This window comes from Nansenia antarctica (genome assembly GCF_963989245.1).
Source record: "Nansenia antarctica genome assembly, chromosome: 6".
NCBI classification, from domain to species: Eukaryota; Metazoa; Chordata; class Actinopteri; order Argentiniformes; family Microstomatidae; genus Nansenia; species Nansenia antarctica.
In genome coordinates this window covers 66,729,625-66,801,713 of record NC_137676.1, presented here as the reverse complement: position 1 = coordinate 66,801,713, position 72,089 = coordinate 66,729,625, and the positions used below count along the sequence as shown (strand labels likewise).

At 46.0% G+C, this 72,089-nt stretch overlaps 4 protein-coding genes across 4 annotated transcripts; 2 read left to right on the top strand and 2 right to left on the bottom strand.

Annotated features, from left to right (window-relative positions):
- Positions 1–15,247: 15,247 nt before the first annotated feature.
- Positions 15,248–25,030, bottom strand: LOC308159804 (tetraspanin-5). The gene is made up of 10 exons (XM_080533620.1): positions 24,687–25,030; positions 22,754–22,804; positions 21,761–21,907; positions 20,884–21,054; positions 20,491–20,616; positions 20,156–20,203; positions 19,065–19,181; positions 18,784–18,845; positions 18,094–18,145; positions 15,248–15,453 (listed from the first exon to the last, which is right to left on the bottom strand). Exons 1-9 carry the CDS (start codon positions 24,768–24,770, stop codon positions 18,133–18,135), a joined length of 819 nt encoding a protein of 272 aa, XP_080389746.1. The 5' UTR covers positions 24,771–25,030; the 3' UTR covers positions 15,248–15,453; positions 18,094–18,132.
- Positions 25,031–33,222: 8,192 nt separating this feature from the next.
- Positions 33,223–41,758, bottom strand: acer2 (alkaline ceramidase 2). Its single transcript, XM_080533643.1, has 6 exons — positions 41,602–41,758; positions 40,783–40,897; positions 38,037–38,178; positions 36,811–36,948; positions 33,853–33,990; positions 33,223–33,506 (listed from the first exon to the last, which is right to left on the bottom strand). Exons 1-6 carry the CDS (start codon positions 41,710–41,712, stop codon positions 33,320–33,322), a joined length of 831 nt encoding a protein of 276 aa, XP_080389769.1. The 5' UTR covers positions 41,713–41,758; the 3' UTR covers positions 33,223–33,319.
- Positions 41,759–42,731: 973 nt separating this feature from the next.
- rps6 (ribosomal protein S6) lies at positions 42,732–48,130 on the top strand. The gene is made up of 6 exons (XM_080535333.1): positions 42,732–42,774; positions 44,464–44,595; positions 45,560–45,770; positions 46,750–46,896; positions 47,523–47,680; positions 47,996–48,130. Exons 1-6 carry the CDS (start codon positions 42,769–42,771, stop codon positions 48,089–48,091), a joined length of 750 nt encoding a protein of 249 aa, XP_080391459.1. The 5' UTR covers positions 42,732–42,768; the 3' UTR covers positions 48,092–48,130.
- Positions 48,131–55,992: 7,862 nt separating this feature from the next.
- On the top strand, positions 55,993–60,937 carry LOC308160860 (stabilizer of axonemal microtubules 1-like; the record flags this gene model as incomplete). Its single annotated transcript, XM_080534793.1, has 5 exons — positions 55,993–56,030; positions 56,154–56,342; positions 56,668–56,870; positions 58,185–58,997; positions 60,804–60,937. 5 exons carry the CDS (start codon positions 55,993–55,995, stop codon positions 60,935–60,937), a joined length of 1,377 nt encoding a protein of 458 aa, XP_080390919.1.
- Positions 60,938–72,089: the final 11,152 nt, after the last annotated feature.

Genomic DNA, 72,089 nt, shown 5'->3' with positions numbered 1-72,089 from the left:
CTGGTACCTCACCCCCAGGACCCTCTGTTACCACGGGAACACCTCATGACCCCCCCACCCCCAGAACCTTCCAATACCACGGGAACACACCGTCATTTTCAGGATACAGAACAGTGATGTCACTGAAGCCCTGTTTACAACACAGCCAATAGGAGCTGGAGGCAGCCAGAGAGACTCCGTCCGCCTATTGGTATTACTGATGACAGCTTATCTAATGGGCATCACTTCCTCGAACACAGCCAGTCAGACGAGGTAATCAGTTGAGCTCACGATCAACAAGGCACGTCAACAAATGACTTATGTCGGAGCCGGAGAAAGGCCAGTATTGACAGAGACTCTATCTCTAATACCCAGACAGACTATCTCCTGCTCCAGACAGCAGGCAGCACGTCTGTAGTGGGTGAATTGTCTCTGTTGCCATCAGGACGGTGCTTTGCCTTGCCTGCTTGTAGAACAAACCTCTATTCCAAATCCTTCATCCCTTCTGCGGTCAGACTGTTAAACTCGGATAGGTGTATTAATTGATTGCTATTGATTGAATTGTATTTGTTAAAAAGGCTTTGGAGGACTGAGTGGTCAAAGCGGCCAATCACTGGCCAGCAGAGGGCGGGACCAGGAAGTACGAGCGGAGAAAGAATACTGGCAGGTTGAGCGGGAATTACGAGCGGAGAAAGTTGCGTATACCTATTAGTTTAGTTAACCCATTTAGAGTTTAGTTAAGATTGTTATGTATCGTGAGTTGTGCGTCCACGATGAAAACCACAAGTTCACGCATTCATTAAAGCCTTTGATAGTAACCTGGCCTGGTTATTGTATCTACGCATAAAGGTACATCATAGTTCTAACTGGACTACCCACAGTGATTTGGACTATCCACCAGTCAAGTTTTATATCTATATTTTTCAATGGTCCTTCGAGCCGGATAAGCAAATTACTGTGGAAGATGCAACACCCTAAGCCAGAGGAGATGGTCACCCGACCCAGAAGACGGAGAATAGTTCCCTCCCACCTGTCGGACTACGACCTAAGCGGACCAGGGTCCCAGAGGCGGCTCCATACTATAGAGGTAGGGCCCCTCCACTCCAGGGCCGCATCGCCGATCAGCCAAGGCAATGGGGAGCATGCCTATGTTCCCCGGGTCCTATGTTCCCCGGGTCCTATGTTCCCCTGTTCCGCACTTCCGAAAAAGGGTTCTATGTTCCCCGCTTCCGAAAAAGGGTTCTATGTTCCCCGCTTCCGAAAAAGGGTCCTATGTTCCCCGCCCGCCGTTGTGTCAAGCGACCTCATGTGTCGTTATGTGGTACTGCATGAGAGTTTTTTTTTTTTTTTTTTTTTTTTTTTTTTTTGGGGGGGGGTCTTAAGATGACTTGGAAATAATGAAGAACACAATGAATGTCATAGTATTGTCTCAGCATTTTATATAACTCCCTAGATAGATCATTTTCGAGATGGAATTGAAAATCTTATATTCCTAAAAGAACACCAGTGATATATATATATATATACACATTATTAAATATTTTTTCTATATTTTTGTCAAACGAAATCAAATAAATACAGTAGAGATATCAATCCAAAATATAGGCTTTTATTGCAACCAACAACAACAACAAAAAAACTATGTTTGTGCAAACATGGTGTTTGTTTCCAAGACCAAGCATCAAAATGCCAACCTATGGGACAATACTGTACATCCCATTGGCAGGACGTCACGTAACAGCGCAGTGTGTCTCTAGGTTACAGTGTCACATATCCCATAATATAATCCCTAAGTAACTAGCCAGTTTTCGTAGCACAGTGAGTGACGTCTTCGAAATCGAAAACACAGGCTATAGTGAGACGCGCGTCAAAAAAGGCTCACAGGCGGAAACTACATCCCGAACGATAGTTCCTCCCTAGGAAATATTAGTTCCCACTTCACACGAGATAGATAGATTAGATAGTTTGACTGTGTGATAGATAGATAATTTGATATTTTGAAAGTGTGATCGATCGATAGATAGTTTGATTGTGTGATAGATAACTTGATATTTTGAAAGTGTGATAGATAAATCGATATATCAATAAAGAAAAGAGTGTAAAAAGAAACAACTTGCATTGCTGTCATGCTAGCGTAGTGGTTAAAGCTGCGGACTGGAGTTCCAAAGGTTGCGAGTTCGAGACTTGACTAAGTCATTCATTTTTTTTTTTTTTTACATTTAACCGAAGATTTCATGCAAAGGTTTCAAACACCATTGTAATCGTGTCAGTTCTTGTAAATTAGCCTGCACCATAATTTTATAGCCTACAATACTTTTTTAGATGAGATTTTAGATTAGATTCAGACAACGAAATGCAGTAAAAAGTGCGCCTGAAGAGGGATTCGAACCACTGATATAAAATGACGATTAAATCCTATGGCAGCAGTCAATACCACTAGGCCATTGTGGCGATATGACGATTTGTAGCCTGCTGCGGATATCACCACAGTAGTAATATTCATTTATTAAAATATGAACATATAACAATAACTGGGGCTAGTATGACCTACGCATTTAATCGGTCAGCAATTTCTTGCCAAACCATTTCCCTCGCCTTGTTAATTGCGGCAGTATTGCACTATTTTACATCTTATTTTTCCGTCTTCATAAAAATCAATAATTCGGAATGCTGCGCAAATGTAGTACCCCTGCAGAGTGGAGTATCTTCATTTCGACAGATCGACACTTCAGGGCTTTTTATGTCTGCGTGCACGCGCCCATATCGAAGATTTGTAAGCCATCTTCAAGGCTTGATTTCCAATCTCGAGTTCCCTGAGCGCCGCTATACTGATCCACCTTTAGTGGAATGACCCGCTGATTAGTCACTTTTACAACGAGGTATGACTTGTAAGGATCATGCATTTGTGGAATGAGCAACACAGCTAAACGTGCGGGTAGCGGCCCAACATTTGCAATTGTATGCATGGATTAAAGAAATATTTTTTCTATATTTTGGTCAAACGGAATCAAATAAATACAGTAGAGATATCAATCCAAAATATAGGCTTTTATTGCAACCAACAACAACAAAAAAAAAACAATGTTTGTGCAAACATTGTTTGCACAAACATGATGCAACATGTTTGAAACATCATCAAACATGAAGACATTCTTTCACTCTAGTGTTTTAGTAGTCAGGCACTAATAAGGAGAGGCCTACTGTTTCACTGCTGAAACCTGGTAATCCTGACACATGAGCTCTAGTGCAATTATCAGTCCTAACTCTGGCATCACATATATTGTAATAATAACTATATGGCTTACTAAGTAAACAGGTCCATATAAACTGGAAAGGTACAGACATCTTTCAATAACAAAACTATGGTACAGCAATAACTTGGCAAAAACAAATGAAAGAGCTAAATAACATGTAAACAATGGCATACATGATGGCGTAAACAATGGCGTACAGCTTATTCTAACTAATAATAACAATAATAATAATAATAACAATAACACAATTAGGCCAATAACAATAATAATAACAACAACATAGGCCAAAGTGCTATCAAAATAAATGTGGAAATCTAGCCCATACGGACGCTACGGCTGACAGCCCTCCAGTACGAAGCCAGATCTCTGTGGCCCTGCATGTACTGTCCTTTCAGCCTCAGTAGACGGGCCTCCAACTCCCTCCACTTCCGTCTCCTTGTTGGGGGAGCGTGGCCTCTGTCTGCCATCCCCAGTTTACCCTCTGCAAGCGTTTGCTGATCCTTCAGGTGCCGAAGGAATTTCCAAAGTGAAGGATGGCGCACTTGGACAGCATCGTTCAGAGTACGATGATAAGCTAGAACAAAAATACAGAATTATAACTTATTAGCCTATTAATGGCCTATTAATGTGCAAACTGGTTCTACATCTGCAGGCTGATCTACTAACGGTGTGCAGTGAGGATTGTTGATCTTTCCAATGTAGAAGATAGCGGGCCTTATTTGAAGTATATCTCAACTTCCCCTGTGTGTGAACTTCAATTAGTATTCGTTATTTGGGATCTTAGTAAATCAGGCCCTAAATGTTATTAGTTTGGCATGAACATTTTGACATTGAACATTTTCCCCTCTGTGTCTCCTCCTTTCACAATTTTAAATCCTTTCTTAATCCTTTCTCAATCACGGTGCCCGCCCATGATTGGACTGATGTTATGTCCATCATCATTAGCGCGCCTGTACGTGGCAACTCGTCCACCTGTTTAAAGAGCCCTCCTGTCCTCTGCTGTGTTTGATGTTTCGTTAATTTTTGTTTCGGCTCATAGTTAAACCTCGATATACGCACAGGCCCAGAGGTGATAGGATAAGAATGAATTAACCCATAATTAGCAGACAATATTATATTAACAATATAAAATAATTAACTTAATACTTCAGATTTAGTTATTAGATGAAATTATATTTTTTTTGTTCAGATCTGTCATTGTTACACTTACATTCAACATGATTATTGGTCCTTTGCTCCATGTTTCTCTCGAACACATTCCACATCGCTGGTGGGAAGGCCGCTCCAGGATGGACATATGTGTTACGAACATACGCAAGGAAGTCTTGTAACTCAGGGTGGTTCATCAGGGCACGCCTGGTGTTTCTGTGGTGGAGGAGAAGATCAAAATTGATCTGGACCAGAGGCAGAGGCAGGTGTCCTAAGGCCATCACCTTGAGATGAGATGAGATGAGATGAGATGAGAGATGAGATAACGTTTATTGCCATTTATGCATACACATTAAGCATACACATATAGGAATTTGATTTGGCGTTACAGTAAGAGCATTTCTAAATGCAATGACAGAACACAACAAACCTTGCGGATGACTGCTGCCAGTGGATGGTCATGACGGAATGGACCAGCCAATCCAAGTGCCTGTACCCTCTTCCACAAGGCTTGGTTGAAATGGAAGTAGCATCCTCCGATTCTGGCTTGTGGCAACTCCGTTTCAAGAGCAGTTTTCAGCGCTTGCTCAAAGTCACAGATGACTTTACGCGGACGCCAAAGGTGGTGGGTGATTCTCCTGAGTGACGTTTTGACACACTGGAACACTTGTCGGTAGTGTCCAATTGTACGTTGCTCCATGAGGACATGTACAAGGGGGACAACGAAGCCATGAATGTCCCCGAGTATAGTGAATACTTGGTTGTATGGGCGTGGGCACGACTTGAATGTAGCATCCATGTATAATGTCCTGCAGTGTCGCAGCTGTCTCAGGTTGTCCTCTGTGGAAAACACTGCTATGCCCCACTCACTGTCTTGGTGCAGGAGGAAATGGTCTCTGCTCCATGTCTCAGCCCATTGACCGTCGATCCTTACATCATCAACGGTAGCTGGGACGGGAGGGATTACTGCAGCTCTGGCTCTGGCCATAACAGACCTAACTGAGGAGAATCTTTGAGGAGGTTGCCCTCGACCTCCACGCTGGATGGGACGGCCCCGCTGTAGACCTACGCACTCAGCATCGTAAATGCGCTTGATTGGTACTGTGGGTTCTCTCACCACCTCTCCAGTAATCACTTGGCGAAATTGCGCATTGTTCACCATTTGTGTATCGGGGGCATGCACATGTTCGCGGACCTCGCGAACTTCTATGTTGGGATTGACCCCCTCTACATCAAAGATGTTTGTAACCAGAACTGTCCGGCAGTCTTCTCTCCAACACCGCCACCGAATATTCTGTAAATTTGTGCGGTGTTTCTGGTACCTAAAGTTATCCAGAACTAATATTTTCCCCCCTCGGTCTCCAGTAATTATTTGAGCCATTGTCACTACGCATGTGTTCCGAACATACCGGTATTTGAGGAAGTCTTGTAACTCAAGCTCAATTACAATTGACCTTAAAACAATTGATAGGGGGTGTTACGCCCTCTGGTGACTCGGAGAAGAAGGGCGCAACAGAGACACACTAAATATCAGAGTGCAACATTGTCCCCTGACACATACAAGTATATTATATCAATGTGTGTCTATGCAGTATCAATAGCATCTAATTTAGATTTTTTATTTTAGTTGTTTATCTAAAGAAAATAATATTTTAAAATAATGAATTATCTAAAACAATACATTAAAAACAATCTAAATGATATGCTACATTTAGCATATCATGCTACAATGATATGTACATTTCAAGCCTGCAAACTGCGACACTTTAAATGAATGTGCAATAACACTATGTGCAATATGACAACCCTAGGGTACATAAGGTTGCCGAGAATAGGAAATGTTAGAATAGGTATAGCATAGCATAGAGTACAGCACAGTGTTTTATTTGTACAGTATAGTATAGTGGATAGTGTACATAGCCTTTATTTATGTAAACCAGTACTATATCAATGACAATAAAGACCATTCATTGATTCATTCATTCATATTATCAATAGCATACCCCTTTTATAATTAGCATACTGAATTTCATTCTCAGATTTGATATAAAGACTATCAGAGTTGGGTCATTTGTGAAGACATTAATGTGTGAATAGAGCAGATTAATGTCTGAATAGAGCAGATTAATGTATGAATAGAGCAGATTAATGTCTGAATAGAGCAGATTAATGTCTGAATAGAGCAGATTAATGTATGAATATATAGAGCAGATTAATGTGTGAATAGAGCAGATTAATGTGTGAATAGAGCAGATTAATGTCTGAATAGAGCAGATTAATGTATGAATAGAGCAGATTAATGTCTGAATAGAGCAGATTAATGTCTGAATAGAGCAGATTAATGTCTGAATAGTGTCGTGTTTCGTAATGTAAACGCGTGAGACAACTGTTAACTATATATCACGTACTTTATTAACCATCCAGTTCCACCATTCATTCCACTCTGCCCGCTTTCCCACTGTGCATGCTCTCCCCTCTATCCCCAACTCATTCCCATTGGTCTACAGCATAAGCGTCACACCATATATTTATTATCCTTATGTTCTAACTAACATAACACCACAAATAGAGCAGATTAATGTCTGAATAGAGCAGATTAATGTCTGAATAGAGCAGATTAATGTATGAATAGAGCAGATTATTGTTTGTCCATCAACGTCGAATTCTGACGTCTGCCGTGTGAGACCAGGGGCCTCATTCATAAAGAAATACTTGAACGTCATCTTTGACTTTCACGTAAGCACATTTTTCTAAACGGACGTGAGCATTATTTATAAAACGGGCTGAGATGGTTTAAAGTTGCGTACGTGCTTCCTTCTATAAATACCAAACATACTTGGAATTGAACGCAGGTGAATGAGGTTTGTATTAACGCCCTGTGATAGAGGCTCAATTATAGCGGCTGAATGAAGCCAAGTGCTATAATATAATATAATACAGACAGACAATACTGACAATATTATATACTGTCTGTATTATATTATATTATAGCTTCATTCAGCCGCTATTTGAGCCGCTATCACAGGGCGTTAATACTATATTATATAGGCGTGCGTCTGGAAGGGGAGAGGGCAGTAATACCACGTTCATTGATAAAAATGACATAAGGGATGGAAAGGGGGGATGGCAGTTTTAGAAGGGGGATGATTTGGACTGTTTTTATTTCAGGGGGGATGCCATTCCCCCTCATCCCGACTCAACTCGAAATCCAGTATCATTTAGCGCGTGGCCGGGCAAGGCATAGGCATGTTGAAGAGAGATAGACAGCTCCGTAGGGATATAAAGAAAGACTGAAATACAATCATAAACATTAGTTCCCTTTCAATCTTGAATTAAACTCATTTTCTCGGCTGATAACAACATCGTTAATTTTATTACGAGCCACTTGCATGAATTACAATAGGCAACGTTTTTCCAGTGCAGCTCACATGCCTGTAATAACTCCGCATAACCAGTAGGTAGAGTACGTAAGCAAGTTGAATACTCGACGTCGAGCTACGATCGTTTCCACGATCAAATTGACTCACGTTGACATTTTATAAATCACTACGTTGACGTGGTTTTCTACGTACGACACGGGTAAGATCAACATTTGATCTAAGCACCCGTTATGAATGAGGCCCCAGGCTGATTAGAGTTAGTAGATTTGTGACAGCCCCCCAGTGTGTCTGAATTGGAGTCCTAGTATACTGTACTTCCAAATGGTTTAGCATGGGGGGTCAGGTTCAGTACTAGATTTGGGCCGAGGTCCAATAGTGTCCTACCTACAAAAGGTTTTGTACATATAATCATTTTGTTCATATAATAATGTTGTACACATAGTAATCCACAGTATGATTATGTATTTGTGTATGTTGTTTAAAAAAAAAACAATAAAAAAAAAACTAACAGTATAATTATGTATTTGTGTATGTTGTTTAAAAAAAAAAAAAAAAAAAAAAAAAAAAAACTCATGCAGTACTACATAACGACACCTGGGGTCGCTTGACACAACGGCTGGCGGGGAATATACGGAAGCGGGGAACATAGAACCCTTTTTCGGAAGCGGGGAACATAGAACCCTTTTTCGGAAGTTTTCGGAAGAGGGGAACATAGAACCCTTTTTTTTTTTTTTGCTAAGAAACAGGGGAACATAGGACCCGGGGAACATAGGACCCGGGGAACATAGGGATGACCCCAGGCAATGCACCAGACCAGAGAGAAATGTCAAAGGAGTGGGACCAGCTGACAAAGGAGTGGGACCAGACTATACAGGTATTGGGACTTGCTACTGCACTGAAAGAAATTAAGCAACAGAACAAAGAGCTCCAGCAACAGTGCCAGAGCCTGGTGTCAAATATGAGAGCCCCATCCAGGTCTGCAACCCCACAGATACCTCCATGTTCCCGCCTGCCACCAAGCCCATACGATCGGCAAGAGAGGTGGCACCCAACACCAGCTATCCTGCTGGCCATGGAGAGGAGTACCTCCCCCCTCCTAACCATGTTGAAGAGCTAGCAGAGGATCTCTCCCACCTTAGAGTTTCACACCAGGTGAAAGAAGACCCCTCTCACACACCATACTATTCTGCCTCTCCTCACACAAGCTACCCCTGTACAGACCAGTATGGCCAGAGAACACAGTCACGGTCAGGCTACACACCACGTGGCCCATGGGATAGGTATCCAGATGGAACAGAGAGAGGGTACACCCTGCGTCATCCTTACTATGCAGAACCACCACCCCCCAGAGAGCGTACATATAGAGGACCCAAGCCATCGATTCCACAACTGACGTCGCCAGATCCAAGAGAGTTCTCAAGGATGAGGATTGCACTGGAGAACATCCTCCCGGATGATGCCACGGAGCGGTACAAGTTCCAGATCCTCACAGACCACCTGATTGATTGAAAACCTTTATTGTCCCCAATGGGGAAATTTTGTTGTCAAACAGCTCAGTTAGGGCAGAAAACATTCAGTACAGAAAACAGAAAAACATTCAATAAAAAACATAAAACAGTGCAGGCTCAATAAGTAAAAAGTTCCAAAAGTTCCATCTCCAGGTCTCCCCCACCCTGCAGGGCCTGGTTGTAGAGTCGGAGTGCAGCTGGAATAAAGGACTGTCCAAATCTTTTTGTACTTTGACGGGGGAGAACAAATCTGTGGCTGAACTTGCTCCTCATCCCTGCCAGCTCGCAGTACATCGGGTGGGAGGGATTGGCCAGCATGGCCGCCAGTTTTTTCCCCATCCTCTGTTCTGCCACCACCTCTAGGCTGTCCAGCCCGGTCCCCACCACAGAGCTGGCCTTCTTCACCAGTTTGTTTAGCTTCGCAGCATCCCTGGCACAGATGTTTCCACCCCAGCAGGCCACGGCGAAGAACAGAACGCTGGCAACCACCGACTGGTAAAACATTTGCAGCAGCTTGTTGCAGACACCGAAAGACCTCAGCCTTCTCAGGAAAAACAGTCTGCTCTGCCCTTTCCTGAGAAGAGCCTCGGTGTTGTCAGTCCAGTCCAGTTTGTTATTAATTTGTACTCCCAGGTACCTGTAGGAGTCCACCCTCTCGACTTCCACCCCCTTGATGGTGATGGGGGCTGGGGTCCTTCTCTTCCTCCTAAAAATCCACCACCAACTCCTTTGTTTTGCTGGTGTTAAGCAAAAGGTAGTTGGTGTCGCACCACTGCACGAAGCTCTCCACCAGGGCCCTGTACTCCTCATCCCTGTCGTCTGTGATGTAACCGACGATAGAGGAGTCATCCGAAAACTTCTGCAGGTGGCACTGGTCGGAGCTAAACTGGAAGTCAGAGGTATAGAGGGTGAAGAGAAAGGGTGACAGAACAGTTCCCTGGGGGGCACCGGTGATCACCGGTGATCACCTGAGATGTGAGGAGGCCTTGCTCGTGGCAGATTCTTATAGTTACTCCAGACAGCCTTACACAGACACCATGTTAGCCCTCACCAAGATGTATGGGCAGCCTCACAAGCTGGCTGTGCAACGCATCGCAGAGGTGATGGATGGTCCAGATGTCCGCAGTGGAGATGCGAAAGCCTTTCGCATGTTTGCCCTCCGTGTACGCTCACTGGTGGGCATGTTAGAACAGCTGGGGGAGAGAGGCCGTGTAGAGCTGCATTGTGGTTCCCACGTCCACAGATTGCTGGGTAAGCTACCTCATGACCTCACTGCCAGCTTCAAGAGGTTCATCCACCCCCTGAGAGTAACCATCCCCACGCTCATTGACTTTGCTGAGTGGCTAGAGTATGAACTCGAAGTGCAGGAAGAAATCGTTCAGTGTGTCAGCTACGAGAGGGACGAGTCATCCAACCGGAGGAGGGAGAACCAGAGGGACTCAACACAATACAGCAAGACCACCACCATTCTCCTGGGTACAAATGAGACTGCAAATGAGGGTACAAATGAGACTGGGTACAATGAAGTCCCCCCACAGCGCCTGCATCGGAGCCTTCAGCCAGCCACCAAAGCAACGTGGAGAAAGGGAAAGCCTATTGTCCATACTGCGACAACACCAGCCACTTTCTGAACAATTGTACCAACTTCAAGCAGCTGAACAAAGAGCAGAAGGTGGCATGGATCAAAGGTAACAACCGATGCTGGCGCTGTGGCCGCGGTCATCATGCAGCTAAGTGCACACTGAAGACCCCATGCAAGACTTGCAACAGAAGACACCTGATTGTACTGCATGAAGTGAACGAGAGAGCAGAGGATGAAGTGCCAGCAACGGATATCTGTCTCGTGAACACACCTAGCCAAGTCCTGTATGTCGACCGCCCAGTATCCAACTGTAAAGTGCTCCTGAAGATCAGTAAGGTCATCATAAGAAATGGAAACAGGTCATTGGAAGCATATGCTATCTTAGACGACGGATCAGAGAGGACCATCCTTCTCCAGGCCGCAGCACAGAAGTAAGGCCTGAAAGGCAAGCCAGAAGATTTGGTCCTCCGCACAGTCAGACAGGAGCTGCAGGTGCTTCACGGGGCGGCCGTATCCTTCACCATATCCCCCGTTGCTGAAGTTTTTCTGTGAACATGCTGCTCTAAATGAATTGCCCCTAGTGGGACTAATAAAGTTGTTTGAATTGAATTGAATTGTAGCAGAGCTGGTTAGGCACGTCAGGCTTGGGCTTGGCGGGCTAAGACTCACACAGCTTGAGGCAGGGGGAGTCGGCCAGTCGGAGGGGGAACATCTGCAGGCCCGTGAGGACGTCCAGGGGCAGGCAGGGGGAGTTGGTGCCGATGGCCGCCGCAGGGGTGTTCTTATACTGCAGCCACAGGCCCCGCACCCTTGGGGTCATGACCCTGCCCAGGCAGTACTGGGGCGTCTGGCCGAACGTCACGTCGTTTACCATACAGATGGGCTTGTCAAACCCCCCTGAGGGGGGGAAACACGTATGACAACATTAGTATATAGTATATACATTAAGTGTATATGTTACGGTACATGTGGGAATACGGTACATGTGGGAAAACTAGGATTAGGGTTAGGTGCTACGTCCACTTGGTACATGCTGGCATGTCTAACCCTACCCCTAACCCTACCCCTAACCCTAACCCTACCCCTAATCCTAACCCTAACCTTAACCGTAGCACCCTAGCACCTAACCCTAACCCTAGTTTTCCCACATGTACCGTAACATATATACATATGTGTGGGTGTGTGTGTGTATGTGTGTATTATGTGTGTGTGTGTATATAAGTGTGTGTCTGTGTGTGTATAAGTGTATATATGTGTGTGTATAAGTGTGTATATATATGTGTGTGTGTGTGTGTGTGTGTGTGTGTGTGTTTGTGTGTGTGTGTGTGCAGACCAACCCCTGAAGGGGTGCACCCTCTGAGGGTGGGGGTTGTGCCTGCAGAAGAAGGAGCTGTGGCTGGGGGCGCCGAACCGAGCGCTGCTAATCTGGCGGGCCAGGGGCGGGGCCAGCGCCAGGGGGCCGTCCTCCGCCACCTTCAGCGTCACCGTGGCCAGCACACAGCCCCCCGCTGTGGACTCGCGGGAGGCCGGGGGCTGCCTGGGCCCGCTCGCTTCTGCTCTGGGGCCGTCCTCCGCCACCTTCAGCCTCACCGTGGCCAGCACACAGCCCCCCGCTGTGGACTCGCGGGAGGCCGGGGGCCGCCTGGGCCCATTCGCTTCTGCTCTGGGGCCGGGCGGACACACACACACACACACGCATACAGTATACACACACACACACATACAGTACACGTACAGTACACACACACACACACACACACACACACACAATGTCAGTGGGACATTATGACATCACCATGATGATCTTATCCAATCACCACCATGAACCTGACATTCTGAATACCAACATCATGACAGGTGACATCATAATAAGCCTTATGATGAAAGCTTTGACTGAATGACAGAGTTACTCACTCATTCTCTCTAAAGGGATGGTAAATTGGGCTTTCAGACATGTTGTATTATCAAAATACCTGGTTAAACACACAGAATGAGATTATTTTCATGAGCAATTGTTTAGTATTGAGACAGACACCCACAGATATCACACCGCAAATCCAGTTCAGTGTTACTTACTTGTAATTATCAAACATGGACCAAATTCAAAATGAACACTTGTGCAGGAGGACATAAATAGATGTCACTGCCAAAACTGCGCTGTCCCGTTAATTTAAAACCCTTCTCCGTGCTTGAGTTGTACCCGCAGAGGGCGTCAGATTTCCTGACCGGTGAGTCCCTGCATCCGAGCGCTGCTCCGTCTTCCGTCACTTTTTTGACTTTTGAAACTCTGCAGAATTGTATAACTTTATAACGTCACAATAACCTGAGAATAACATGCCATCACCACATTCTAAAGAACATTCGATGCTTCGATTCAATAAATGCGCTCTTTCGGAAAAGCACGCTCACTCTCGAGAATGACAACGCAAGCGACTTTTGTAGTTCAAAAGTTGGTTTCTCTTTATTGTCTTGTGGATAATAAATAAATGCTGCTGTTTTGTTCACTCTTCCAACATCAACATCCTTAGAATAGGCCTATCCTAAAAATCTCAAGAAAGTGTCACCAACAACGTTATACATATGTGTGAGTGTCTAGAAAAGCGCTATATAAGTCTAATGTATTATTATTATACAAATGATGTACATTTCAATACATTAACCTACCTTTCTGGGTTGTGTAATCTATCCTTCTTGTGAGTGTGTCAGTGAAGGTACGGTACGATACAACCCCATCTTCATTCATAAATAAGAGAGTCACTCTTTCACCAGTTGAAAACAAGGATGTGACCTTCCACATAAATAAAACACAATATTCATAAATAAACAACACTGTTAACTCAATGTGAGTGAGTGAGTTTGCATCCATTCAAATAAACCAGAAAGAAACCAGAAAGAAAGAAAGAAACACGTGTGTGAGCCTGGGTCATACAAAGCACCATACATTTATTTTGGACATATTTACAACTGTTCACTATCCGGTTATTTACATGGATTAAAACACAGGGTGAATGACGGTAGAAAACAGCGTGATGACATCATCTATGGCACGGTGGCGATGACGGGGGTGGAGATGGTGCCGTGAGATTAACGACATGCGCAGTCCTGTCTAGCTTTATGCTTCATCAAACCATAGACATTTTACAGTTCATTTTTTTAAAAATTAAGAAAATGAATAAAGTGTGACATGACTACACAGTGCCAGATCTACTAAGCTTAATGATGCCCCAGAAACATTTCTGAAAATACTATAAGCTTATTTCATACCATTAATTATCAGTTTCATATTTTATTCATACTACATGACAAACTTTTAAACCAGTGTCCAGTCGCTGTGTAGCTCTAGCAAGTCTCCTTCTCCTCTCATCCAATCAGAACGGCTCAGATAGTTGGCAGTTGGACCAATGGAACATGCAGTCTGTTTAGATCCTGTCACGTGATCAACATCAGAAGCTCACGACAGGAAGTCAGCTCCCTGCCACTCAGGTTAAGCCGGTCAGGCACGAGCCGATTTCTCACGACTGTATTTACACATCGGCTGTAAACGCGGGGTCGTCTGTGGTGAAATGGACGCCTTAGCTGGCATAGTGTGAGCTAGCCATGTGAGCAATGACATGTCAATTTCCTGCCGGCACCTGTCTCCCCTCCACCTGTTCTCTAATTGGAGGGGAGGGGGTTAGCCCTGTGGGAGAGGGACCATCAGGTCTGTTCGTGCGGTGTACGTCGCATCGAACAGCGTGACGTAAAGAAGAATTTGTCTTACAGAATTAAACCCTCTCATCGTCAGTTGGAATCGTGTGCGTTTGTAAAAAAAAATGTACACAGTGTCCGCCTGGCTTTAGGGCCTCAAAGGCGACCTAAAATCATCTGGTGAGGTTATGAACTGTTCTGAAGTGTCGTAGGACACGGTTAGCGCCTATGTAGGTTTTTATGTCACATGGTCATTGTGCGAAGTGCTAGCCAGCGGTATCCAGGACTGTACAACACTACAACAGGAACAACGACAGGGGGAGGGGACTAATGCCATGGTAACAGGCATGCAGTGCACTTCCGGGAAACCCTCCAGAATCTCTACACACCCCCACCAGGGGTCGGCATGGCGACCAACCACCACCAATCGCATCTCACCTCCCTCCATACAGGAAGTAACTTCTGAATTCAAATTCAAATCACGCTGAATAGAAAATCCTCATGGAAAACAACAGGCTGTTATTAGTCATTTCCCCCCCCCCCAAAAATGAATTTCGATTCACTTCTTCCATGGAGTGAATGATTATAGAGATGGGTGGGGACCCAACCATAGAGGTACAAGACTAGAGAGGGTGACTTCTCTGGTATTATATCTCTATGGCCCCAACCCTGTCACCTCCCCCCCCACCCCACAACCCCTCGTCACGCAGCATGGAACACTGACTGACTGACTGCACGTGTGAGAGAGACACATATAAAAACAACCCAGTTAGAAAAGTCCTATGTACATATGACTGAGGAGGAGGAGGAGGTGGAGGAGGAGGAGGAGGAGAAAGGGGAGAAAGAGGAGAGGAGGAGAAGGAGGCGTCAGGAGTCTCGGTTCCCTTTATCACTGGCATCAACACTGAGGAGACCTGCAGAGAGAGACACACACATACACACACACACACACACACACACACAGCAAATGAGTGATCCACAGAGTTCAACATTGGAGCTTTACCCAATGTCCCAGATAGATTACCCGAATTCACCCCACAGCAAAAAAAAAAAAAGGTGGCTGGTATGGTAACGGAAGGTCAGATGTTGCCTTGTGATGAGAGACAGTTCTTTTGCAGGATGATCTTTTTAATAGAGCACACAGACTTTGCTTTACAAAAGTCGTAGAGATTAATAATATCTCTACTAGGGCTGTTACGATTATTCGACGTCGACGACGTCATCGACTACGTCAATACGTCGGTTAGCGTAATATGCGTCGGTTAGTCGTAAATTAAAAAAAACTTTTTTTTTCTTTTCAGCCTTTATTTTACCAGGCGAGACAATTACGTGTATGAGTGAAAATGGATAGCTACTAGCTAATGTTACACAAGCAATGTAGCTCACCACAGTTCGTATGTCTTGTCTTCTGGTGTTAGTAACGTTAGCTATGTAGCTGGCTAGCTACGGTAGCCTATTGTCATTGTGGTGCGAGCACCTACTGTACGTTATCTAGCTCGTAGCTCGCATGCTACGTTAGCATCAATTTAGCTAATCATAACATAGCAGCGAGAGTAACGTTAGCTAGCTATGTGTTGTGGTGATGGACAGACTTCTAAATGGCCATGTTGGCATTCAAGTTGGCTAAACATAGCAGTGAGGTGGAGACAAATAAGTTTTTTTTTTTTTTTTTTTTACAGTACAAAAATTATCGTTAGACTTATCGATAAATTAGTCGTTAGACTAATCGAATAATCGATAAAATAATCGCTAGATTAATCGTTAGAAAAATAGTCGTTTGGGACAGCACTGTATAGTCACAAGTCTGTCCTTGGGCTGCGTTCAGATAATAGTCTCTACTGGAAATGAAGCACTTTGCCTCACTAACACTCTGAGAACTGTGTTTTAATGCATCACAGCTGACAGTTACAGGAGGGAGGGGAAGGAAGGGGCAGGAGGGAAAACACTTGATATCCAGGCTTAGGAAACACACTTAGTCTGTCTTCAAGCACCACAACTGCCAATGGCCCCAGGCCCGAGCATAAATCTTTCCTGTTATGACTGGTGGAAAGATTATTCACATACTTAGTCAAATGTATTTGTTGTTGAGTCGCTTTGGATAAAGGCGTCTGCTAAATACCAAAAATGTAAATGTAAATGTCTTAGAATGACATGGCATCTTTGTTGGGTTGTTAATGGCCACTACCACTGTCTGCTTTCTCGCTCTGTGACACTGCCATGGACCTTACTGTATACAACATCCAGAGCCTGACAACATCAAGTTAAAGCAATCAGATCCATTATTTATTTTTTGTTAGGAGTGGTTTATTCGCGCTACTTTATTTTAACATGTATAAGTTATAACATGTACAGGGGTGCACATAACTTTTTGGGGCCAGTGCTCAGAGGAGCACCTAGGGATGCTGCTTGGTGCTCCCCGAGCTCGCGAGTCACAACCCGTCCCACAGGATGGATAAAAAAAGGAATACCTGGATAACTTATATTAGCAAAACGACATTTATTCATAAATAAAGATGAACGAACAAATGATTGTGTGCAAAACAAAAGAAACAAATGCAAAATCAAATGACTGCTCTTTAAGCATGAAAGTCTGTCAGACTCCTTTAAACACAATGAAATCAACTGACATCTCTTTAAGCACTAACTGAATGTCTGTTCTTTAAACACACTGAAATCAACTGACATCTCTTTAAGCACTAACTGAATGTCTGTTCTTTAAACACAATGAAATAAACTGACATCTCTTTAAGCACTGCTCTGTTCTGTAAACACTGAAATCAACTTTTCAACAAAAAGTTACAGCCTAAGCATTTACTTATGCTACAAGCTTAATCATCATCATCACTGCTCTCTTGACTGCTGTAAGTTATCACTGTCCTCAATTTCAACCATGGTAGAGGATGTTGTAGTAGGCTATCACTTTAAATAGCTCATTATTTTGATTGTGCAACAAAGTCTTTTTTTTTTCTTCTAATAGAATTCCCAACCATATTCCCTGGGTCAGGGGTCTAGGTGCGATAATGAAGCTGTAAAACAAACGTCTGAACGTTTGAAAGCTTCAGAGAAAAGAAACGTGAAGTCCCTTGGTGTTGTTTTTCCTTTTAGCGACGAGTCGTTCGGGACTGAATTTTCACGTGTCGGCGTGATAACCTTGATAACCGTGCGATACGCGATACGCGATACGCGGAATGAAAGTACGAGTTACGATACTTTCCGAATGTTTTCGTGAGGGGAGTCGCCGTGGTCATCGTCGGTCGCCTTCGGCTGAGGGGACGGCAAATAGTTACTTAGTGGGGCTTGCAGTGATGCAGCAGTCAGCAGTCAGCAGTTGGATTTTGAGGAAGTAAATTCCTCTCCCAGCGCTTCCAGCTGTTGGTGCGCAAGAGCGCGTTCATGCCGCTGATCTCCCGCGCAGCATGCATTTTGGCGACGCATGCGCACTGGCGCACCAGTTATGTGCACCCCTGAACATGTAACAACATATAATATAGGGTATATATTATTCAGTGTGAGGTTAAGCTTCAGTGTAGAGAGAAGACGGAACGGAGGCTCACCCCTGCTGCTTCCCCCAGCTGGAGAGGGCTCTGATGGGCTCAGGTGAACAGACTAGAGGAGAGGAGAGGAGAGGAGGAAGGGAGAGAGGAGAGGAAAGGAGGGGAGGAGAGGAGAAGAGAGGTGAGGAGAGGAGAGGAGAGGAGAGGAGAGGAGAGGAGAGGAGAGGAGAGGAGAGGAGAGGAGAGGAGAGGAGAGGAGAGGAGAGGTGAGGAGAGGTGAGGAGAGGAGAGGAGAGGAGAGGAGAGGAGAGGAGAGGAGAGGAGAGATGAGGAGAGGAGAGGAGAGGAGAGATGAGGAGAGGAGAGGAGAGGTGAGGTGAGGAGAGGAGAGGAGAGGAGATGTGAGGAGAGGAGAGGAGAGGACAGGAGAGGAGAGGAGAGGCGAGGAGGGGAGAGAGATAGAGAAAGAGGACAAGTGCATGTTAGATACACACACACACAGTCCAGTGAAACAGTGAATCAATGAGAGGTGCAGGGTTAGACCATGTGATTCCATCCTGTTCTATTGAACTACAACAGGGGAGCATTGTTCAGTGCAGTGACAGCCATGTCCACTAGGTGGCTAAACTCACTACATCAACACACTTCTCCTTTAGGTTACACACCTAAAGTCTGTGTACTAACTAAGGAGTGTGTACTAAGGAGTGTATATGATGTGAGTGTATCCCAAGTAAGTACATCCACTCTTACCAGCTCTCCCGAACAGCCTCTATGTCACTCACGAGGTTCTGGGCTAAACATATGCCGAATATCTGGAAATAGACACGCAACAAACAACAACTCAATAATAGAGCAATAACATTTACCATAATTGTTCCTTAATCTAGTAGGGTGAATCAATAACCTGGTAACCTGGGACATTGGGAAATGTGGGACACCTAGGGGGTATTCCATCAATGTCGCTAAAGGAAAATCCAGGCTTATCCACATAAGCCATGCTGTGCTCCGAGGGGCTTTACAACAAGACTAACCTGTAGCAGAGCGATTCCTATGAAGATGCCGGCCACCACCATCAGGTTGTCCTGAAGCCACTTCTCAAACTGCGGAACGCAGCCTTTTATATTGATGAACGTCCTCTGCTCCGCGTCCTATAACACACGCACACGCACACGCACACGCACACGCGCACACACACGCGCACACACACACACACACACACACACACACACACACACACACTTCAGTGAGGCTTCCTGACTTTGTACAACAGTGCGAGTTGTCCTCCTATGAGTGACAGAGGTAGAAATTAGAGGACAGGCTCATTGTAATGGATGGAACTGAACGGGGAATATTATCAAACACCCGGCCTCCGATTTCTACCTCCGCCAGCCTCCCCTGGTGTTCCCGTGTTGTCCCTAGTTGTCCTGGTAGCTGGTCAGTGGCATGGTTCAAGTCTCTAGTGTTGAGACTGGGGCGGGGTTTAACTACCAAATGAGCTCATCACCGTAGCGACCTGCCAATGGCTGATGACCTCACCGAAGCTTCCTGCCAATGGCTGATGAGAACCAGATTCTCTTCGTGGACAACGTCAAGGGTGACTGGCCACGGTTGGCCTCGCCCCTCGGACCTCACATGACCTCACGGGAGGCTGGCGGCGGTAGAAATCGGAGGACGGGCTCGTCGTGCATTACAATGAGCCCGTCCTCCGATTTCTACCTCCACCAGCCTCCCCTGACGTGTCTGTACGGACTAAACCATAGATATAGAACACAGTGGTGTGTCTGTGGACCAAACTACTGACAACAACTGACCATAACTAACTGTGTGTGAGTCAGTCAGTGTGTGTCAGTCAGTCAGTCTGTCAACCAGTCAGTTAGTCAATCAGTCAGTCAGTGTATCAATCAGCGTGTCAGTTAGTCAGTGTGTCGGTCAGTCAGTCGGTCAGTCAGTCAGTCAGTCAGTGTGTCAGTTAGTTAGTTAGTATGTCAATCAGGCAGTCAGTCAGTCAGTGTGTCGGTCAATCAGTCAGCCCGTGTGTCAGTTAGTCAGTCAGTCAGTGTGTATGTGTGTGTGTGTGTGTGTGTGTGTGTGTGTGTGTGTGTGTGTGTGTCAGTCAACTCACGGCTTTAGCTCGGATGTCGTAGCCACACTGAGTGTTGATGACGTCTTCCTGTAGGAGAGAAGAAGAAGAGGGGAGGTTCACACACACACCACCACTGAAGAAGACAGGAGGTTCACACACACCACCACTGAAGAAGACAGGAGGTTCACACACACACAGGCCCTGGTCTACAGCTTCATGGTGATGTCAACAACAGGGATGTTATGCCCTTATAAGGACATGCACCTCGACAGAAGGTTCCTGCCACTTCCTGTTTGTGTTTCCAGTAGAGGAGAAGAGAAGACCAAACACACACGCACACACACATGCACACGCACACACACACACACACATACCGCAGGGTCCTTGGTGCAGCAGGAGAAGGGAACCCCACACTTCTCTCGGCTGGGGTTGGAGTCGGTACAGTTGAAGTAGATATTCAGGTTCCAGTCGTCTGCCCCGAAGGCGCCGCAACACTCCCACTGAAGGACACACACACACACACACACACACACACACACACACACACCCTAATCAGACATTAAAAATGTCTGAAATGTAAACATCACTGACCTACTAAACCTACAACGTATTCCTGTGTGAAGTGTGAAGTCTATGAAGTATAGTGTGTGTTGAGTGTATGTGTGTGTGTGTGTGTGTGTGTGAGTGTGTGTGTGTGTGTGTGTGTGTGTGTGTCTTGCGCATTCCTGGGTGAAGTCTATGAGGTATAGTGTGTGTGTCTCTCTTACGTATTCCTGGGTGAAGTCTATGAGGTTCTGCAGGTCGATGTCGTCGCGGTAGGCTCTGATGTTGTTGTTGATGAAGAAGTTGAGCTGGTCTTTGATCCAGTCCTTGAACACGAAGGCCAACACTCCGGCTGTCAGCTCCAGGAAGAAGATGATCCCCAGGAACACAGAGAACTGCAGGAACGCCAGGATAACATAACACTTTATAACTACAACATTCTAGAACTACAACACTTTATAACTACAACATTCTAGAACTACAACACTTTATAACTACAACATTCTAGAACTCCAACACTTTAGAACTACAACATGTTAGAACTACAACACTTTAGAACTACAACATGTTAGAACTACAACACTTTAGAACTACAACATGTTAGAACTACAACACGTTAGAACGTTAGGAGAATTTTGGGTAACACTTTAAGAATATCAGGAGATACTTAGAATGCTGGTTAAAACTTTACAAAGTTGGGTACTTTCGATAAAGTAATAAACATTCATGTTTGGAGACAGACGCCACCATTATGATTGCTCGGAAAGCCCACCTGAGCGATTGCTATCGAACGGTAAATATGTTCTGATTTGGCCCGAGGTTTACTAAGCTTGCAGGTAAGGTACAATGAGTCATTTACCACGCTGACTCTCTTTTTCTAGCAGTCATATCGGGGACGCCAGACTCAAACAATTTCCAGTTTTGTTTACATCCTGTAGTTTGTAGTGTACAGACTTCCAAAGCGTATTCCAGTGTACACAGTCACAGACCAAAATCTTGTCATGTCTGGAGTCATCTGTGGTTGATGGTTTGATGGGCAGAGTGTGTGGAGGATACAGACACACACACACGCACAAACACACACACACACACGTTACGTACAAACTTGAGCAGGAAGGAGTTCTCGCGCAGTGCTCCGATACAGCCGGCGAAGCCCAGGATGAACATGACTCCGCCCACCACCAGGAAGAGCCAGACGGGGTCGAAGCCCCCCAGGTCAGTGATGGAGGAGATGTTAGACAGCACCCCCTGCAGGATAGGAGGGGGATGACGTCAGCATGACCATCTAGTCCAGTGTTGCAATCATTTACATGGGAATGAAGGAACAGAGAACTCATAGCAACCCACCCATTCCACACACACACACACACACACACACACACACACCCAAAGACCCACCCACCCACACACACACACACACACACACACAAACAGACCCACACAGACCCACCCACACACACACACACACAGACACACACACACACACACATACACACACACACAGAGACACACATACAGACACACAGGCGTCTTTTAAACATGAGCCAAAGAAGGCGGGGGCCACAGAGAGTCATGAATGCGTCAGATCCATTCAGGACGTCTTCCCACAGGAACCCTCCACATTCCTTTCTGGTTCTGTCAGACCAGCGTGTGTGTTTCACTTCACTATGTTGTTTTTTTTCCACAAGAAATTATGTTTTTTACTCCAGGCGGGTTTGGGTGGGGAAGTCTTTAACAAGGGTCAGTCTTATAACACATGCGCGCGCACACACACACACACACACACACATACACATACACACACACACATACATACACACGCGCACACACATGATATCATTTTACCAGAGCACTCCTCCCTTCTGCTTTGTTACTATGTCAGAAAGAACTGTAACTGAAATGTTCCTCTAACACAGAATTACTGATCCCCCTGGATACATCAGACACACACACACACACACACACACACACAGACAGAACAATGGCCTGTTTGAGAGTCAACGGTAGGCGAGGGCCACAGGGTCTAGGTAGGGTGACGGGCGGCTCTCTGTGATTGGTTAGACAAAGACAAAGAAACTGAGGGGTAGAGCTCACCTTTTCACTCCATGCCCACAGTCCTATGCCCAGGAACGCCACTCCTAGGAGCTGGAGAGAGAGAGGGAGGGTAGAGAGAGGGAGGGTAGAGAGGGGGTAGAGAGAGAGAGACAGGGAGGGAGGGAGGTAAGAGGGAGAGAGGGGAGAGAGAGAGAAGAAGGGAGAGGGTAGAGAGAGGGACGGAGAGGGTAGACAGAGAGAGACAGAGAGAGAGAGGGTAGAGAGGGGGTAGAGAGAGAGAGACAGGGAGGGAGGGAGGTAAGAGGGAGAGAGGGGAGAGAGAGAGAAGAAGGGAGAGGGTAGCGAGAGGGACGGAGAGGGTAGACAGAGAGAGACAGAGAGAGAGAGAGAGAGAGAGAGAGAGAGAGAGAGGGTAGAGAGCGGGAGAGAGAAGAGAGGGAGAGAGAGAGAGTATGGTGAATACCACAGACTGACACCCAGCTCCCCAGAGAGGCCTTTAGAGTTAACCCACTTGTCTAAAAGCAGGCATTAGCATCCCAGAGTGAGCCTAGTGAACACGCTTCAACGACAGGAAGTCATTGAGTCAAGACCGACCAACCCCCAGTGCTGCCGTGTTGCCGTGACAACACATGCATCCTCTTCTACAATGGGTAAACCAGGGCAACGGTGTCAGCAGATGTCAGATAACTCACTCGAATGACATTAATACACAACCTACCTATCCATGCTGTAGCCGGCTACACATGTGTGTACGTGTGTGTGTGTGTGTGTGTGTGTGTGTGTGTGTGTGAGTGTGTGAGCGTAGTCATCAGGGTGCATATATATACACCATAGTCACCGGGAGAAATCACCTGGCTTACTTACTATAGAAAGAGTAAACATGAGTAAACATGGTCCTAGATTAGTTCAGACAGGTTTAATATGGTCTTATACGGGTTAATAGATTAACCATGCAGTAACTAATGTCTGTCTGTCTTGTAGGATAGCCAACTGTCCCGTATTAGCCGCAATGTCCTGTATATTGGGCTAAATTGGCTTGTCCCATATGGGAGCTCCCTTGTCCCCTATATCCATCCAATCACAGGCCCCCTCGTGCGCATGGTCAATTGTATGTATACCATAAATGCGCAAATTCCTGCAAAGTAGTTTCGGTTGGTTCAGCATTTGCAAATATGGATAAACCTGCACCCACCCCCCCCTCCGTGCATTGGCACGCCACCTTCTGCCAGCCTCCCATCATTTCTTACTTCTTCAGCCTCTAGGCCTATCTGCATTGACTGAGTGTGTGGAGGTGTACAAGGACCAAAGAAATAGGTCGAAAAAAACACTATTGTTGTTGTCATGCGCAGTGATATCGAGATGAACAGAAGGGGAGAGAGAGACAATGGCACGGTGTGGTGGATGTAACACGCACAGGCAGCACATCGGAGCTCGCATCTAATCAAAGAGGGGCCAGCCTGACATGTTTGCCTGCAGGCTCCAGGCACCACAATAGACATCCATGCTAGAGCGACACTGCGATATGACGTAACCCCAGATGGCACCTGGGTGACAGCCTAGGGAAGGGGGCGAAAGCCGCTTATCCTTCCCACGGACCGCAGCCTTATATGACGAGAAACGGTTTTTAATATTTAAAAAGTAGCCTAGCCCCAATTGAGGGCTTGGATGTTTTTTTATTATTATTTGTTTCATTTGTGCGGCCCTCCACTGGTGACAAACGCGAACCGCCTACAGATTTGCATTGGTCCCATTGTCTTTACGCCTAGGCCTATGTATTGCATGCGGTGGGAATTTAGAAAAAACGGACCGTTATATTTGGGTAACAGCACAGGTAACAATAAACAATGTAGCCGAGGAGTTAGTAAATAATGTTGGCATAACATTTCACCAGGCTACGCTACGGCCTTTTATTATAGGCAAGTCTTGCCCAGATACACATGACAGAGGGAGATGACGAAGCCCACTCACTTACCCAGAATATGATATTGAATCCAAATATGAAATATTTGATGCAACAGCTGACTTCGTGAGCCTTGAAATGCTTTCCGGACATCATTTGGCCCGTATTTACAAATGTCGCCGACCCCACCGGGAGAAATCACATAGGGTCTTATCCCCGGTGCGACGGATCGGTCCGGGAGGAAAGAAATCGACCGTTTTACGCTTCGACGACGACGACGACAACGCTCCGATGTTTACCGTTTAATGACGCCTAACATGTTGATGTCTAGAGGACATATTAGATGTCTTCACAGACGCATCTGTTTTTATACAGACAAGTAAATGTCTTTTTTTCGAGGCTTCGGTGCAGCGGGCGCTGGATCCTGCGATGCGGACTGGATTAAAATCTTCCCTGGCTCGATCTGCTCCCTGATGGAGACAGACAGGGCTGCCTGGGTCTCCCAACCAATTAAAACATTCGCTGCCATGGCTGTGGGCGGGACTTCCTCCGATAGGGTGCTTCCGTATTGGTTGGTTATTATTCCAAGGAAAACCCCAACACCGCTATTTTATACCCTCCTCGTCCCATGATTAAACATCTCCGGAGGATAATCAAATACTTCTTTTTCGGATATATTTATATAGGTTGTTCGTTGATTTATGACAGACCGACAGACACTGACAGAGAAACATAAACCTATAAAGCAATGTCAATGTTGACAATTAATTTCACACTTCTTATTTCTTATCACTAGCGTAGGCTATTGATTATTGTTATTATGTTGTGTTAATTAGGCAATTCATTCTGCTGGTTTACGTTAATGATTATTACCCATATAAGAACAACGAATTTGATGAATCCCCTTATCCCTCTCAATCTAATCAAATGTAATATTACATGACAGTAATGACACTCGGTCTCAAAGCCACAACCATTTGCTGACAGCATCAAAGACCAGCAGCCCTGACTGTGAATCTGTGTGAGTGTGTGTGCGTGTGCGTGTCAAGCCCCCCCTACACACACGCCCTACACACACACACACACAATATTTTTCTCTCCACAAAATATACAGCCTTTAAAAATGCAGTATGTTATATAAAAAATGCAGTATGTCCTCATTTGAGCCAGCTGAGTTCTGCCAGACAGCGTGGGAGTGGGAGACCGCCTTAGCTGAGCCTCAAAGCATCTTCCCTTGTGTCTTAAGTCAAATAGAAAACTAATAACCTACACTAATTATGTCTATTAGGCTGATACATTGAAGAATGGCATTGCAATGCATATTCAATTGCCAAATATGAAGTAGCCTATACACTTACAACGTATATAAACTGTGCTGCAGCACTAAGCATTTGTAGCATTGTATGAGTGCAACAAACACCCATCAGCCCAGGGACCTGAGTCACCCTGGTCCTGGAGAGCTGCAGGGGGTCCAGGTTCTCGTCCCAGCCTGGTGCCATCACCATCACACCTCGTGAGCTTAGAATTATAAGGTTTATTTATCTCCATTTAGGGCAGTTCAGAGATATTGAGCGTCAAAGTGTTTACATTCCATTATGTTTTGTGAGACGGAACCTTTTATATTTTATGAATTATGTATGTATGTAAAAAAAAAAAAACTCAATTTTGACAAAAATGGAGATAGAAACTTATAATTCTAACGTCACGACCTGAGTAAACTAGTCAACTGATCCATCAAGTTCTAGATGAGCTGAGTCAGTCACTGCTGTCGCTGCTGGGACCAAATAAACCTGCAGCGCTGCGCCCCCTGCAGGACGAGGAGTGAGGTTCAAGGCATTAGCATATTTTTATTATTATACCTAAATAAAATAGCTATTTGATACGGGGAACCTATTGCTAGACTAGGCTACTTTTAAATGGCCTTTTCGTTGATAGCCTTTGATAATTTGATGCCTGAACGGACACGCGCGGCAATGAGGGCATCATGAATGAATGAATGAATGGTCTTTATTGTCATTGATATAGTACAGGTACCATACAACGAAATTTGTGAGGGGGGGCTCCCCTGGTGCTTGGAAAAAAATACTAAAAACAAGAAGGGAAAAGAGCTGGTTTACATAAATAAAGGCTATATACACTATCCACTATACTATACTATACAAATAAAACACTGTGCTGTACTCTATGCTATGCTATACCTATTCTAACATTTCCTATCTCTGAACCTTATGTACACGAGGGTTGTCATATTGCACATAGTATTATTGCACATTCATTTAAAGTGTCGCAGTTTGCAGGTTTGAAATGTTCACAGTTGTGTTTCAGTATTGCACTTGATTACAATCTAGTAGCTGCCATCAAATTGTCTAGATTGTCCAGGGCCTAGAACTCACCTCAGAGAGAAGACAAGATCAAAGACAGGTCGAACACATGTTCTTCAAAGATCATCAAATATTATACCCTCACATATGTCATCAGGAAACGGGGGGTATCCTATCCGGGTGTCATATTCAACACGTGCTGTCGCATCGTAGGCCTCTCGAGGCTTTGAGGTGGGTCTGCTCAGTTTGGTCCGGCGGCAGGACACCTCCCTTTGGCCGGTCATAAAACAGGACGCAGACCGTTAGTCTGACCATCCAGTAGTTTAGTCCATCAGGTTGTCAGAGGTCGTTGGCAGCTCTAGCAGGACAACGATGCACATGTTTTTCTCCATCTCGACTCTAGCAGGCCTCGGCCTCTCCATTTGCGTTCTGCAAACAGAGATATGCGCCCATACTTTTAGGATTAGGACGCATTTTGGAACACCGTTTAGAGCCAGGTCTGCGCGCCACGGGGAGGCTGCCGAAGTCGTGTTAGATCATCTTCAAAGAGAAATGGAAGAGATGCGAAATAAGACGCGCACCGACGAGCGTAACGGTGCCGCGCGTAATGGACACTTGATGGCTCCGCTACCCGCCAACCCGGCGACCACCCCTCCCTACCAGGCCAACCCGACCACCCCTCCCTACCAAGCCAACCCGACCACCCCTCCCTACCAAGCCAACGCCAGAGCGTCGTGGAACAAGTTCTTGCTGCGGAGAAGATCCGAGTTCCTGTCCGTCATCCCAGTCAGAGAGATCCAGAACGAGATCAATCAACAGGTGTGTCGCGCCCTACCCTTCTCTCAGGTAAGACATGACAAACCTACGCACAACCTTTTATGTATTTTATATACAGTACAGGCCAAAAGTTTGGACACACCTTCTCATTCAATGCGTTTCCTTTATTTTCATGACTATTTACATTGTAGATTCTCACTGAAGGCATCAAAACTATGAATGAACACATAGGAATGATGTACTTAACAAAAAAGTGTGAAATTATGTCTTATATTTTAGATTCCTCAAAGTAGCCACCCTTTGCTTTTTTGTTGTTAATAAAATAATTTTGTCTTGTTGTTAATAAAATATATAATAATAATATTAAATATATATCAATATATATAATAACATCTTATTATTAACACATATTATATTTATTATTATTATTATATATTTTATTAACAACAAAAAAGCAAAGGGTGGCTAATTTGAGGAATCTAAAATATAAGACATATTTAGAGTTATTTCACACTTTATTGTTAAATACATAATTCCTGTGTTCATTCATAGTTTTGATGCCTTCAGTGAGAATCTACAATGTACCAAATAGTCATGAAAATAAAGGAAACGCATTGAATGAGAAGGTGTCCAAACTTTTGGCCTGTACTGTAGTTAACTTACAGGGCAAGCACATTTTTTGACTATTATTTATGTCATTATTTGTGTCTTCATATAGAGCATTCATCACGAAGACTGCGAGACGATGGTCCTGGGTAACAACCTCTGTTTTGGGAAGTGTGGCAATCCCGGTTCCGGTCCCGGTCCCGTGCCCAATAGCGGCGGAGAGTGCGCGTCCTGCACCCGCTGCTCACCTGTTACATTCACGCACAAGTCGGTTCAGCTGAAATGCAAGAACAACACCGGGCTAACGAGGCTGGTCACGGTGCTGGAAGAATGTCGATGCGAGCTGACGAACAAACGATACTCCGGTAGTGAAGGTCCCGCGCTGTTCCACCCAGTACTGATCGGTGACTAGAGGGTCCCACGGGGCGCGAGGGTGTCCCAACTGCTCTGTACCCATAACGTGCCCCTATTTTACCGGCGTGGAACGTAAATAACCGCAAACAAATCATAGAAATAAGCCTCATTATTGTCATGACCGAAATTCTACCTGCAACATGCATTGGTGTCGATAGGAGATTTGCGCTAAAGCTGGGAACATGGCTACGCGCGCACAAGCTTTGGGTACGTCTAACATACTCATGTGTGCTGTGTGTCTATTGTTGATTCTGACTCCGACACGTGAGGAAAAACTCCTGGCCTCATCTCTCAACCCTGGTCCTGCAGGGACTCTAATTAGAATAGGAGTAATTGCAAGTGCGATGAAACGTTTTAACAGAAGCAATGCCAGGCATGCAGAAAAAGACCGTGTTGGAGCCTGTTTTTTACTCCTAGTTTCTTGTTCCCACGCACCTGTTGAATAGAGAATACAGGTGTGCAAACGTTTTTGTTTTCAAAGAAATGATAATTACCTCATGCTTGGCCAACACAGTTTCATTGGGTCGTACGCTTGTGTGGACATTGGAAAATAGCCCAGTCTGTGTGGAACGTTACTGCCCTCTGGTGGTGGATGCGCAGCCGCAGTGAGGCCCATCGGAGAGCGATGGACCGCTGTCCTTGACCTAAATATTCACATGCTAAATATAGGCGACTCATGCATATGCAAACATCTTATTATCCAGTCAACGATAGTACTGGATTTTATTAACAGAAATGCATACCTGTTTCTAAGAGTGTATGGATGAATCAACTATATATATATATATTATAATAAAAACACAGGACAATGACTGTTGAGTACTATTGTATTGCATTTATTACAAAATACTAATGATATGAAATGTTTCAGTCACATTACAAATATTTGTCTACAAAACTGGATAAATTATGAAAATAAATATTCTTGTGCAACTTGTCTGTATTAGTCATTGTAGGCAGTGAAACTTTTCAGAGAACGTGTCTCTTTCCATTAAATAGACTTCACTTTAACCACTGTATGCATTATAGTGCTGTCAGGATCTCATGCTAAAGACAGCCATATAAGGCTTTGGCCCAGTTCCAATACTCTCAAAAGCACATCCTTCCTTCCTCCCTCTCCTCCTTCCTCCCTCTCTTGAGGGAGCCTGAGGTAGTCACACTGCAGCTCAGACCACTATCACCTGGGTCAGATCAGAGGTTCAGAAAGGGTCCTCTCCTCAGAGAGGGGAGGAAGGAAGGAGGGAAAGAAGGAGGGATGCCTGGTTAGAATATTAGGGCTGGTTTCTCAGACACAGATTAAGCCTTTAAGCTTTTGGACTAAAATCCGTCTTGAATGGAGAGGTTCCATTCAGAGTGTGATGTTGACTATGATGACGACGGTGCTTAATCTGGGTCCTATTAAGAGTCTTATTGGATGTTTGCTTTCCACGCTGTTACACCCACAGGGCTCCTATTGGCCGAAGATCAAGAGCTGTGTCATCGGAATCAACACTGATTGGGCCATATTTAGACAGCAGGGATTGGCTGTGTCCTGCATACCTGGGGTTCAGATACTATTACAAAATAATGAACTGTGCTTGATTGAGTTTGCCTGGCACAATGAGACCAATGGAATCAACGGAACCACTGGAACCAATGGAACCCAAAAAGTGTAAACGCTGCCCCACAGGTACTGCAGACAGGCTCATGAAAACGCTCAAAGTATTTGAGAACGTCAGCTGCTTCTGGTACCGAGGGTCTGTTGGGTGGTGTCCTTGTTTAGAGACAGGAGCAGCGTGGTGTCTGACAGATCAGTACTGTACACTCTCACAAAGAAAGGGCTCTTCATTTCTCGCTTTAAAGGGAACCCTTTGAAGAAGCAATCTCGGTTCCATGCTGAACCCGTTTGGGGTTCCACTTTCTGTGGAAAGGGTTCCACATGGGGCCTAAAAGGGTTCTACATGGATCCCAAAAGGGTTCCCCAACAGGGACAAATGAAGAACCCATCTTTTGGCGCTAACTAGCATCTTTTTTTAAATAAAGTATGTCTCAGTGTTCCTTCATCTATACAATACCTGACACTTGACAAAACATAAAAATACTTCAAAAAGGTTGTTTTTGTTTGTTGTTGTCTTGTTTACCATGCATCATTGTCAACAACTGTCTTCCATTTGGTTGTGCTCTAGGTTTAAGAAAAATATAAATATAGCTTTTTTGGCTAAACAAAATACTTAGTAGTTACAAAAAAATAATTAGGGGTTGTCAAGAGATTCTGGAGGAGCGGTGGTTGCCTGTGCTTGTCGGTTGTAAACGGTTTGCCTTGCTTTATGACACAACAAAATGCCACACTGTACACAGACCTACTGGGTCAATCAGACTAGCGTAACTATGTTAAACCAGTTCTAATATTAAATCCATAGCGTACAACCAGTTCTAATCTGAACGTTGTAGCATAGTTTTGACCCAGTTCTAATCTAAAGGCCATGAGGAGCTGACAGACATAAAATGAGGTGTCTTAACACTGTCATAATGGTGTTTTTCTACGCATCCAATCAAGCCTTCCCTATCCAGACCAGTAGACAAACTGATCAATTCCTATATTATGAATCATAATCAGCATTATCAAGTTAATAATGAACAATGATCATGATTTTATGAAAAGCTTTTAGTCAACACCACCCTCCCCTCCTCCACAACAGTGTCTCTTTCCACAGCTGGTGGATTGTTGCAAAATCGGATTTTCACCAAACTTTTGTTTCCCTTTTGGCACAATGACACAACACCCAGCATCTCATACTGGTTTTGGCACAAACACTATGGGCCGGTTTCAGAGACAAGGCTTAAGCCTAGTCCTGGACTAAATCACACTTTCAATGTAAAATCTCCATTGAAGATGCTTTTTAAGTCTAGGATTAGGCTTAAGCCTTGTCTGTGAAACCGGCCCATTGTCTATCAGGCTAGCTACAGAACATTCTTTAGTTTGGTGCATCATTTGGTCGACCCTAAACTGCCATAAGAGTCATAATGACAGAATGACAAAGGTCAGACAGCAAGAGAACACAATCTACATCTGACCTATCCGTATCATGTCATCTGATTGGTTGTAATGAACTGTAAGGACCAGTTATAACAAGCCTTACTATTGTGTCACCTCACAGATTAACTGCTAACAGCTGCCACAAACTTCAGTTGAGAGTCGTCGTCATGGCAATCTGACGCCTTGACTTCTGAAAAGTGACAGTTGGCATTCCACTGCAGCAGAGTCAGGGAGGAGGGGCAGAGTTAAATCGACCAATCACCTTTCACTTCAGTCCATTTCCCATGCAACAACAATAACAACGAGGTACCTGGGTGTCCCGAGACTTTTACACGCCGTGGCCCACCATGATATGTCCATATATACTTGTCCTTTACACTTTAAAAGAGTATCATGAGAAGAAGAATATTGAGATAACTACGATATTATACACAGAGAAGCAGGGAATACATGTTCATGTAACACTACTGTTAAACAATCATAGAGGCGGCAGTGGAGGCTGGCGGAGGTGGGCGTCAGACGACAGCCTCATTGTGATGTATGGCAAAGAATGAGGAATGGTATCAAATACCTGTCTGTGTGAGAGAGAGAGAGAGAGAGAGAGAGAGAGAGAGAGAGAGAGAGAGAGAGAGAGAGAGAGGGGGGGGGGGGGAGGGATGGAGTGGAATGAGGAGATAGAGAGAGACCCTGGACCTAAAGTATTGTACAGGACCTCTCGTGTGGGTTTGATACCGTTCCTCAGACCGTTCCATGCGTTACAATGAGCCCCGTCCTCCGATTTCAGCCTCCGCCAGCCTCCCCTGAGAGGCATGCTGGAGAGGTCAGACACAGCACGTTGGCATGTCCCCTTCCTATTGGCCAGTGTGAGGGACGCTGTGAAGCACGTGTGGAACACTGAGGTCCCTCACCAACTCCTCTACGCCTGAGAAGAACACCTGGCAGGTTTGTTGGCACACAAGTTAGTTATGTTACCCTTATGTCGCCTAATGTCATCTGGACAGACAGACAGACACAGAGAGACACATAGATAGTCAGACAGACACATAGAGAGACAGAGAGACACATAGATAGTCAGACAGACAGACACATAGATAGGTAGACAGACACATCGATAGACAGACAGACAGACACATAGATAGATAGACAGACACATAGATAGACAGACAGACAGACAGACAGAGAGACAGAGAGACAAAGAGATAGATAGAGAGAGACAAATAGACAGACAGACAGACAGACGACTCCAGGAACACACTTGTGCTTTGTACAGAATGTCGGGAAACATCCCTGCATATGTAACAACGGAGTGATGACGGAGAGAAGAAGGAGGAGAGAAAGGGAACAACGGAGAGAGACGAGAAGAAGGTGAAGAAGAAAAGGTCAAAGTCCTGGGCAGTAATCACATCAACTCTACGTCACGTCACGCCAGCATAGAGCTTCGTACTCCCCCGACCCCCCCCCCCCCTCCGACGACAGGCTTCTCCAGGTCCAGGGGTCTGCGTAGGGTCTTACGTAGGCTGGCGTAACGCCTCCTCCTGGCCTGAGGGGGGGGCGCCGTGTCCTATGTCACCTTATGTCACCTTGACAGAGGACTTCTTGGCGACGCAGAGCAGGGTGATGTAAGGCACGCCGATGAAGGCCCACTTCTCGTTGGGCCAGAACAGGATGACGGGGCCTCGCTCTGGGGCCTCGGTGGCCACGTCGAAGTAGGCGAAGCACACACAGCCCAGGTAGGAGGCCAGGCAGATCAGGATGTGCCTGGGGAGGGAGGGAGGGAGGGAGTGAGGGAGGGGGGAGGGAGGCGGGAGTCAGAACACTATGACTGGTGAGGGAGGGGAGGGGGGGCATGTACAGTATAGGGAGGTGTGTCTGTGTGTGTGTGTGTGAGAGAGAGAGAGAGAGAGAGAGAGAGAGAAGGAGACAGAGAGAGAAAGAGTGTAGGGAGATGTGTGTGTGTGTGTGTGTGTGTGTGTGTGTGTGTGTGCGTGCGTGCGTGTGTATGTATATGTGTGTGTATGTGTGTGTGTGCGTGCATGTGCGTCTGTGTGTATATATATGTGTGTGTATGTGTGTGTGTGTGTGTGTGTGTGTGTGTGTGTCTCACCAGGCACAGTGCAGGTAGGGGAAGTTGACAGAGGACCACATCTCACAGAAGATCCTGTCACTGATCCAGCAGAGCAGAGCCAGCGCCCACCAGATGCCTGACATCAGCCCCAGCTTAAACACACGGGGGTTCTCACACCTGGAACACACACACACACACACACACACAAAGCATTGAGCACATTTGAATGTTGTGGTAGCATGCTAATCCTATTTGCACACATGCCAACAGAGGGAAATTGTTATGCGTTCAGTGAGCCAGACACACACACAACCCCCCCCACCACACACACACACCCACAAGACAATACAACACATGTTTTCTGAAAATGAGCATTTGACGGTCATCACAACATTGTGACACGGTTGCATGGGGAATGAAAAGGACAGTTACTGAAAGGCAGACGGGGGAAATATTATAAACACTGTCATATTATAAACACTTTCCGCTTGTAAATCTGCACTCTGAGCTAGAATAGTTTCAGAGATTGTTTATTCTCAGCCAGCCAGAGACCTCTCCACCATAGACCTCCTCCACGGTCAACCAGCATCTAGTGGGCGGGGAAAACAACAACACTTGATTCTAATTGGAGATTTCACAATCAAACTGTAGTTGTACTGTCAACTCTCACTGTAGATTGTCATTTTGATGGCCTTTCTATTCTTACTATTATATACTCTATTATTACTTTACTTTAATATTGTGATTTTGTATCTTGATTCTTGATGCTGCAGGAATGAATTAAATGCAGGATGAACTAAAGCCAAAGAATTCTACTCGTGTACTTCATCCCACTACATTGGGACATAAGAAAATAAATTAAAAATGATTCTGATCTGATCTGATCTATTAGTGATATTAATAAACATAATAAACATATCTAACATGACCTGTGAAGTTTGTTGTGTAGGCCAATGAACTAGTAGGCATAGTGTACAAATTGGTATACAACCACTACTTATACATCGGTATACACCATACTGTACACAGCTCATCATAACTGTACATACCTCTAACTACTGTACTTGCCATACTGTCATGTTTTATATCACTATTTGCACTTCTGGTTAGATGCTAAACTGCATTCCGTTGTCTGATACTTGATGTCTGTACTCTGCAATGACAATAAAGTTGTCAACACGTGTGCTATACTGTTGGATTGAGGACTTGTGACTTGACTTGACCTGAGCTCTGGGACGTGGGTCAGGAGAACTGAAGGTCAACACTTCAAACCTGCTAAATTGAGACATCTGGCAGGAACTCTCACCCACTTAGCAGAGCCAGGAAAAAGCACCCACCCATTCACGCATGCACGCGCACACACACACACACACACACACACACACACACACACACACACACACAGACAGACAGACAGACACAGACACACACACACACACACAGACACAGACACAGACACAGACACAGACACAGACACAGACATAGACACACAGACACAGACACACACACACACACAGACATGCCAACAACGGTGATATCAAGGCCTGGCAGTGTGAATTATGTCAGGAATGACCAGCACGTAGAACAATGGATGAATGAAGTCTGGGCGCTGGAGGCCGTGAGTCAGGACAGAAGGAAAGGAAATAACAGCCCTTGGGACACACACACACACACAGACACACACAGACACACAGAGACACACAGACAGACACACACACACACACACACACACACACAGACACACACACACACTCACAGACACACACACACACACACACACACACACACACACACACACACACACACACACTCACAGACACACACAGACACCATTTGAGGGGAGGGTATTAGGAACAACAACAGGGTGTTGAAAGCAGAGTGTAGCAGGCCGGAGTTCACACAGAGACGCAGTCAAAGGCCTGCTCTGTCCTCCTCAGCTCTGGGTTGGCATCAGTGACAGTCACGTCACTCACTATTACAAGAGCTGGACATGGCCCGGGCTGGCCCAGTGGTCTAGCACCACGGCCTACAGTGTACACATTATTATATACCCTCTCCTTACTTTCCTGTCTTTCTCTACTATCTATCCAATACAAACCGGGAAAATACAAGAGGGACTACCACACTTCTTTTAAAAAAACAAATAAAACAAAAAACTGAAGAGTTAGAGTGTTGTGTTCTTGTCCCATAGTGTCAGGGGGCTACGGTCGTACGATCTAGTTGCCTCTCTAGCTTTGACAAGCGGTTATTTTTAGGCTCATAATATACATTTACAGAACATAAACATGCACATTCAGATTGTGCCGTCAAAACTTCAAACAGATTTTTGAACGGTTAAGAGATATTCATATTTAAAGTGATGAGTTTTTTTTTCAGTTGGTCAACTGACAAACGTTTTTCTTAGCAACATTCTATGCTGCTGTGTTCCACCCTAGCCTCAACAAGGCTACTGGTATCAGTAACGACAATCACTCAGATCTCAGAATCACAGTCAAGTGAGACACACACCCAGAGACACACACAGTCACACACAAACACACACACACACACACACACACACACACACACACACACACACACACACACACACACACACACACACAGTCAAGTCCAGGGAGGAGATATTTACAATGAGGGAGGAGGATGTTATTCTACAGGCTTACTCAATAGAGCCAGTAATTAACATGACTGAAGACATCGCACATACACCCACACCCACATGAACCCACACACACCCACACCCACATGAACCCACATGCACCCACTCACACCCAGTCGCGCACACACACGCACACACACACACACACACACACACACACACACACACACACACACACACACACACACATACCCTTGCATGCAAGCAGCCTCGCACGCAGAGAGAGTGAAATAAAAACATAGAGAGCGATATCTCTTCCTGTGTTGGCAGCTTTATGTAATGAGGCAGCCACAGCGTGTGTGTGTGTGTGTGTGTGTGTGTGTGTGTGAGTGTGTTACCTGCGGAGCTCTGTGATGAGCAGGGCAGTGCAGGGGATGCCCAGGGTCATGAGAGACACAGAGTTGACCACCGGCTTCACGAAGGCCAGCCCCGTGGTGACGCCTGACAGGATGGCCATCACCACCTTGAACCTGGACCTGCAACACAGACATACTGGACCTGAGTGTGCGTGTGTGTGTGTGTGGGTGGGTAGGTGTGCGTGTGCGTGTGTGTGCCAGCATGTGACCTAATTTGTTTTAACTTAACGTAACTGGTTTCGCTTCCAATCTCCCCCCATTCAGAACTTCCTGTGTCGGTTTCACTTAGACTGGCTTCCTGTGTGTGTGTGTGTGTGTGTGTGTGTGTGTGTGTGTGTGTGTGTGTGTGTGTGTGTGTGTGTGTGTGTGTGTGTGTGTGTCGTGTAAGTGTGTGTGTGGTGTAAGTGTGTGTTGTGTAAGTGTTTGTGTGGTGTGTGTGTGTGTGTGAGGTGTGTGGTGTGTGTGTGTGTGTTTGTCTGCGTCTCTCTGTGTGTTTGTGTGTGTGCCTATGTGTCTGGCCTGTGTATGTGTCTGTGACATTAATAATAGTCCTGTTTAAAATAGCTGACACCAGTGAAGTGTATCACATGACCCCCCCCCCCAGTCTAAATTCTATTGTCACACAGCCACCATGTCAGCTGTATCCCTGTCACCCTGTGCCACCCTGTGTCATTGTACTGACCTCTGGTAGAGTTGTTCTTCTCCGGCAGAGGAGTTATGGATCGCATAGGAGTGCCTGATCTCTAATACAGATGTTATTGATCTCTAATACAGGAGCTATTGTTCTGACGGGAGTTATTGATGTGGTGTGTGTCTGTGTGTGTGTGTGTGTGTGTGTGTGTGAGGGTTGGGAGTTATTGATGTGGTGTGTGTGTGTGTGAGGGTTGGGAGATATTGATGTGGTGTGTGTGTGTGTGTGTGTGTGTGTGTGTGTGTGTGTGAGAGAGAGAGTTGGGAGTTATTGATGTGGTGTGTGTGAGGGTTGGGAGATGTTGATGTGGTGTGTGTGTGTGTGTGTGTGTGAGAGTTATTGATGTGGTGTGTGTGTGTGTGTGTGTGTGAGAGTTGGGAGTTATTGATGTGGTGTGTGTGTGTGTGTGTGTGTGTGTGTATGTGTGTGTGTGTGTGTGTGTGAGAGTTGGGAGTTATTGATGTGGTGTGTGTGTGTGTGTGTGTGTGTGTGAGAGGTGTCGGAGGAGACGTCTGACCTGTCCTTGCGGAACATCCGGGGCAGGTACCTCTTGGGGAACCACATGCCGATGGCGCACATCAGCACCCAAAGGATGGCCAGCTCATCCAGCATCTGCCCCAGGAAGCTCAGCGTGGCGTGGAAGTAGGTGGACCCGATACCTGGGGGGAGACCGACAAACAAACACACAAACACACAAACAAACAAACACAGATGTGAGCGTACAGAAACATATAGCTGTTTGCACAAGAGACAAACAAAAAGGTAGCAGGGGGAGGAAGGAATCGGAGGATGGGAGGCCGTTCTCCGATTTCTACCTCCACCAGCCTCCACTGCAATGGGTGATGGGTGGATATTGCTGCAGTGTGTCAGCCTCTCTGAATGACATCATGTTGTCTTGTGTCTGAATGACATTATGTTGTTTTGTCTCTAATGACATCAAGTTGTCTTGTGTTTCTGAATGACATCATGTTGTTTTGTGTCTTTGAATGACATCATGTTGTCTTGTGTCTCTGAATTACATCATGTTGTCTTGTGTCTCATAATGACATCATGTGGTCTTGTGTCTCTGATTTACATCATGTTGTTGTTATGTGTCTGAATGACATCATTACATTAGATTCAACTTTGAATCATTGTCACTGCAGTACAAGTACCAAACCAAACAATGAAACGCAGTTTAGCATCTAACCAGAAGTGCGAACAGTGATATAAAACATGATCATCATCATGTTGTCTAGTGTCTCTGAATGACAATGTGATGTCTTTGGGTTGAAGCCCAGGACGGGACAAGCTCGGGTCAGCCGGGCCAACCCTGCAACCACAGGCAGGAAAGTAGAATCTAATTGGACAATTCAGTATGACATGATGATCCCTTCCCCAGAAATGTCCCTGAACATTAGCTCGGGTCCTCTTTTTTCCCCCCCTGAATGTCATCTACACGTGAGCCACAGTCTCTTGCGCAACCAGGCTGTGGCTTTTTATCTGATCAGCTGCAGGATGTTTTGAAACAGAAATTCCCCTGAGGTCAACACTTACAGGGGAGAGGGGACACACACACACACACACACACACACACATACACAGTTACACACAGTCTTCTGTCTGTACAGACTGATCCACCCGCCACCGCCACCCCCGCAGAATGAACTCTGCCTCCACAATTCAGGCAGACAGACAGACACACAGCTCAGACAGACAGGCAGACAGACAGGCAGACAGACATACATAGGCGGTGGTTGTGTTCCAATATCCACAACACACTGGCATACCGTTTAGAATGTACTGGCCATGCACTACTGTCGATGGTACTGTATCTGAGGAGGCTGGTGTGGGTAAAAATCAGAGGACGGGCTCATTGCAATCCATTGGTGTGTGAATGTGTGAATGAGAGGCCATTGTAAAGTGCTTTGGAATAAGGCGCTATATAAGTCAGTCCATTTAGCAGGGGTCAGGAGCTAGGCGCTAGGCTAGGCTAGCAGGGGTCAGGGGGGGCTAGTAGCTAGGCTAGCAGGGGTCAGGGGGAGCTAGTAGCTAGGCTAGCAGGGGTCAGGGGGCTAGGCGCTAGGCGAGCAAAGGGGAGCAAAGGGGAGGAAATTGAGTAAGAGGTTGTTGTCAGCAGAGGAACACGGCTCCAGATTAGATACAGGCTTGCTGTCCAACTCAGGTCAGAGGTTAACATAGCACCGGGGGAGGGAGGGAGGGAGGAGGAGGAGGAGGCAATCAGGTGACTAGTGCAGCTGTTAAGTGGGCGAGCTCTCTCTTTCGCTCTCTCTTTCGCTCTCTCTCTCTCTCTCACGCTTTCTGAGTGGGCTGGTCTCTCCCTTCTCTTATCTCTGCTGACTCTGCAAACAGTCTGTTCAATAAACAGAAGTAGGTGGGGTAGACCGTATGGACCTGATAGCACAGCACAACGTTAAACACCCAACAACACACAACACAACACAGCACAACAAACCACACAACACAACACAGCCTTACAGGACACTGGTAGAGGACTACATTAGCAGCACCCTCTTGCCCAGGGGAGGCTGGTGGAGGTAGAAATCAGACGACAGGGGGAGTTTGATATCAGTTCTCCTCATTCTTGCATTACAATGTTACCTACCATTTTACCGTCCTCTGAGTTCTACCTCCGCCAGCCTTCCCCTGCACTTCACGTGACAGTGGAGGAGATGAGACCAAGGTGCAGTTGCTCAAGTTGACACAGGCTCCGGTCATAATGTCTGTTTTGATACCAGAACGGCTGTTTAATGAGTGTCGTCCCACAACTGTTTAACGAGCTAGTGTTATCACAAGGTTTGTGTAGGCCTAACGACCGGTTGCCAACTTTCATGAACAGCAGTGACAATGACAACTCCAGCAGCCCAGATATGCCCTTATATAGTCAGCCGTAGGCTATGCTCAACATAACAGGCACTGAACCATCACTGGTAGCAACAGAACCTTCCTGTCAATCAAGTTTTTTCCTAAGATTGACAACAGAATGTATCATGTCATGTGTCAACAGAGGTATCATGCCTGCCTGGCAGAGTTCAGCTGTCCCCCCCCACAGCTGTTAGAACACTATACACATCAAACAACATAAGGTTAACAGACGAGAGACATACACACAGACACACAGACACACAGACACACACACACACACACAGACACACACACACACACACACACACACACACACACACACACACACACACACATCAAAGCAGAGGTCAGAGGCTAGCTCAGAGAGAGACCATGCACTGCAGAGTGGGGTAACTCACCCACGACCACCAGGAGGGTCCAAATCAGGTAGATTCCGCTGTTGAAATGTGTCGCATATTGGCGGAACAAGCACATTAATATAGGCGGCAAAACAAAAAACAAGATGTTGCTGATCTGAAATGATAAAACAAAACAAAACAAAAAGGTTAAAAAAAAGTGTGCAGAATTGTCCCAAATTACCAAGCCAGGTGGAATGCTTATTTGTCTAAAATGCACAAACAATTGCCTCTTTGGTCTAGTGAACTCTAGTAGTGTTAGTTTTCAACATGTGTTTGGAACAAGAGAGACACGTATGAATACATCAGCTGAAAGCCCAGATACTTATGCAACTCTTATGGAATGACAATAAACCGCACAAAGAGAAGGCAACACTGAAGGAGTTCTCTTGCGCCTGGGAATGTTATGGGTGCGTTCGTAAACACGCTCTGGAAATCTGATCAGCACTCGTGGAATGCCTCTCGTCCAACCAAATTACTTGGTCCCTCTAAGACGTCGAACCCAGTGTGCGCTCCGGCGCTCTCAGAACGAATTTACGAACGCACCCTATGCCATCCATACCCTCCACGTTCCAACTGTTGAAAAGAAAAGTGAATGTACCCCAAGGAGCGATCTAAACAATCAAACACAAAACATACAGGCTATTCTGGGAAGCAATGCCATGCAGGAAAGCAAGGCCAGCCTGAACCATTGGCTAGAATAGATACAGGAGATGTATAGGAATAGATAGATAGCAAATGGCTGTCTGTCAACAAAACTGTGTGAAAAAATTTGAGATTCTGCAAAAAACAGACAAAAGCGAAATGACTACTACAACCGACCGTGTTGTAAAACTCTGCGATGCCGGGGTAAATGAGGTAGTTGCCTTCGCACCAGTCCACATCCGAGCTGCCAGCTCGCAACTGGTCCCAGAAGAACAGATTACTGGTCATGTCTGGACTGGTACTGACGATGGACAGCGCAGGGACAAGGTCTCTCCGGGGCTTTGGCGAAAGTATGCGAAATAAAGCGGTCAGATGTGCAGATGTGCACCGTTAGCCAGCCGATCAATTAGTACACTTTGATTCCCCACGGCTATTATTATCCCGACGAGGTTGTACACACATTAAATCCAAGTGTAATCGCATGGTAAACCTCTGTGGTTCCATAGGCGAGATCAGTCGCGACGCTCCGCTCTCAACAAAGTGACAGCCGCCCGTGCGCTGTAATCTCTGGTACCCAGCAACACACGATCGACGCATGCGTCAGGATGTCCGTTATGTGGCGCTGTCAAAGGGTTACGTTCGTAAAAAACGCTCTGGAAATCTGATCAGCACTCATGGTATGGTTCTTGTCCAATCAAATTACTTGGTCCCTTTATGACGTTGAACCCAGTGTACGCTCCGGCGCTCTCAGAGCGAGTTTACGAGCGCACCCAAAGTGGGGGAACAGTCAGAAGGAATGCACAACTGAGAAATAATAAGGTCGTTTAATTAAACACGACGTTAGCTTGTCTTCACAAATGTTCGCTTTTCTCGATTGACTCCTCGAATACAGATTCATTCTGGATCGACACAACAGCAGAAACATTCTGAATTCAGAATAACATTTAGTTTTTCCAACAGCATTTGACAGATTTGGACAAATTTGATGATAACGGGAGTACATTAAACATGGGGGCTCCGCTTCATTGACAACCATGTGAAAAGTTCACCGTCTTCATTTTAACAATGAATGTTTCTAGTCATAATAAATGTTTATGAATGTTCAAGTCAAGACTAAAACCCCATCTTTTTAATATTGCCTTTAAATGACTAAATGATTAAATGAGGATTATATAAAGATTATACAAATAAAAGTTGTTATTATTAATTATTATTATAACAAAAACACAGCAATGTAACTTAATCCCGTGCTCTCGCGATAACACGTCGTGCCTATGTGAGACTGTGAAGCGGATATCCGTTCTCTTTTCTGTGGCGGATCCCTCGTCAAGTCAGTTTTCCAAAATGAAGGTAGGAGAAACCAAAATATCTAAAACACCCGAACTCTTTTTCTTTTCAATTTCCACGAATTATTGGAGTAGGGTATTTCACCGTTATAAACCCGTGTAGTTTATATCCAAACATGGCACCTGTCGTTAGGATGCATGTTGATAATGATGGAGCGCTAGCCTCGTCTGACATGGCAGCCATGGCTCCAAACATGGCTGCCCCCTGTGTGAAATGTGCATGTTTCATAGAATGGCAGCTACTGGTATACATTCGCTATTGTTAAACCAAACCACCTCTAACGAGAGGCCTCTAAGGCCTCGTAATATCAGCGATAAGGACATACGGGCTAAAGTGCGGGGTTCGTAACGTAACGTCGGTTTACCGCTAATAGTAATAGTTGTCCCGGCAAGGCCGCTTGTTGCGGGCTAACAACAGGGTATCCGCGGTGTCTTGAAAAGTATTAAAAGTTTATGAATCAATTTGGGTAAAATCAAGACCCTTAATAAGTATTAAAAAGTCTTATCACGGTTTTATGAGGTCTTGAATTTTGTAGGTCTTTTTCTGAATTAGACTCTGTCCAAAGAGTTTGAGTCCTAAAAACCTTTAGTAAAAGTTCGTGAATTTATTTGTTTTATTAAAAACCTAAGATAAACCGGAAATGGTGTTGTATGATAGTGGTCTAGTCTATTGCAAACTTAAACTGTTAAGTTAAAGGTGTCACTGATGTAAACGGTTACAGCTAAAAGTGGCGGTGAGGTCTGGAAAAATATTGACAAGGTCTTTAAAAAGTCTTAGAAAGGTATTGAAATTAACCTCAAGATTCCTGTATATACCCTGTTGTAGTATGAGTACTACGATTGTAGTTTCGAGCTTCTAAAGTTGAAGCTTCCACACATTGACTGTGTACATATTTATTGTGTCATCTAAAAAATTAAAAGGTCGTAACTGCAACAAAAAATAAGTAAGCCATGGCACTTTTACAGTTGATTTCAAGGCAGCCAGGACCTCTTTGCAGCCTATCCTAAGCGTAGGCCAAAAGTTGGAGTACAACTGCGTTGAAGTAGCGAAGCTAGTTTAGTTAGTGAGGTGCAAACTAACATTTCAAATGCGCCTTGTTTTGAAAATGACATGCCCATCTCAGGGCCTCGCCAGCCCCCCCCCCCCTCCATTTCTTGACATACACAGAGTTGTTCAGTACTCGTGTATGATATGTACGGAGGTAGAGCAAAGCCAGTGCTATGTCTTCGGTACCAGTGTGTCATCGTCCACTGGTTCTATCCTCAATCGCTGGCACACTAGAAAATAACAACCGGCGTTTAATTCCACTGAAGTGGTTTGATATTTCATATGTGGCACTGAATGCTGCTCACCCCTCTTGCTGCAGGAGTAACAGCTCATGTTGTAGCCACATTTGTCCTCTTGTATTAGTGTGTGTATGAATGCAGTACTGTATGTTCTCCCCTGCCGGTTAGTGCACTGCACGTTGTAACTGGATAAATTAGCCAGTAGAACATCACCTGCACACTGAGGCCTCTGTTACCACAGAGAATAGAAATATTGTCACAACTTATGGTGGTCTAACTACGCAGTGTGAAAATGTTTGCTGTTCGGCCAGCAGCGCCTACCTCTCCTAGCCAGTGTCTCCATTGTGACCCTGCATGTGTTCTCCATGGTAACCCTGCGTGTGTGTTTTCTCCTGTTTACCCTCAGCTGAACATCTCCTTCCCCGCCACGGGCTGTCAGAAGCTGATCGAGGTGGACGATGAGCGCAAGCTCCGCACCTTCTACGAGAAGCGCATGGCCTCTGAGGTCGCTGTCGACCCACTGGGAGATGAGTGGAAGGTGAGACTGTCACCATAGCAACCACGAGAGGTGCTATAATAATCATACATGCCATTTAGTTGACACTTCTATCCAAAGAGACTTACATTGCAGTGAGTGCGTGCATGTTTCAGTATATATGGTCCCAGCGGGGAATCAAACCTGCAACCGTAGCTTTTGTTAACGCCACGCTCTACCAACTAAGTTATAGAGGACCTGGGTGGGGATGCCGTGGGAGAGACGACCCCAACTGTTGACGTCACACTGTTTGAAGTTGAGGTTTAAAGCGGTTAGGGTACAGGTTGAATCAAGGATAGGATTTAGGTTATAGTCATCCCAAGGACCCCCCCCCCCCCCCACTTAGCATCCTCTACCCTGGGAGAGGAGTGGATGTTTGGGATGACCAACTTTGACGTCATATATAAGACGGTTGTGATTGGGTTAGGATTTGGGGTAGGGTCGTCCCAATGATGTCCCCTGAGCAGACTCGCACAGGCAGTGGTTGTGTTTCAATAGTGGAAGGTGCTGAGTGGCCTCCTTGGGACGACCCTTGACCTTTACCTAACCAGGACGTGTTGAGACATATAGACCTCTTGCTTCTAATGCATGTGTTTAGTTTATGGACGGACATCACTCCCACCCAGCCAAAGCTGTAACGGAGTGCTTCGGTTGACGTGTTCTGGCACACCTAGTAGACCCTTTCTGGCTGGTCTGTAGCCTCTAAGGGGGGACAGTTGTGTTGCCAAAGTAACCGCAGAGCTGCTCTATCAGATGCAACCTGACCCTCTGACCATGGCTGGTTGAACTGCAGTGCTCTCCCAATCCTCCTCCTCCTGAATAGACCAAAATACTTTTAATAAATGAATAAACAAATGTCATTAGCCTGTTTCCCTGACTGTGAACATGTCAATGACGCATGTCCCTGCTGTAACCATGGCAATTACGCGGCCCCTGTTTTAACCGTGTGTGTGTCTCCGTCTCCCAGGGCTACATGGTGCGCATCAGCGGCGGAAACGACAAGCAGGGATTCCCCATGAAGCAGGGTGTGCTCACCCACGGGCGCGTGCGCCTGCTCCTCAGCAAGGGACACTCCTGCTACAGGCCCCGCCGTACCGGCGAGCGCAAACGCAAGTCTGTCCGCGGCTGCATCGTCGACGCTAACCTCAGCGTCCTCAATCTGGTCATCATCAAGAAAGGTAGCCCGCCGTGACGTCACTTCCTGTCCCACTTCTGGTTGTAGCACCATAGGCCGCGTTCGTAAATTCGCCAGAGCACACACTGGGTTCAACGTCATAAAGGAACCAACCAAGTAATTTGATTGGACAAGTGGCAGTCACTATGTGGACGCTCCGGCACTCTGAGCTAATTTACGAACGAGGCCCATAGTCCTTGTTAAACTGGCTGGTTTACCATCTATGGGGGAAAGGTGTTGGTGGGACCTGTGTGTGCAGGCAGTGTAGTGCAGTAGAGTAATATTCAGCTTCATCAAACCTTTCGTTTGAAGAAATGGGGCCTTTAACATACTGTGTAACCGTGGCTGTCTAAGTTCTCAATTCATCTCTTGTAGTCATGGAAACCCCATGGTATAAACTGTAATGGCACACCTAGTAGACCCTTTCTGGCTGTTCAGTAGCCTCTAAGGGGGGACAGTTGTGTTGCCAGAGTAACCGCAGAGCTGCTCTACCAGATGCAACCTGACCGTCTGACCATGGCTGGTTGAACTGCATTGCTCTCCCAATTAACATGGAGGTGTTTTAAAAGGTTCTCGTGACTGAGGATGTTGCCCTTGTTTAGACTAGTCCAGTCTTGTCATCGGCCTGCCACTGCGTGACAGCTGACAACTTGAATAATGGGTGGTTCTGTAGGTAGATGTGTAGGTTGCAGGGGAGGCCGGTGTAGGTAGAAATCAGAGGACAGGCTTGTTGAAAGTGTTTGATACCATTCCTCATTCCATTCATTACAACAAGCCCCATCCTCTGATTTCTCCCTCCACCAGCCTGCCCTGATATGCAGGTTGTAGTAAGTGTAAAGTACAATCTTGGCGAGCTCCTAACAACCGTGTGCATGTCTAGAATCACTTATAGTGATTCTGGTGCCTTGCTGTATAAGCACAATGGCCTGACTAACCTCCACACTCCCCCCCCCCCCCCCCTCCCTCTTGGTGTCCCTCCCCAGGTGAGAAGGACATCCCCGGCCTGACCGACAGCACTGTCCCCCGTCGCCTGGGACCCAAGAGAGCCAGCAAGATCCGCAAGCTGTTCAACCTGGCCAAGGAGGACGACGTCAGGCAGTATGTGGTCAGGAGACCTCTCACCAAGGAGGGTGAGAAATCAACCCTTACTCTTCACCCCCTGGGCCCTACCCCCTAGGCTTTACTCCCTACCCCCTAACCTCATCTAGTCGAGGGGGAATATAGACACTAGTTGGCCTTCTTCTAAGCCTTTGTGACAGGGTCCAGGGTTGTTGTTGAAAATGTGAAGGGTTGTAGGCAGGCTATTGTCTGTCTGGCACACCTAGTAGACCCTTTCTGGCTGGTCTGTAGCCTCAAAGGGGGGACAGTTGTGTTGCCAAAGTAACTGCAGAGCTGCTCTACCAGATGCAACCTGTCGCTCTGACCATGGCTGGTTGAACTGCATTGCTCTCCCAGTCCTCATCCTTGTTCTAACAATCCAATCCATCACCATGGAGTCAGATTAAAGCTGAATCTGTGTATATATAACATAAAAAATACTTTGTTATTATAATCTATATAAATGAAATGTGTGTGTATGGAATATCACAGTACAAGATGGACAGTGTTCTGATATGTGGGATGTAATGAGTCCTGTAACTAGTGCGTGTGTACTGTAGTGTTCTGTCTAAATGTGCAATCCGTAATTAGGTTTTGTAGCCAAACTGCTAGCTTGGTACCAGTTGGTAACTCCTCTCTCTCTCGTGTGTGTGTCCAGGTAAGAAGCCAAGGACCAAGGCCCCCAGGATCCAGAGACTGGTGACTCCCCGTGTTCTGCAGCACAAGCGTCGCCGCATTGCCCTGAAGAGGCAGCGCACCCAGAAGAACAAGGAGGAGGCCTCCGAGTACGCCAAGCTGCTCGCCAAGAGGATGAAGGTACGAACGCCATGCAGGCGCTTCATAGACCAGACATGACACACACCCCTTAAGATACATATGTATAAACTATGTAATGGCACACCTAGTAGACCCTTTCTGGCTGTTCAGTAGCCTCTAAGGGGGGACAGTTGTGTTGCCAGAGTAACCGCAGAGCTGCTCTACCAGATGCAACCTGTCGCTCTGAACCATGGCTGGTTGAACTGCATTGCTCTCCCATTGCTTATCCTCACTCGACGCTGAATCGTCTCGCACATAAGAATGGAAACTCTGACGGTTTCTATGTTACTTACTAATGTGTGTGCGTGTGTGTAGGAGGCCAAGGAGAAGCGCCAGGAGCAGATCGCCAAGAGACGCCGCCTGTCCTCCCTCAGAGCCTCCACATCCAAGTCGGAGTCCAGCCAGAAGTGAAATGTTCCACTGAAATAAAAAATGATGGTTTTGCTCAAACGTTGCCTCCTGTGGTTGCTTCATTGTGTGTCGTGTTGTAATCCAACAGTCTTTTCGGTTGTACGCAGTCGTCGGACTTCAGACCGATTCAGTACTACTGATTAGGTGCTTTTCTTTAGCCAAATCTCAAGTCTTTCGTTGATTTTCGATGCGGGCTGTAGGTGTCAGGCTGAGTCCCATATTGAAACACGGTGAGAATTACAATGTCTGCTAACAGGCTTGAGTACTTAAATATTAGTTTGGGAAACGGTTAGATAACTATATATAAAAAATCTTGAAGCAGAAAGATTTAGCAGCTGTTAAACATGCTGGCAATTATCGCCAGATAAATTAATTAATAATGTGATTGCTTGAGGTTAATGCTGCACAGGTGCATCCAATTAAGCAGGGTGTGCTTATGGCTCTGTCCCAAAATTTGCCAGGTGGTATATGCTCTATGGAGTGCAAAAACACATCGGAACACAGCCCCAGACGTTTTCCTAGTGGGTTTAGTCTTAAACTATCCAGAACACTGCCCTGGGGGGTATTTATTAATCAACGTGACTAAAGGGAAATCTAGTCTTATTTTTGTTGAGTCTCGTAAAGTCCTTTAGCGACGTTGATGGAATACCCCCCAGATAATAAACAAGTTTGTTGCTCGTGGCCCAACATGACGCGCTACAGGCCAAATGAATACACGCATGGTTCAATACAGCTAGTTAGGGTTAGTTGTTAAAGTAATAACATGTTTGCAAACATTTCATTCTCCTAAATCTGAAACTATCCTTTGTTTATATTAAACTGAACTGGCTTCAACAAGCAAAGTCACAACCCCTACTGTGCTCTGTTAGAGGTCCGGTTAGCTCATGGTTAGTTAATCAGCCTCTTTTATTTTGTGTTTTGTTTATTAGACTTTGCCATACTTATGTTCAACTGTTTTAGTGCCTTGCATTACATTGATGTATGAAATTATTAAATGTGCTCCATAATAAAGTTTGATTTCAACTCCATATTCAGCCACACATGGTTGGATGTATGATCTGTGTATTAGATTGATTCTTAAATGGACTGGTAGCAGCACCGACCTCTCTACTGCTGTTGCGCTGCAGTCACAGATGACCAGAGCAGCCACATCAGTTAATTTAGGGGGAAAAGCAGCGCTCAGTTATCTTCAGGTATTAACCCTTTATAGGGCACTCATTGAAATACTTTGAAATTCTACATTTCAACCCTAGAGTGTTATTGGAGGACATAAGACATTTTTACTTGAGTGAAATTTAAAAAAAAAAAATATCTTTCATCTTCAAAATCAAGGTCAGCGAAGTTACCATATATGGTTCCTTGCCCGTTCGTGGTAAAAAAAAAAAAAATCATCAATCAACACATCTGAACTCTCATTTAAAGGGATTTCACCTGTTGTAAAGGGAATGGTACTGTAAGGGCTATTAATTGTAGCTTAAGGGTGGTGTGATCCCATTAATCTCTGACGTGATTGGATCAAACACCTGCCTATATGTAATAACACGTACTGGGGTGGGAGAATGTGTGTGGAAATATTGGTTATATCTCCATAGATAGTTATGACGTTTCACACCTCTTGACCAGGGTACGGAAGTGCGGTTTCCAATCGTCTTTCAACTATGATGCAGGTGATTGACGGTGATGACTGCTAACAATTTTGATAATAACACCCCAAACTCCTGAAAAATATTATTGAAACATAAATAAAATTAAATATTAAAACAAAACATAAATAAAAACAATGTTGAATGTGGCCAACGGTAAGCTATTTGTAGTGAGGGTCAATGGGGAAACTGGACTTCCGTACCACAGAAGCTTCAGATTTCCTGGGATTGTTAACGTTTCCAGCGTGAGTACCTATGGCTTCACTGCAGATAACGATGACCACTACATTATATGGATGTGGCTCCTGACCTGATAAACACTACTCCAGGTGTTATCAGATCTGATAAACTGAATAGACATTTGACCCCCTATAACCCCATGTCTGACAGGAAATAAGGAGAACATGACACTGACATTAACATGCATTAATATTTATTAGGATTGAACTTCCGCATCAACATCTGACTTTCATAGCATTCTCAAATCCTTTCATGCTTAAACGACAGCATTAGAGAGACCCCCATCAAACTCCTTTAATGTTTAAAATACAACATGAGACCCCCCCCCCCCCCCCCTCCAACAAACCCCTATAATGCGTGTCTGTGGACCCAATTTCAGAAGTAGGTAGAGGCCCACAATCCCCCTCCACCCCCCAGGAAGTGAAGTCATAGTATCTTGGGAGGCCAGTATCCAAACCCCCAAAACACCTCAACATTGTATGATCGTAGGGAACTACCGCAGGGAAGGCGTGGTGCTGTTGTTATCGTAGTTAAGCTTGTGGCTACAGTCCTCCCAGCTTCTCTGCCTCCTGGTCCAGCCCCTGGGCAGGAGGACCTGCAGCGGAGGCTTGGGGGGGGGCGCGGGGGGGGTCTTGGGTGTAGCCGGCGACGGCGTTCTGGGAAAGAAGGGGCCCACCAGCCAGTTGAGGGCTGTGTTGTGGATCAGGTAGTCCAGGACGGCCTCCAGAGAGGCCACGCCCCCGCCCCCTGAACTGGCGGCGTCGTCATCATCAGGGGGAGGGGCCTGGCAGTTGAAGTTGTTGTAGATCTGGGAGGCGCTGAGCAGCACGCAGAGGATCTTGTGCTGGAGGTGAAGGGGGAGGCTGGGGAGGGGCAGGCCCTGGAGGTGACGTAAGAGGCTGGGGAGAGAGGCCCAGCGCTGGTCTTGGAACTGGTTGAGTGAGCTGGGTGAGCTGGAGAGGGTGGAGTGGACCCAGCCCCGTCCCTGGAGCTCAGCGGAGGGACTGGAGTGGTGCCAGCCTTGGTCGGGGGAGCTGGAGAGGCTGGGGTGAGCCCAAAGGTGGTTCTGGAGGTCGGGGGAGGAGCGGGAGAGGCTGGGGTGAGCCCCAAGGTGGTTCTGGAGGTCGGGGGAGGAGCGGGAGAGGCTGGGGAGCCTGGCGAAGGTCCACCCAGGTGTCAGAGTGCTAGTCTGTAGCTGGAGGCGAGACAAGCAGTTAGGTAGCACTTTGTCTATGCTCCAATATCAACTGTATATACTATCTAAGTATCTATACATTGAAAACGCTTCACACACCACAGGACAGACCCAAACCGCTTAGATATTTACATGACAGTCCTTTTCAGCAATGTGACAGCAATTAAACACCTGCTCCCCCACCTTTTGAATGGTGTTTTACCCCACCTTTTACGGAAGTTTTTGCATTAGCATTTACGTTCGGCGTTTTCTCCGGTGGTGTCCTTTGTTTACCCACCTTTGTTTCTACCACCAACCCCTGCTGCCATGGTAACGCTCACAGTGGGAACAACAATTAAATGGAGTGAAGTGAAGTGAGTGGAAGTGCAGTGGGTGACAATGGCTATATGACACATGACATGACACACATAGGGACATACAAGGCTGTTTTTTTTCTAGAAGCTCAGGCGCCGAGCCTTCCCAACCTGACTCTCCTCCTCCTCCTCCTCCTCCACCACCCGGGCCTTGGATACGTCCACCACGGGGCGCCGTCTGGTCGGACGGGGCCTGGCGGGGCGGAGCCTGGTGGCGGTGCGGACTCTGGCGGGGCGGAGTCTGGCCCTGGCCTGGTGATAGGCCCGTCTGAACAGCATGGCGGTGAGGGACAGCAGGCGGACGGAGTGGCTGGGTATGGGCGGGGCTGCGTTCGCCTCACGTCTGCCTACGGGTGTGGACGAGGTTAGCCCCGCCTCCAATGGTGCCTCGGGGCTGAAATACTCATCTACTGGGAACAAGAGGGCAGGATGTGACGACACCGACATCCTGTTTGGAGCTGCGTGATACATACCCAGTACTTAGCAGCGTAGTGTATGGAAACAGAGAATGTAGTATGTAGGGGTAGCATGGCGTATGTAGGTATAGAATGGAGATGTAGTATGGAGTATGTAGGTGTAGAATAGAGGAGTAGTATGGAGCATGTAGGTGTAGAATGGAGTATGTAGTATAAAGTATGTAGGTGTAGAATGAAGATGGAGAAGGGAGTATGTAAGTGTAGTCTGGTGGTGTGTGTGTGATGTCCACTCACCCATCTCCTCCTCTGTCGGAGGCAGAGCCTGGTTCAGAAGAGTCTCAGACAGACTGATGGCCGTGTCCAGCCCCCCGTTGACCAGACTCATGGCCCCCTCCACCCCCTCGCTGGCCAGCCGCACGGCCCCCTCCAGCCCCCCGCCGCCCCCCATCATCCACCCGCTCAGCTCCAGCCCGTCCTGGGCCCTGCCCCTCCCCCCCCCCACCACCACGGCCACCGCCGCCAGGCTGTAGATCACACAGTCCTTGGCTCCGTTCACCACAATGGCCCCAGTGTCTCTGGCCTCTAGCAGAAGGTTCACAGCGCTGGAGATCACCTAGGAAACGACGACGACAACAACAACAATAGCAACAACTCCATGACAACAACGCTACATAACACGATGCCGATTTTTCAGTCGTTACCCACCCACTTCCTCCTCAAAAACACACTGGAGGAGGAGATATAGGTTCTTAACTGGGGGGGGGGGGGGTATTCCATCAATGTCGCTAAAGGAAAATCCAGGCCATCCATGTCTCACGAAACATATCAAAATAAGTCTGGATTTTCCTTTAGCGATGTTGATGGAATTACCCCCCAGGTCTGAGGGCTGTGTGTGTGTGTGTGTGTGTGTGTGTGTGTGCGTGTGTGCGTGTGTGTCGTGGGGGCGGGGCATGGTGGCCTTACCTGGTCTGAGGGTTGGTGAAGGACCGGCAGGCTGATCTCTAGCTGGTCCAGCCCTTTACATGCCAGCTCGTTCACTATGGAGACTGTGGAGAAGGAGGGAAGCAGAGAGTTAGAGATGCTATGATACCACCTCACCAGGGGAGGCTGCTGGGGGAGGTAGAACACCAGGGGAGGCTGGTGGAGGTAGAACACCAGGGGAGGCATAACACCAGGGGAGGCTGGGGGAGGTAGAACACCAGGGGAGGCTGGTGGAGGTAGAACACCAGGGGAGGCTGGTGGAGGTAGAACACCAGGGGAGGCTGGGGGAGGTAGAACACCAGGGGAGGCTAGGGGAGGTAGAACACCGGGGGAGGCTGGGGGAGGTAGAACACCAGGGGAGGCATAACACCAGGGGAGGCTGGTGGAGGTAGAACACCAGGGGAGGCTGGTGGAGGTAGAACACCAGGGGAGGCTGGGGGAGGTAGAACACCAGGGGAGGCTGGTGGAGGTAGAACACCAGGGGGGAGGCTGGTGGAGGTAGAACCCAGGGGAGGCTGGTGGAGGTAGAACACCAGGGGAGGCTGGTGGAGGTAGAACACCAGGGGAGGCTGGGGGAGGTAGAACACCAGGGGAGGCTGCTGGGGGAGGTAGAACACCAGGGGAGGCTGCTGGTGGAGGTAGAACACCAGGAGAGGCTGGGGAGGTAGAACACCAGGGGAGGCTGGGGAGGTAGAACACCAGGGGAGGCTGCTGGTGGAGGTATAACACCAGGGGAGGCTGGGGGAGGTAGAACACCAGGGGAGGCTGGGGGAGGTAGAACACCAGGGGAGGCTGGTGGAGGTAGAACACCAGGGGAGGCTGGTGGAGGTAGAACACCAGGGGAGGCTGGTGGAGGTAGAACACCAGGGGAGGCTGGTGGAGGTAGAACACCAGGGGAGGCTGCTGGAGGAGGTGGAACACCAGGGGAGGTAGAACACCAGGGGAGGCTGGTGGAGGTAGAACACCAGGGGAGGCTGGTGGAGGTATAACACCAGGGGAGGCTGGTGGAGGTATAACACCAGGGGAGGCTGCTGGGGGAGGTGGAACACCAGGGGAGGCAGACATCGGAGGACAAACGCAGGTGTGTTTGTGTGTGTGTGCGCGCACACTACTTACTCTGGGGCTCCAGCTTGATGATGTAGGGTGTGGCGCTGTCGTACGCAGCGGAGGTCACAACCCTCAGCCCCGCCTCCATCACCTCACACACGGTCCGGAGGCGGGGGTGCTGGTCCTTACCGTCCCTGTACAGGACCGACACCAGAGCCCAGGCAGAACTCACCACGGGGAGGTTCCACACCCTCATCAGGACATTCTGTCACAGAACAAGACACACAACAGAACAACACACACAGTAAATACACACACACACACCAGAACAAGATACACAATAAAACAACACACACAACAGAACACACACACCAGAACACACACAAAAAAACAACATACAAAATAAAACAACAAACAAAATAAAACACACACAATAGAACAACACACAGAACACGCACAATACACAGAACAGAACAATGAAACATATCACCATCACCGATTAGCCCCGTCTTTGATGTGTTTTATTTATATATTTACATGTGGATGTTGTGCATGTACAATAATACTAGTCTTGACTAGTGGATGGTGGTTAGTGAGTGGTCTATTTGACAGTGGATGGTTAAGAACAGCAAGCATGGGGAAATGTCGACAAGCCATGGCTGCCGTTCTTGCAGAGCTTTAATTAATTGCACCAACCTGACTTGAGTGAGGCGGCATGCCGTTCATAGACGCCATAGCCTTTTGGGTTCACCTAGAGAACAATTAACTTCAATCAACCTTGGATTAGTTCACAGGATGAGCCTTGAAAAAAAAGCATGCGGTTCAAACAGCTATTATTGTTTCTGAGCGAAATGCAACAACAATTAAACATACATGAAAAACTCGAATAAAGGATAAAGATGCACTCACTGAAACGATGCTTATTTGACCGGTCTGTTCAGTGGTACAAACAAACTGGCTGTGAAATGTTGAAGTTCCACCTGTGAGTCGGTTACCTGTCCGCTCCACGTCAATGCGAAACGACGTTGTCTCTCGCGATATGTCCTCACACCTGGTGGCTTAATGACGTCTCTCGCGATGTCCTCACACCTGGTGGCTGAGCCTGACTAGCCAATGACGACCTGACAGGAGCGAAATAGACAGCCAAAACGTATTTCGCTTATTGATAGCCTAAAATGGATACAGGTAACGCACGCACGCACGCACACACACGCACGAACGCACACACACACACACACGCACGACGACACACACGCACACGCACACGCACGCTCGCACACATAGGCCTCCATAGCTTTGCAGGATGTGAGTGTGGGTTTCTGCTTTCGTAGACCTACTAAAGGTCTAAGTAATTCGTAGCCTGTTTGGACATGAACTGACATTTTATTTGTTATTACGTTTCCCACAAATTGAATAATCAGCGACCGGAGGAGCTGTCAACGAGTGGGCACGCGCTGCGCTCCGCCGCGAGAGCTGTCCGTGGTACTGATACCGGTAGCAAGGCTATGGATAGTATGTTATCTGATATCAGTGACAAAAGGTGCGTTCGTAAATTTGCTCTGAGAGCGCCGGAGCGCACACTGGGTTCAAGTAATTTGATTGGACAAGAGGCATTCGATGAGTGTTGATTAGATTTCCAGAGCTAATTTACGAACGCAACCATTGTTGACATACGTCATAAAAACCTTCTCTTCAAATTAAATGTTCGTCCGTTTATTACGTCATTGCCTTATAGCAGGACCTAATCTCGTTCTCTAGTCCAAACAAAAAATACATCACAGTAGGCGATAGAGGAGAAGTATGTAAGATAATTTACTGTGCCTAGGTATTTCTTTATATAGTCTAATCTAATATATTCTATATCTTTTTTTAATAATCTAGTTTTTTTTACAATCTAATTAGAACATCATCGGAAGCCTACAGATGGGCACATGATATCTCCGGTCCAAACGTTTGACTTTCAGGTGTACAACGCAGTGATTCCGATGTTGTTGAGGACACCGGGAGTCGTTCAGTCGATGTAAACATGACGACCCAGTGCCTGTGTCAGATTTGCACTTGCGGGTAAGTCTGTTCGCTGTTTACGGTAGACTAGTGTTCGGTAATGTTGTGACTGCTTCCGCAATATCTCTATTTATTCTGTTTAGTTAATACTCTATATACTCTAAAACCGGTTCTCTCTTCCAGTCGGCATCAATGTCCCCACGCGCCCCCTCCCACCGTCATCCCGACCTCCCGGTCCGACTCGGCCTGCGTGCTCAGCGAGTACCGGGAGAAGTTCCAATCGCACGGAGCCCTAAGGCCTCGGACGTCCAAGAAAGTCAACGATGAGTTCAAGCCGATGGAGGGGGACATGTCCAACATCACGACCATCAGGTTAGTTCAGTGGGATTAGTTCTAAACCCCTATCCCTAAACCTAACATTAACCCTTAATTAAACCCTTACTTTTTAAATCTCAATTTCAATGCGACTATATGATACTAGTATATGATAATATATGATACACTCTCGTCCCTTATCACAGGGTAGTACACTAATGCGCATCCCATATCATCGCAAGGTTCCTCGTTCGATTCCGACCCTCAACATATCTTGCATTTCATCCCTCCCCTCTCATCCATCCTTCATGTCAATGTCTACTGTCTCTATTTTTTAATATTGTTGTTATTGTTGTTGTGTCGTCGTCCCCCCCCCCCCCAGGGCGGACTACATTGCCCACCAGGTGAGCAGGCCGCTCCCCCGGGCCTCCAAACCCTACGAGCCGCCCTCTGAGCCCATGTTGCTCCGCACCACCTACGCCTCCGACTACAGCTCCCCGCCCAGCCTCACCAGGAACATCACACGCAGCCCTGTCCACTACTCCGCACCCACCACCAAGATGGACACTCAGTCCATGTACCAAGGTGTGTGTGTGTGTGTGTGTGTGTGTGTGTCTGTCTGTCTGTCTGTCTGTCTGTCTGTCTGTCTGTCTGTGTACCAAGGTGTGTGTGTGTGTGTGTGTGTGTGTGTGTGTGTGTGTGTGTGTGTGTGTGTCAGTCCATGTGTCTGTGTGTGTGTGTGTGTGTGTGTGTTTAGTTTATTAGTTTAGTTTAGTTTATTGTTAGGATCCCCATTAGCTGCCACCATGGTGACAGCTAGTCTTCCTGGGGTCCACAAAAATAACAATACAAATGAAATCAATAACAACACAAATACAAACAAATGATTACAAAGAACAGACAACAGAGTGTAATTAAAAGAAAATTAAAAGAAAATGGAAAGAAAAGAACTCAAACTAAACTAAAAACTAAAACTAAACTAAAAACAAACATTTTCATTTACCATTCCTGCATACCTCGGAACATGACAGTTCGTTTCATTGCATTCGACCTCACTTTTGGAAGTGTAAAACCTCGTGCAGAAGCATGTCTGGTTGAGTAGTCATGTCTGTCGAGACTTATGGATAAATTATTATACAGAATTGAAGGAGTCTTTGTAACAAGAATATTCCTGGTTAATACAAGGAGTGAATAGATTAACCTATTTTTCACAAGTAACCAATTTAAACAATTGTGCATCGCTGCGACATTACTTCTGTACTCACAACGAAGCGCTATACGTGCTGCTTTGTTTTGTACTATTTGTAATTTTTTCAGTTTATTCGTTGTTACATTAGACCATACTACAGGACGATAGTCAAGATTCGACAAAATTAGAGCTTGAATCACCTGTTTGATAGTACTTGGTGGTAGCAAATGAGCACATCTTTTAACAACAGAAATACCTCTTCCCATTTTCACCACCAGTTTATTTATGTGTTGTGACCATGACAATTTACTGTCTAATGTTACTCCTAGGAGTACAGTCTCTTGGACTTGATCGATCGTGTGTGTGTGTGTGCGTGTGTGTGTGTGTGTCAGTCCATGTGTCTGTGTGTGTGTGTGTGTATTATCACCACGATAAGCGTGACTGACAGAGCAACACATGTGTAACCGCGGGACGCTAGGACAGAATTGAATAAAGTGTATTTTAAGCCATTACAACAACCTTTAATGATCAAATGACCTCACAAAGTATTTCTATAGACGTCACGTCATTTTGGTGTGAATTAACTCCTCTCCTCTCCTCCTCCCCTCCTCCCCTCCTCTCCTCCCCTCCTCCTCTCCTCTCCTCTCCTCTGCTCCTCTCCTCTCCTCTCCTCTCCTCTCCTCTCCTCTCCCCTCCTCTCCTCCCTGCAGACGAGTACCGTAGATGGGACGTGGTGAAGCGGCAGCCCTTTAAGACCAAAGACAACCTGACTCTGAACCAGGAGGCCCTGCAAGCCACCTCCACATGCCGAGGCGACTACTGCACCCCGCCCCCCACCGCCCCCCGCCAGAGTTTCAAACCGCCGCCGGCCCCCCAGCCCCACCACGACGCTCCCTTCGAGGGTGTGACCTGCTACAGCGAGGTCTACGTGGCCCACCCCCTCACGCGCCGGCCCCCCAGGCAGAAGGCCGTGTACAAGCCCAGCAGCGCCCCGCTCTGCGGCCAGTCCACCCATCGCCACGACTACCGCGGCCTCAAAGGGGAGGTGCGGCGCTCCACCAAGACCAAGCCCCTCTGGGAGCCTAGCTCCGCCCCCTTCGCAGCCTCCTCAGAGTTCCAGGACAGGTACAGGGCGTGGTCAGCCCCGCACCCCCCGGCGGTGTCGGCCCGGCCGCCTATCAGGGCGTGGTGCCAGGGGACGCCGGCGGCCAGCCACTCCTGGGAGGCCCAGACCCAGAGGGCAACCCAGACCACGCCTCCCTCGGGCGCCGCAAAGACCGCCGACCCCACCACCTCGCGCCCCCAGACGGCCCCCCCCAGTGTCAAGCCGACCCCTCGGCCCCCCGGCTCGCCGCCCGCGGAGAGCGGCACCGTGTACCGGAGCACCTACACCCGGCACGACCTCCGACCCTGCCCCGCCAGCTTTAGCAGCCCCCCCGGGTTCCGGTACCACAGGATGGGGAGGCGGGGCCACCTCCTGTACCGCTCCGTCTCCGCTGGGGAGGGGGGCTCGCCCTGCCGGGGTACCCCCCCCCCCTCCTCCTCTCCCAACATCACCTCCTCCACCCCCTCCCGCCCGGCCACCGCGTCACCCTCCAGGACCAGCTACTCGCCCAAGAACAGGCCGGTCCGATCGGCTGTCCTCCGCAGGGGCACAACCACCCACTAGTGCCCCCCCCCGTGCAGAGATACTACCATACCTCACCTCAGGGCTATTGTTTACAGCAGACATATAAACAGACTTCCTGTTCATCTGGACTACATTCTTTCAGTTAAGACTATTAATATATACACACATATTTAATATTATTTAATTATATTTAATATAATTTATGTACGCTGGGTGCCTCATAGTAATTGTTTCATTTAAAATCCAAACTTTTAGAGTGTAGAACCAAAAGAAGACAACACACACACGGAAACACACAAATACTGACAGAAGCACACACATACATGCATGCACATTACTCTACAGAAACAACACAAACACAGACTGGTCAGTAACTGTGGAGAAACAATGTCATTTTTTATTATAAATATTTTTTTTATGTCAAATCAAACATACGTACATGATATATAATGTATAGGCTATAGGCTACGCTGGGTGTCTCATAGTAATTGTTTGATTTCAAATCCAAACTTTTGGAGTGCAGAACCAAAAGAAGAAACCCCCCCAACACACACACGGAAAAACACAAATATGGAAAAACACAAATATGGATGGTCGCACGCACATACGCGTATGCACATTACTCTACAGAAACAGTCAGTTACTGTGGAGAAACAATGTCATTTTTTATTATAAATATGAACATGTAAAGTCAAACAATGATATATAATGTATGGGGAAAAAAATAGAATAGAAAATATTGTGTTCCGATCTATTGTCAAGGCTGCACTGCAGCATCCACTCACAGGCGCTATCCCACTACTGGACGGCACGGGGGCTTTAACCTGCTTCGTTTCCGACCTGGGCCGGTGCACCCCTCCTTAGACGACCTGGTAGTCCCGGGCTCCCCCAGGAGCACCATATCGATACCGAACTTAGTGTGTTATGTTATGTTATGTTAATTTCATTTATAATGCGCCCCCCATCCAACTTTTACATCGGCCCGGGGCGCAGCCCGGGTAAAGGAACAGATAAAGACAAAGACAAGGAACACAGAGAGCAATCAGACACAGACGACTTAAACGTAAAACTCAGGCATACAATTCACAACAAATAGGGAGTAGATTTAGGGAATGTCATTTTGGAAGAGGTGGGTTTTTAACTTGGCTCTAAAGGAGTCCAGAGTGGGGGCAAAAAGTGTGGACACCCGTTCGACATGGGCCGCTACAGCCCAGAGCTCCTCAGCCCATTCGATCCCCCAACCTCAGCCTCCCGGTGACTTGGATTACAGGCACGCGCCACCGCGCCCAGCGAGAATGTCTGCTGCAGGGAAAGGCGATGAAGTGTCCGCTTCTGACGTCATCGTTTCCAAAGCGCGGTAGCTGAGGCTTTATTATAAGAATGAGCAACTCATTAGTGGGGATCTGAAGCGGACCGGCTACATTTTTAACAGGAATAGTTTTTTGAAATAATGAATAGCTTTTCTATAATCCAGTGGTTTAAAAAAAACAAAACACGTCCAGTATAAATATAATTTATATATCAATTTCGTAGAAAAGTGAGGTGGGGGGGTCTTAATTTGGACCTATCAGAGTAATGTAGACCTATGTAGCCTACATACGAATACAAAACGTGATTTAGGTCTGTAAAAACACAATAGCACCCCCTATACACTGCAACAGGCTATACGAACTATAATTCTCCTATAATTCTATTCTAGCTTTTTGTCCCTTCAACGTCACCTCCTCCACCCCCTCCCGCCCGGCCACCGCGTCACCATCCACGACCAGCTACTCGCCCAAGAACAGGCCGGTCCGATCAGCTGTCCTCCGCAGGGGCAGAACCACCCACTAGTGCCCCCCCGTACAGAGATACTAGCCTACCTCACCTCAGGGCTATTGTTTACAGCAGACATAGCCTACAGACTTCCTGTTCTTCTGGACTACATTCTTTCAGTTATTCATATAGCCTACATAATATAATTGATCAATTAATATAATGTATAGGCTATAGGCTACGCTGGGTGTCTCATAGTAATTGTTTGATTTCAAAACCAAACTCTTTTGGAGTGTAGAACTAAAAGAAGAACCCCCCCCCCCCCCTCCAACAGACATTATGGCCTCTACCTCTAGTAGCGGCACCATTAATTGGGACCTATGCTGTCTCTGCCAATGAGATGCTGACCATTGCAAAGACCCAAAAATGAAGGACTTGTATCACTAGAAAGGGAAAAAAAGATTTCTTAGCTATTGCTAATGTTCTTCCTTCTTCTGTTAATGTTACAATTGATCAGTTGAATGACGGTTCAGGTATTGCAGCAACACTCAAAACACATAATGCTATGTATCACAAACGCTGTAGAAGCTACTGTAGTAGTTGTCGTGTCAAAAGGGCTCCAAAGTATGACGTTGGCTCCTCCTTAGTAGTGAGTCCTAAAAAGCTTCGATCATGTCAACCCAAAGCCTGTGGCATTCATTGTGTCATATGTGAGGGGGAGATATGGATGACCTTCACAAGGCAGTAACAGATAATGTTGATTCCAATCTGAAAAGCTGGGCAGAATCCTGTAAACATTTTTAGCTTCTTGGTAGATTAGTTACACAAGCTTCCGATGTGCACGCAGCAGGTGTGTACTACATGCCAAATGTTATCTCATGTTGCGATATGCAGCAAAACGGCAAGCATCTCATGACACTGCCAGGCCAGGGTGTCAGAAGGGGAAGCATCTACCAGTGAGTGGGGGACAACCTTTGACCATCTAACAACTATTGCACAAATTGTTGCCCTGGTTGAGGTTTCAGATCCTCCTTCACAATCTCCTATTACGGCAACTCTACAGGAACCTTATGAAAGAACGCAGGTGTTTCCTATCTCCTCAGCTATCTGCCTGAATAGAGTGAACACCAGAAGGGGAGGGAAACCTACATCGCAAACAAGGAACAAGAGGCTAAGAGGAACAATTGGCTCAGGATGAGGCAATTCTGTTGATGAGGGCTGCCTTGGTTTTACACAAGTACTGCTTGCCACACATTTGACGGCTCCTTCCTGTCCAACTGTGTCACAACATCTGTTGCTGAACCCTTACGAGTGTTCAATGATATCGTCCTCCATGGTCCAGAGTTCCTCCAACCCTGTGCAGCTAATACAGAAGCAACCGAGAATAATAATAATAACTTTATTTGTATAGCGCTTTTCCTGCAAATGTTGCAGCTCAAAGTGCTTTAATATTTAATATAATCTTAATTTAATTATTTTGTAACTTAAATGCAATATTTAAAGGATGGGTTTTTATAATCTTAATTTAATTATTTAGTCATTTAAAGGCAATATTAAAAAGATGGGTTTTTAGTCTTGACTTGAACATATTTGCTGAGGTTGTAAACTGGCAGTGCATTCCACAATCTGGGTGCATAAAATGAGAATGCAGCCTCACCAAATCTCTTCTTTTGTACATGTGGTATACAGAGAAAACCAGCGTCAGAAGACCTGAGAGCTCTATTGGGCTGATATGCTAGCAAAAGGTCTTTCAAATATTCTGGTGCTATGCCAGTGAGAGCTTTATAAACAAGCAGAAGGATCTTGAAATCTATTCTGAACTTGCCAGTGTAAAGTTTCTAAAATAGGAGTTATATGAGCTTGTCTGCTTGTTTTGGTTAAAACTCTCGCTGCTGCATTTTGAACTAATTGCAGCTGGCCAATAGCTTTCTTCGGAAGACCAGAAAGGAGACTGTTACAACTCCAAACATGTAACAACAAAAGCATGCATCAGCTTGCCGGAGAACATTTCAAACTTTTGCATAATTCCGTAGATGATAAAAAGCATTTCTAGTGATAGATTTGATGTGAGGCTCAAATCTTAAGTCAGAATCTATATCAATATATATTATATTAATATATATATGACAATGTCAATGTCAGAAGTACAATGCATTTGGCGGCACCCATCACACCTGCAAGACCGACGCAATATGTCACAGCAAGGACATTGACATTTGCCAATCGACCTGACCCAAAAGCCAAACAAAACAAAGAAAATGCAGGTCCAAATATCCCTAAGGCCCCCAACTATCTAGTCTAGCAGTTCGAGCGGTGGACTGAACCATGCAATGAATAAATAGAGGGGTAAATAATAAGGCTTAATTTTGTCAAACATAAATTGTGACTTTTTTAAATAATATAATTTGAAGTCGGCTACATTAACGTCCTTATGATAATAATAATATTATTATTATAAATATAATATATATTTAAAAAGATTATCTTGGGCCCCTGTCAGTGCTGGGCCCTTAGAATCGTCCTAACTTACCCCCCCCTATAGCGGCGCCCCTGGGCAGAACTTCCCACTAGTGCCCCCCCCCCCCGTGCAGAGATACTATACCTCACCTCAGGGCTATTGTTTACAGCAGACATATAGCCTACATAATATAATTGATCAATTAATATAATTTATAGGCTATAGGTTACGCTGGGTGTCTCATAGTAATTGTTTGATTTCAAATCCAAACTCTTTTGGAGTGTAGAACCAAAAGAAGAACCCCCCCCAACAGACAAATATGGACGGACACACGCACATACACGCACACACATTTACTCTACAGAAACAACACAAACACAGACTGGTCAGTAACTGTGGAGAAACAATGTCATTTGTTATTATAAATATGAACATGTAAAATCAAACATACATGATATATAATGTATGGGGAAAACATTGAGAATAGAAAAGATTGGGTTCCGATCTATTGTCAAGGCTGCACTGCAGCGTCCACTCACAGGCGCTATCCCACTACTGGACGGCACGGGGGCTTTGACCTGCTTCGTTTCCGACCTGGGCCGGTGCACCCCTCCTTAGACGACCTGGTAGTCCCGGGCTCCCCCAGGAGCACCATATCGATACCGAACTTAGTGTGGACACCCGTTCGACATGGGCCGCTACAGCCCAGAGCTCTTCAGCTCATTCGATCCGCCAACCTCAGCCTCCCGGTGACTTGGATTACAGGCACGCGCCACCGCGCCCGGCGAGAATGTCTGCTGCAGGGAAAGGGGATGAAGTGTCCGCTTCTGACGTCATCGTTTCCAAAGCGCGGTAGCCGAGGCTTTATTATAAGAAGGAGCAACACATTAGTGGGGATCTGAAGCGGACGGGCTACATGTTTAACTGGAATAGTTTTTTGAAATAATGAATAGCGTTTCTATAACCCAGTGGTTTGAAGAAAAAAAAACATGTCCAGTATAAATATCATTTATATATCAATTTCGTAGAAAAGTGAGGTGGGGGGGTGGGGGGGGGGGTCTTAATTTGAACCTATCAGAGTAATGTAGACCTATGTAGCCTACATACGAATACAAAACGTGATTTAGGTCTGTAAAAACACAATAGCCTCCCCTATACACTGCAACAGGCTATTCGAACTATAATTCTCCTGTTATTCTATAGCTTTTTGTCCCTTCAACATCACCTCCTCCACCCCCTCCCGCCCAGCCACCGCGTCACCATCCACGACCAGCTACTCGCCCAAGAACAGGCCGGTCCGATCAGGTCAAGTGTTTCCCTATGGTTACTGTCCAGTCTCGAGCTCTGAATGATGATCTGAATGATGATCTGAATGATGATCTGAATGATGAATGATGAATGATGATGATCATAAAGAAGAAGAAATGTCAATCTCCTCACCACCAAATATGACCATCTTTATTTGACAATATTACTCAAGTTTACAAATATTACTTGATCAACTATCAAAGATACTCAGACAGTAAACAAGAGCAGGTTCATCATAAATATAAACAAGCGGACATTTGAGAGAACGTTGCGCTGTGAAAAAGAAAATGCACCTTTTTCGCTCTGCCGAAAGGTTGAAAACAAAGGAGAACGGATATTTAAAACGTGCTTTCACGCATACACACACATACTGCAGCCAAACGTCTCTGCTGCAAACGTTCATCTCGGCCGTTAGAACAACCCCGTCGTTTCAAGACAGTCTGCGCAACGTTGATGCTCTTGAACAGACCCCCTACGTACCACAGTCCCGGGGGAAATCTGCAGTATTTTCGCCAGGCGCGAGAAACTATAGCACGAGCCGTGCTTCTTTTTAATAACATATCCCGTACAGAATCATAACTCGGGTCTTGTTGGGGTGAGAGTCCGTTGACGACTGAACAGACGGGGCTGTATGTAAAAACAGGGCCGCGGCAGTTGGGTTCTGGAGGTTTTCTGAACACTTCCACCGACAGTGGACTGGGAGATGTCTATGTCCTGGTGGCCGCGCGGGTAAGCTTGTCGGATGCATCGTATTCATCATTGGTTCTAAAGTGGAGCCACGAGTGCATTAAGTTGGTCTACTGTACTGGGTGCATTTCTAGCGACACAGAGCTCGATGCTAACCTTGTATTCGTTTTCTTTTAGGTGACTTTCACATCTATTCTTTGAGTTAACGTTTACTCCCTTGCCCGTTTGGAAGCCGTTGTTGTTGTCATGGTGGTGAACTGTACGGTGGCCGACAAGGGCAAACGCGCTGCAAATACCGGAAACGCGCTGCATATAGAGAAACGCGCTGCAAATACCGGAAACGCGCAGCATATAGAGAAACGCGCTGCATATAGCTCACAACACAACGGAAGTGTAGAAAACGCTGCAATTCAGTTCACAACACAACGGAAGTGTTCTCACAACGGAAGTGTTCTGGGGGGGAACGATAAGTGGAACGGACCGGAGACGTGTTTTTGAAGTTCCGAAAAGCAGTTCTGAAGAGGTTGTGGAGTGAAGAGGCGACATAAAAGGTACATATTATATTTCTTATTTATGTCTGCAGATAACATGTGCTGTATTTCAAACCGAAGGGCTCATTCTTCGCCCTACACCCTATGAAGGGTTCGTAGAAGCTTGTGCAGTGGAGGGATTCTTTATTGGGAATTAGCCGTTGGATCGTATTCAGACATAACGTAGGCTGGTTCTGTCAAGATATTTGTTGGCATTATGAGGAGGACAGGTGACTTCCTTAAACCTGTGAGAGGGAAGTCACTTCCCCTTGATGTTCAACCACAATGGTCATCTGACCAACTGTTGGATGCTGCTTTAAAGAAGCTGAAAGATTTTAACCAGGACATGAAAGATGTTTCCTATGTCTTGCTGTACCCCGATGGTCAGGAAGTTTGAAACATTCCAGGAACAGACACCGCGTTCCCAGTGGAGAAATACAAGGAGGCCATTGGAAAGGCCTACCAAAGAATAACACTGTACATTTGCCCTGGTGAACAATTCACAAACAGTTGTAAGTGCAAGTTTCCACCTTGTTTTAAGCTCCACTCTGTAAAACTGAGGCAATGAGTGAAATTCATCTTTATACCCACATCAATTATGCCAATTATTCTTTTTCAAAGGTTACAGTGGACAGTCTTCAAGTGAAGATGATGACGGTGTGGTTCAAATGGTTAATTTGGCATCTGGAGACAGTCCACTTTCAGACACCGTGGTCAGTTTGCATCATGGCATTTCTCCTTAAATGAAGTGAATTGACAATATTTTGATAATATTTTAATTTGATCTAATCTGTCATCTGTGTGTTGTACGCAGGTGTGGGACGGTCCAAATGAAGTGAGCACTCCAAATGAAGTGAGCACTCCAAGAATGGAGAACATTTTGCAAGGGTAAAACACAGCACAGTCAACATGAACTTTTCTTGCACAAGCAGCACAATACAGTACAGCAGTTTAAATTGTTGTTTTTTTCCAGACCTGCCAGACGCTTACAGACAGCATCTCATCAAGTAAGAAAATCCATATCCTCTAGTGTTGAATGTGTGAACCTGAAATTATGAAATGCCTGTAAATAATTTCATTAATTCACCAAGCCAAACTACATGTAATGTGTGCTGTTTTAGTTACTAAGCCAATAACACTGTCATTAAATTAACTGCTAATTTTTGGGGTAAAACTAGGATGGAGGACAAACCGCAGTCCAGGAACAAGACAAATGTGCCCGGGGTCAGAACAACTTCTACAGGTAAGCTGTGTTGACAGATGCAACCTTTACACATTTGCTAGTTTACTCAGAATTGTGTGGATTTTCAATGTATTTCTTGCATCTTTGTAAAATGTTTACGGGCAGTGTGCACCAATATGCCAAATGTGCTGGTATTGTATGTTTTAAACCTAATGTTTTTCAAAGAAACCAGACGAGGATTGACATCTGAATTTAAGCCGTAGGTATTTTTATTTTTCAGCTCAGTGAAGCAGGGTGCACAAGGCGACAGGAAGAAACCTGTGTACTCGGATTCTGGAGAGACTATCTTCTTGACACAGAAGGTTTATTTTAATTATCTCATCATAAACACACTCCCTACCCTGCAGAAGACCTGAACAGTCCCCAGATCTTTTAATTATGTCATCTTGATATCATCTTCTATTGCTGGCAGTTCCATTGAAATATTATATTTTACAACTAAACTAAATCTACTTTTTTCAGAGAAACAAACAGGAATCTTCCTCCAGGACATCCTCATGTTCGCCACAGGACTCGACGCACTGCCTCCCTCTGGGATCCAGCCACCACCCAAACTGCTTTTTCTGCAGACATCACGCTTCCCAATGAGCAGAACCTGCGCCAACACAATAGAGATACCGATGGCCATGAATTACAATGAGTTTCAGAACAACATGGACTTTGGGATACAAAATTCCCCAGGGTTTGGACTACAGTAAACTAAACTGGCTTAACTAGATTTCAGTAGTTAAAGGGTTAACTTTGTTCTTTGAAATGTGTACTCACATATCATGACATATCAGCCATGTTCTTCAGTCTGATATAGTTCTGTACACCAGACTGCCAGGTCAAGGCCTGCATCAGACCAAGCCTTCTCTGCAGGTTCTCAAAGTGTCCCTGGAGATGCTGATCTCCACATGGACTGTAGGTAGACTCCGAAACAAACTGGCCTAGTTCGTGTGGTGGGACTTTGAACCCACAGTCAGTTCTGCCAAACCTGTGGGTAACAGTTAACTGGCACACTAACTGTACTGTTTTCATTCAAACATTTTGTTATAAATGTATCATTGTATCAAATAATAATTTTTTAGAGAAAAGTATTTCAATTGAAAGCTACTCAACAGGCAACTACAGTTGATTGCATTTTAGACAATTAGAAGTACATGTGAATTGTGAATGTAGAAGTACAAGAATGAAAAAATAATTGTAATTGATAGAACCAAACCTGTGAGGCAGGTTGTACATGACATCTGGTTTCCCAGATGGACAACGAGACTGGTGAACAGGTCTGATGGTGTGTGTTCCACTTTTCCCTGCATTCATCAAGGTCCCGCTGTAGCACACCCATGAACACAAACCGCACTAGGCATGTGTGCTCATGACTGCCACTGAACAAATCTCTCTCCCTCAGGTCATTCATGAGGTCCATCCAGAATTGAGATCTGAAAAAACACTCAAATTAGAGATGTAGTTTGTTGTAGGTGATGCATTTCCATGTAATGGATTTAGAATTAGCATAATGATCATCAAACAACAGAAAACCTGCAGTGCCACAAAAGGTATTTACTAAATAGAAGGGGTCCCTCTGTGTTTTAAGGTGTTTCTGATCAGTTCAGTGGAATGGAAATCAATGCTCCAACAACTAGATGTACCACCAAGTAATCAGAACGAATGAAATTCCATGGGTATTTTAAGATATACTGTGTTCCCTACTAGGGGTGTAAGAAATATTTTAAAAGTTGAGGACACCTCTGTTTGCGGAAGTATGACCACCAGCTTTCGATTCGTTGGTTTGCTGTTGAGGAGCCATGCATATGACTGGCAGCCCCAGCAAAGTCATCGGTGTGTGAAGATCTTAAGGCACACTGGATTGCCGCCATTGTGCCGTTTTCAGTGCCACAGTCCGTGCGAAGCCGCATTAGTATGACCCCACATTCTGAGACATAATGTAGGTAGTATTGAGCAATGACCCCAGGGTCATTGTTGCTTGCTCCACACACCAACCACAGCACTTTGCGGGAGTAGCCATCTATACAGCCACTAATGGCCAAACCTGGTTTTAATTTATCATAGCCATCCACATGCCAGACATGGTTTGGTCCATAGGAGCTGTAAACTCTCCTTACAAATCTTCGTCTTGCACGAAGTTGAACTCCTGACGGATCAAGCTCTCTCATCAAAGCCATGACTTTATCCCTACTCACTGTCAGAGAGTACTTCTGACGCAATGTCTGCCACATCGAACGGTAACCATAATGCTGGCCTGGTCCCTTCAGCTCTTCTTGTATGGCAGAACATACAGTAGCAACAGGAGAGTAATTTGTTTGCCTGCACAAAGAGAAACTTCTCAATTTGCTCTTCAGAGAGCGAAGGCTCAATTTAACATTGTGAGTCGTTGCCAGGAAATCCAACATTTCATCGTAGCTGTAGCCATCATGGAAGTACTTTCGAATCAGATCCTCTTCTGTGGGGCTGTCTGATGCTGAGCCTGATAAACAAAAAGAAAGAAAAATATAATAAAGACAAAATTTTCTGCTAGGACAAGCTGCAGCACATCATCTGATCTGCCTTCTCTTCAGGACTTAACTTATACACCTTGAGTACCAGGTGAAGTGCAGGAAAGATTATGGCAGACCCCTCTGACCCTGAACACCATTTGTTTGAACCCCTTCCCTGCTAGTAAGAGGTTGAGGTCTATCAAGACCAAAAGTTCAGGCCATAAGACCTGTTTCTACCCATGGCAGGGGGACTCAAAAACACTCCCTATACCCAACTGTTTAATCATATGCATCGAGAAATGTATACAATTATTATATAACTTACATTTCTAATAAATTAGTCTACAATCTAATCATGACCTCAATCTTACATTCAGGAAAGTAGGCTTCCATACTGAAAACTATTGCATTAGTATTCCCAAAGGTGTGTTGTACCCCATATTCTGCAAACAAACTCAAATACAATCATCATGTCTACTCACTGTTGCCTTCAGGTGCTGCCAAAAACTGTACATTTTTGCCACATGAGCCACAGAAGATCCCCAGATCTTGGCCACAGAAAGGACAAAACATGGCAGCCTGGAAGACAGGCATTGATATGGTTTATTATTTAATATTAACACAATTATAGTATTAACATTAATACTAACACAATTATAGTATGGAACCCCAGCCAGGCTGATAACCCTCCGTCGCGGGAGGGGAGAGTGCCTCAGTCGGCTGTGAATTAAGGACAAAACATGGCAGCCTGGAAGACAGGCATTGATATGGTTTATTATTTAATATTAACACAATTATAGTATTAACATTAATACTAACACAATTATAGTATGGAACCCCAGCCAGGCTGAAGAATCCCTCCACTGCACAAGCTTCTACGAACCCTTCATAGGGTATAGGGCATAGAATGAACCCTTCGGTTTGAAATACAGCACATGTTATCTGCAGACATAAATAAGAAATATAATATGTACCTTTTATGTCGCCTCTTCACTCCACAACCTCTTCAGAACTGCTTTTCGGAACTTCAAAAACACGTCTCCGGTCCGTTCCACTTATCGTTCCCCCCCAGAACACTTCCGTTGTGAGAACACTTCCGTTGTGTTGTGAACTGAATTGCAGCGTTTTCTACACTTCCGTTGTGTTGTGAGCTATATGCAGCGCGTTTCTCTATATGCAGCGCGTTTCTCTATATGCAGCGCGTTTCCGGTATTTGCAGCGCGTTTCTCTATATGCAGCGCGTTTCCGGTATTTGCAGCGCGTTTGCCCTTGTCGGCCACCGTAGAACTGGGTAGTTTGAACCAACACAACAGTAGTTTCAGTGAATCACTTATCCTGCATCGGGACTATAGCTAATAAAACCTCCATATTAGGATACATGTTTCGTATTTGTACATATTGACATTCATAACGCAACCAAATACTCTATGCTTCGCAGACTTGTTAAGACTGGGAGGAATTTTAGTTGCCAGAGACTATTTGTGCATATAACGAAGCTACCACTGGGGGGCGCTATATGCATTCAGCACCGGTTGTATTCAACAGTCTACAAACGTTTGCTATAATGAAGCTAAGCTAAGTTGGAATGCTACAGTTTGTTACCTGAAGCGTGAGTTGCATTCACTCGTGATTAATACCAAGTTATGCTGTATTTGGTCAATTATCAGCCAATTAAGTTGTAATGTAAGCAGGGGCGGATTTAGGATCGTAGGAGATCCGGGGCTTAGCCCAGAGGGAGAATATAATGTGCGCGCGGAGCGCGGCGGAAAATTTTGCCTTCAACCTTCAACTTACCACCACCTTAAAGCAGACAAAAGGCACTGGAGAACACATATACATTCACACCCTTTAATGAAGCAAACTAATTGTGGTGGTTCTGGGCACAGAGGGAGGTCAGCACACGTAGCTCCCAGTGGTGTAGTCTACGTGATACGCAGGACTACGCCGTATACCCACTAGGAAAGGCCAAGGATTTGCGTATATCCACTAGAAAATGCGCGAGGATACGTAACGGCGTTTTGTGACAGAACTTTCACTTTCATTCATAAAATTCACCCCGTAGACCTGTGTTACGAAGCACTTACTTCGAACTTTCTGACATGTTTGTTATCACATAACCAGTCGTTCAGAATGCTAGTCTCAGTATTTCCCCTACAGAGCCTTGGGGTGGGCGGGCCGCGAATTTGCGAAACCTAGGATGGTAGGGGGAGGCAGGGCAATACCGCTACCTGATTGGTTGGCGAAGCACTCCCTCATTTCGCCAGCCAGCTGGACTGAAAAAATCAGGTGTAGTGCTGAGGCACAAATATGTACATTTCAAGCCTGCAAACTGCGACACTTTAAATAAATGTGCAATAACACTATTGTGCAATATGACAACCCTAGTCGTCTATCTGTACAGTATAGTATAGTGGATAGTGTACATAGCCTTTATTTATGTAAACCAGCTCCTTCCCTTCTTGTGATTTTTTTAAAAGTGTTTTTTCCCCTTTCCTAACACCAGGGGAGCCACCCCTCCTAAATTTCG

Excerpts from the sequence above, each read along its gene's own strand:
- rps6 (XM_080535333.1), top strand. Across the intron at positions 46,897-47,522 it reads GAGACCTCTCACCAAGGAGG|GTAAGAAGCCAAGGACCAAG; the intron begins GTGAGAAATCAA and ends GTGTGTGTCCAG. Across the intron at positions 47,681-47,995 it reads TGCTCGCCAAGAGGATGAAG|GAGGCCAAGGAGAAGCGCCA; the intron begins GTACGAACGCCA and ends GCGTGTGTGTAG.
- LOC308159804 (XM_080533620.1), bottom strand. The coding sequence starts at position 24,770 with ATGATGTCCGGAAAGCATTTCAAGGCTCACGAAGTCAGCTGTTGCATC. Across the intron at positions 20,204-20,490 it reads GCTGCACCAAGGACCCTGCG|GAAGACGTCATCAACACTCA; the intron begins GTATGTGTGTGT and ends TCTCTCCTACAG. Across the intron at positions 18,846-19,064 it reads TAGGAATCGCTCTGCTACAG|ATATTCGGCATATGTTTAGC; the intron begins GTTAGTCTTGTT and ends GTCTATTTCCAG.
- acer2 (XM_080533643.1), bottom strand. The coding sequence starts at position 41,712 with ATGACCAGTAATCTGTTCTTCTGGGACCAGTTGCGAGCTGGCAGCTCG. Across the intron at positions 40,898-41,601 it reads TCGCAGAGTTTTACAACACG|ATCAGCAACATCTTGTTTTT; the intron begins GTCGGTTGTAGT and ends TTATCATTTCAG. Across the intron at positions 36,949-38,036 it reads CGGATGTTCCGCAAGGACAG|GTCCAGGTTCAAGGTGGTGA; the intron begins GTCAGACGTCTC and ends TCTGTGTTGCAG.